The sequence below is a fragment of the Pithys albifrons genome, chromosome 20 (genome assembly GCF_047495875.1).
Source record: "Pithys albifrons albifrons isolate INPA30051 chromosome 20, PitAlb_v1, whole genome shotgun sequence".
NCBI lineage: Eukaryota > Metazoa > Chordata > Aves > Passeriformes > Thamnophilidae > Pithys > Pithys albifrons.
In genome coordinates this window covers 31,096-101,613 of record NC_092477.1, presented here as the reverse complement: position 1 = coordinate 101,613, position 70,518 = coordinate 31,096, and positions in this window count along the sequence as shown.

The following is a 70,518-nucleotide window of genomic DNA, read 5'->3' as shown; positions in this document are numbered from 1 at the left end:
AAACTACACTTTCCCTGGCACGAATGTGGCACGCTCCATCGAGGTTTGAGCCCAGGGAAAAGGTGGCAGTCTTGGGCTCTCAGGTGTCAATGATGGGTCCGCATTAACCCTAGAAATTGAACAATCGCTTTCTCCCCTGACGCTTTATCCAAGGGTAGAATCTTAAACCGCCTGGTATTCCGGGCTGATAAACGGCACTTTCCCTAAACCGCACGTGGCACACTCCGTCGTGCTTTGAGCCCAGAGAAAAGGTGGCACCCTTGGGCTCTCAGGTGTCAAAAGTGGGCTCACATTAACACTAGAAAAAGAACAATCTTATTCTGTCCAGGCACGTTTTCCCTGGCAGGAATCTTCATCCGTCTGGAATTCTGGGTTGAATAACCCGCAAGTGGCACGCGCCGTCGGACTTTGAGCCCAGGGAAAAGGTGGCAGCCTTGGGCTCTCAGGTGCCAGTGATGGGGCCCAATTACCCCTAGAAAAGGCACAATCACTTTCTGTCTTGGCACCTTTTCCCTGGGAGGAATCTTCGTCTGTCTGGAATTCTGGGCTGAAAAATGGCACTTTCCCGAACCCGCACTTGGTACGCTCCATCGAGCTTTGAGCCCAGGCAAAAGGTGGCAGCCTTGGACTCTCAGGTGCCAATGATGGGGCACCACTACTCTTAGAAAAGGAACAATCGCTGTCTGTCCCAGCACCTTATCCCTGGGAGGAATCTTGGGCCGTCTGGAATTCTGGGCTGAAAAATGGCATTTTCCCGGAGACGCACGTGCCACGTTCCGTCGAGGTTTGAGCCCAGGGGAAAGGTAGCCACCTTGGGCTCTCAGGTGCCAATGATGGGGCCCCATTAACCTAGAAAAGGAACAAACGCTTTTTGTCCTGGCACATTTTCCCTGGGAGGAATCTTGGGCCATCTGGAATTCTGGGCTGAAAATCGGCATTTTCCCAGACCCCCACCTCGCCTGCACTGTCGAGCTTTGAGGCCAGGGAAAAGGTGGCAGCTTTGGGCTCTCAGGTGTCAATGATGGAGCCCCATTAACCCTAGAATAGGAACAATCGCTTTCTGTCCTGACACCTTTTCCCTGGGAGGAATTTTCATCCATCTAGAATTCTGGGATGAAAAACCCGCATGTAACATGGACCTTTGGGGTGTGCGACCAGAGAAAGGGTGGCAGCCTTGGGCTCTCAGGTGTCAATGATGGGGCTGCATTAACCCTAGAAAGGGAACAATCGATTTCTGTCCTGGGAGCCTTTTCCCTGGGAGGAATCATCGTTAGTCTGGAATTCTGGGCTGAAAAAACCGCATGTGGCATGCACCGCCGGGCTTTGCGCCCAGGCAAAAGGTGGCAGCCTTGGGCTCTCATGTGCCAATGATGGGGCCCCCTTATCCCTAGAAAATTCAAAATGGCTTTCTGTCCTGGCACCTTTTCCCTGGGAGGAATCTTCATTGGTCTGGAATTCTGGAATGAGAAACAGCAATTTCTGGGACCCTCACGTAGCACGCATGGTCGAGCTTTGCACCAGGGTATAGGAGGCAACCTTGGGCTCTCAGGTGCCAATGATGGGGCCCGATTAACCCTAGAAATGGAACAATCGCTTTCTGTCCTGGGAGCCTCTTCCCTGTGAGGAGTCTTCATCCGTCTGGAATTCAGGGCTGAAAAACGGCACTTTCCCGGACAAGAAAGTGGTACGCGCCGTTGATGTTTGCGCCCACAGAAAAGGTGGCAGCCTTGGGTATTCAGGTGCCAATGATGGGGCACCATTGACCCTAGAAAAGGACAATTCGATTTCTGACCTGGCACCTTTTCCCTGAGAGGTATCTTCATCCGTCTGGAATTCTGGGCTGAAAAATGGCACTTCCCCGGACCCGCAAGTGGCACGCGCCGTCGACATTTGCTCCCAGGGAAAAGGTGGCAGCCTTGGGCTCGCACGTGCCAATGATGGGGCCCCGTTAACACTAGAAAAATAACACTTGCTTTCTGTCCTGGCACCTTTTTCCAGAGAGGAATTGACTTCCGTCTGGAATTCAGGGCTGAAAAATGGCACTTTCCCGGACCCGCACAGGGTACGCACTGTCGAGCTTTGCACCCAGGGAAAAGGTGACAGCCTTGGGTATTCAGGTGCCAATGATGGGGCGCCATTACCATGACAAAATACACAATGGCTTTGTCTCATGGCACCTTTTCCCTCTGAGGAATCTTCATCGGTCTGGAATTCTGGGCTGAAAAATGGAACTTTCCCGGATCTGCATGTGGAACGCTCCGTCGAGCTTTGCGCCCAGGCAAAAGGTGGCAGCCTTGGGCTCTCAGGTGTCAATTTTGGGGCCCCATTAACCCTAGAAAAGGCACAATCGCTTTCTGTCCTGGCACCTTTTCCCTGGGAGGAGTTTTCATCCGTCTGGAATTCTGGGCTGAAAAACGGCACTTATACGGACCCACAAGTGGAACGCACCGTCGAGCTTTGCGCCCAGGCAAAATGTGGCAGACTTGAGCTCTCAGGTTCCAAAGATGGGGCCCCATTATCCTTAGAAAAGGCACAATGGCTTTCTGTCCTGACACCATTTCCCAGGGAGGAATTGACTTCCGTCTGGAATTCTGGGCTGAAAATGGCACATTCCCTTACTCGCATGTGGCACGCACTGTCGAGCTTTGCGCCTAGGGAAAAGGTGGCAGCCCTGGGCTCTCAGCTGCCAATTTTGGGGCCCCATTAACTCTAGAAAAGGCACAATCGCTTTCTGTCCTGGCACCTTTTCCCAGGGAGAAATCGCTGGCCTGGAATTCTGGGATGAGAAACGGCACATTCCCGGACTTGCAAGTGGCACGCGCCGTCGACATTTGCGCCCAGGGAAAAGGTGGCAGCCTTGGGCTCTCAGGTGCCAAAGATGGGGCCCCATTGACCCTAGAAAAGGCACAATGGCTTTCTGTCCTGACACATTTTCCCAGAGAGGAATCGACTTCCGTCTGGAATTCTGGGCTGAAAAACGGCCCTTTCCCGGACCCGCACAGGGTATGCACCGTCGAGCTTTGCACCCAGGGAAAAGGTGGCAGCCTTGGACTCTCAGGTGCCAATGATGGGGCCCAATTAGCATTACAAAATACACAATGGACAGAAAGCAATTGTTCTTTTTCTAGGGGTAATGGGGCCCGTCATTGGCACCTGAGAGACCAAGGCTGCCATCTTTTCCCTGAGCGCAAAGCTAGATGATGCCTGCCACGTGCAGGTCAGAGAAAGTGCTTTGTTCAGCCCAGGATTCCAGACGGCTGACGACTCCTCCCAGGGAAAAGGCTCCCAGGACAGAAAGCGATTGTTCCATTTCTAGTGTTAATGGGGGCCCGTCATTGGCATCTGAGAGCCAGAGGTTGCCTCCTTTTCCCTGGGCGCAAAGCATGACAGTGCGTGCCACGTGCTGGTCCCAGAAATTGCCATTTTACAGCCCAGAATTCCAGACCAATGAAGACTCCTCCCAGGGAAAAGGTGTCAGGACAGAAAGCCATTGTGTTTTTTGTAAAGGTAATGGGGCCCCATCATTGGCACCTGAGAACCCAAGACTGCCACCTTTTCCCTGGACGCAAAGCTCGATGGTGCGTTCCACTTGCGGGTCCAGGAAAGTGCCGATTATCAGACCAGAATTCCAAACCGATGAAGATTCCTCCCTGGGAAAAGGTGCCAGGACAGAAAGCCATTGTGCCTTTTGTAGGGGTAATGGGGCACCATCATTGGCACCTGAGAGCCCAAGGCTGCCCCCTTTTCCCTGGGCGCAAAGCTCGACGGTGTGTACCTTGTGCGGGTTTGGGGCAGTGCCATTTTTGAACCCAGATTTCCAGACGGACGAAGACCCCTCCCAGGGAAAAGGTGCCAGGACAGAAAGCAAGTGTTATTTTTCTAGTGTTAATGGGGCCCCATCATTGGCACCTGAGAGCCCAAGGCTGCCACCTTTTCCGTGGGCGCAAAGCTAGATGGTGCCTGCCACGTGCAGGTCAAAGAAAGTGCTTTGTTCAGCCCAGAATTCCAGACGGCTGACGACTCCTCCCAGGGAAAGGGCTCCCAGGACAGAAAGCGATTGTTCCATTTCTAGTGTTAATGGGGGCCCGTCATTGGCAACTGAGAGCCAGAGGTTGCCTCCTTCTCCCTGGGCGCAAAGCACGACACTGCGTGCCACGTGCTGGTCCCAGAAAGTTCCATTTTACAGCCCAGAATTCCAGACCAATGAAGACTCCTCCCAGGGAAAAGGTGCCAGGACAGAAAGCCATTGTGCTTTTTGTAAAGGTAATGGGGCCCCATCATTGGCACCTGAGAGCCCAAGACTGGCACTTTTCCCTGGACGCAAAGCTCGATGGTTCGTTCCACTTGCGGGTCCAGGAAAGTGCCCATTCTCAGACCAGAATTCCAAACCGATGAAGATTCCTCCCTGGGAAAAAGTGCCAGGACAGAAAGCCATTGTGCCTTTTGTAGGGGTAATGGGGCACCATCATTGGCACCTGAGAGCCCAAGGCTGCCACCTTTTCCCTGGGTGCAAAGCTCGACGGTGTGTACCTTGTGCGGGTTTGGGCCAGTGCCATTTTTGAACCCAGATTTCCAGACGGACGAAGATTCCTCCCTGGGAAAAGGTGCCAGGACAGAAAGCAAGTGTTATTTTTCTAGTGTTAACGGGGCCCCATCATTGGCATCTGAGAGCCCAAGGCTGCCACCTTTTGCCTGGGCGCAAATGTCGACGGCGCGTGCCACTTGCAGGTCCAGGGAAGTGCCATTTTTCAGCCCAGAATTCCAGACGGACGAAGATACCTCCCAGGGAAAAGGTGCCAGGTCAGAAATCGAATTGTCCTTTTCTAGGGTCAATGGTGCCCCATCATTGGCACCTCAGAATTCAAGGCTGCCACCTTTTCCGTGGACGCAAACATCGACGGCGCGTACCACTTTCTTGTCTGGGAAAGTGCCATTTTTCAGCCCTCAATTCCAGACGGATGAAGACTCCTCACAGGGAAGAGGCTCCCAGGAAAGAAAGCGATTGTTCCATTTCTAGGGTTAATCGGGCTCCATCATTGGCACCTGAGAGCCCAAGGTTGCCTCCTATACCCTGGGCGCAAAGCTCGACCATGCGTGCTACGTGAGGGTCCGGGAAATTGCCCTTTCTCATTCCAGAATTCCAGACCGATGAAGATTTCTCCCTGGGAAAAGGTGCCAGGACAGGAATGGATTTCTCATTTTCTAGGAGTAATGGGGACCCATCATTGGCACCTGAGAGCACAAGGCTGCAACCTTTTCCCTGAGCGCAAAGCTCGACGGTGCGTGCCACTTGCGGGTCCAGGAATGTGCTGTTTCTCATCCCAGAATTCGAGGCCGATGAAGATTTCTCCCAGGGAAAAGGTGCCTGGACAGAAAGCAATTGTGCCTTTTCTAGGGTTAATGGGGCCCCAAAATGGACACCTGAGAGCCCAAGGCTGCCACCTTTTCCCTGGGCGCAAAGCTCGACGGAGCGTTCCACGTGCGGGTCCAGGAAAGTGCCATTTTTCAGCCCAGAATTCCAGACCTATGAAGGTTCCTCAGAGGGAAAAGGTACCAGGAGACAAAGCCATTGTGTATTTTGTAATGCTAATTGGGCCCCATCATTGGCACCTGAGAGCCCAAGGCTGCCACCTTTTCCCTGGGTGCAAAGCTCGACGGTGCATACCCTGTGCGGGTCCGGGAAAGGGCCGTTTTTCAGCCCAGAATTCCAGACGGATGAAGACACCTCCCAGGGAAAAGGTGCCAGGTCAGAAATCGAATTGTCCTTTTCTAGGGTCAATGGTGCCCCATCATTGGCACCTCAGAATTCAAGGCTGCCACCTTTTCCGTGGACGCAAAGATCAATGGCGCGTACCACTTTCTTGTCTGGGAAAGTGCCATTTTTCAGCCCTGAATTCCAGACGGATGAAGACTCCTCACAGGGAAGAGGCTCCCAGGAAAGAAAGCGATTGTTCCATTTCTAGGGTTAATCGGGCTCCATCATTGGCACCTGAGAGCCCAAGGTTGCCTCCTATACCCTGGGCGCAAAGCTCGACCATGCGTGCTACGTGAGGGTCCGGGAAATTGCCCTTTCTCATTCCAGAATTCCAGACCGATGAAGATTCCTCCCTGGGAAAAGGTGCCAGGACAGGAATGGATTTCTCATTTTCTAGGAGTAATGGGGACCCATCATTGACACCTGAGAGCCCAAGGCTGCAACCTTTTCCCTGAGCGCAAAGCTCGACGGTGCGTGCCACTTGCGGGTCCAGGAATGTGCTGTTTCTCATCCCGGAATTCGAGGCCGATGAAGATTTCTCCCAGGGAAAAGGTGCCTGGACAGAAAGCAATTGTGCCTTTTCTAGGGTTAATGGGGCCCCAAAATGGACACCTGAGAGCCCAAGGCTGCCACCTTTTCCCTGGGCGCAAAGCTCGACGGAGCGTTCCACGTGCGGGTCCAGGAAAGTGCCATTTTTCAGCCCAGAATTCCAGACCTATGAAGGTTCCTCAGAGGGAAAAGGTACCAGGAGACAAAGCCATTGTGTATTTTGTAATGCTAATTGGGCCCCATCATTGGCACCTGAGAGCCCAAGGCTGCCACCTTTTCCCTGGGTGCAAAGCTCGACGGTGCATACCCTGTGCGGGTCCGGGAAAGTGCCGTTTTTCAGCCCAGAATTCCAGACGGACGAAGACACCTCCCAGGGAAAAGGTGCCAGGTCAGAAATCGAATTGTCCTTTTCTAGGGTCAATGGTGCCCCATCATTGGCACCTCAGAATTCAAGGCTGCCACCTTTTCCGTGGACGCAAAGATCAATGGCGCGTACCACTTTCTTGTCTGGGAAAGTGCCATTTTTCAGCCCTGAATTCCAGACGGATGAAGACTCCTCACAGGGAAGAGGCTCCCAAGAAAGAAAGCGATTGTTCCATTTCTAGGGTTAATCGGGCTCCATCATTGGCACCTGAGAGCCCAAGGTTGCCTCCTATACCCTGGGTGCAAAGCTCGACCATGCGTGCTACGTGAGGGTCCGGGAAATTGCCGTTTCTCATTCCAGAATTCCAGACCGATGAAGATTCCTCCCTGGGAAAAGGTGCCAGGACAGAAAGCGATTGTTTCTTTTCTAGGGTTAATGGGGCTACATCATTGACACCTGAGAGCCCAAGGCTGCAACCTTTTCCCTGAGCGCAAAGCTCAACGGTGCGTGCCACTTGCGGGTCCAGGAATGTGCCGTTTCTCATCCCAGAATTCCAGGCCAGCGAAGATTTCTCCCTGGGAAAAGGTGCCAGGACAGAAAGGGATTGTGCCTTTTCTAGGGTTAATGGGGCCCCAAAATTGGCACCTGAGAGCCCAAGGCTGCCACTTTTTCCCTGGGCGCAAAGCTCGACGGTGCGTGCCACATGTGGGTATGGGAAAGAGCCATTTTCAGCCCAGAATTCCAGACCAATGAAGATTCCTCCCAGGGAAAAGGTGCCAGGACAGAAAGCCATTGTTCTTTTTCTAGGGGTAATGGGGCCCCATCATTGGCACCTGAGAGACCAAGGCTGCCACCTTTTGCCTGGGCACAAAGCTCGACGGTGCGTTCCACTTGCAGGTCGGGGGAAGTGCCGTTTTTCAGTCCAGAATTCCAGACGGACGAAAATTCCTCCCAGGGAAAAGGTGCCAGGACAGAAAGCGATTGTTATTTATCTAGTGTTAACGAGGACCCATCATTGGCACCTGAGAGCCCAAGGCTGTCACCTCTTCCCTGGGCGCAAAGCTAGATGGTGCCTGCCACGTGCAGGTCAGAGAAAGTGCTTTGTTCAGTCCAGGATTCCAGACGGCTGACGACTCCTCCCAGGGAAAGGGCTCCCAGGACAGAAAGCGATTGTTCCATTTCTAGTGTTAATGGGGGCCCGTCATTGGCATCTGAGAGCCAGAGGTTGCCTCCTTTTCCCTGGGCGCAAAGCACGACACTGCGTGCCATGTGCTGGTCCCAGAAATTGCCATTTTACAGCCCAGAATTCCAGACCAATGAAGACTCCTCCCAGGGAAAAGGTGCCAGGACAGAAAGCCATTGTGCTTTTTGTAAAGGTCATGGGGTCCCATCATTGGCACCTGAGAACCCAAGACTGCCACCTTTTCCCTGGACGCAAAGCTTGATGGTGCGTTCCACTTGCGGGCCCAGGAAAGTGCCGATTCTCAGACCAGAATTCCAAACCGATGAAGATTCCTCCCTGGGAAAAGATGTCAGGACAGAAAGCCATTGTGGCTTTTGTAGGCGTAATGGGGCACCATCATTGGCACCTGAGAGCCCAAGGCTGCCACCTTTTCCCTGGGCGCAAAGCTCGACGGTGTGTACCTTGTGCGGGTTTGGGGCAGTGCCATTTTTGAACCCAGATTTCCAGACGGACGAAGATTCCTCCCAGGGAAAAGGTGCCAGGACAGAAAGCAAGTGTTATTTTTCTAGTGTTAACGGGGCCCCATCATTGGCACCTGAGAGCCCAAGGCTGCCACCTTTTGCCTGGGCGCAAAGCTAGATGGTGCCTGCCACGTGCAGGTCAGAGAAAGTGCTTTGTTCAGCCCAGAATTCCAGACGGACGAAAACACCTCCCAGGGAAAAGGTGCCAGGTCAGAAATCGAATTGTCCTTTTCTAGGGTCAATGGTGCCCCATCATTGGCACCTCAGAGTTCAAGGCTGCCACCTTTTCCGTGGACGCAAACATCAACGGCACGTACCACTTTCTTGTCCGGGAAAGTGCCGTTTTTCAGCCCTCAATTCCAGACGGATGAAGACTCCTCACAGGGAAGAGGCTCCCAAGAAAGAAAGCGATTGTTCCATTTCTAGGGTTAATCGGGCTCCATCATTGGCACCTGAGAGCCCAAGGTTGCCTCCTATACCCTGGGCGCAAAGCTCGACCATGCGTGCTACGTGAGGGTCCGGGAAATTGCCGTTTCTCATTCCAGAATTCCAGACCGATGAAGATTCCTCCCTGGGAAAAGGTGTCAGGACAGAAAGCGATTGTTTCTTTTCTAGGGTTAATGGGGCTACATCACTGACACCTGAGAGCCCAAGGCTGCAACCTTTTCCCTGAGCGCAAAGCTCAACGGTGCGTGCCACTTGCGGGTCCAGGAATGTGCCGTTTCTCATCCCAGAATTCCAGGCCAGCGAAGATTTCTCCCTGGGAAAAGGTGCCAGGACAGAAAGCGATTGTGCCTTTTCTAGGGTTAATGGGGCCCCAAAATTGGCACCTGAGAGCCCAAGGCTGCCACTTTTTCCCTGGGCGCAAAGCTCGACGGTGCGTGCCACATGTGGGTATGGGAAAGAGCCATTTTCAGCCCAAAATTCCAGACCAATGAAGATTCCTACCAGGGAAAAGGTGCCAGGACAGAAAGCCATTGTTCTTTTTCTAGGGGTAATGGGGCCCCATCATTGGCACCTGAGAGACCAAGGCTGCCACCTTTTGCCTGGGCACAAAGCTCGACGGTGCGTTCCACTTGCAGGTCGGGGGAAGTGCCGTTTTTCAGCCCAGAATTCCAGACGGACGAAAATTCCTCCCAGGGAAAAGGTGCCAGGACAGAAAGCGATTGTTATTTATCTAGTGTTAACGGGGACCCATCATTGGCACCTGAGAGCCCAAGGCTGCCACCTTTTCCCTGGGCGCAATGCTAGATGGTGCCTGCCACGTGCAGGTCAGAGAAAGTGCTTTGTTCAGCCCAGGATTCCAGACGGCTGACGACTCCTCCCAGGGAAAAGGCTCCCAGGACAGAAAGCGATTGTTCCATTTCTAGTGTTAATGGGGGCCCGTCATTGGCATCTGAGAGCCAGAGGTTGCCTCCTTTTGCCTGGGCGCAAAGCACGACAGTGCGTGCCACGTGCTGGTCCCAGAAAGTGCCATTTTACAGCCCAGAATTCAAGACCAATGAAGACTCCTCCCAGGGAAAAGGTGCCAGGACAGAAAGCCATTGTGCTTTTTGTAAAGGTAATGGGGCCCCATCATTGGCACCTGAGAGCACAAGGCTGCAACCTTTTCCCTAAGCGCAAAGCTCGACGGTGCGTGCCACTTGCGGGTCCAGGAATGTGCTCTTTCTCATCCCAGAATTCGAGGCCGATGAAGATTTCTCCCAGGTAAAAGGTGCCTGGACAGAAAGCAATTGTGCCTTTTCTAGGGTTAATGGGGCCTCAAAATTGACACCTGAGAGCCCAAGGCTGCCACCTTTTCCCTGGGCGCAAAGCTCGACGGAGCGTTCCACGTGCGGGTCCGGGAAAGTGCCATTTTTCAGCCCAGAATTCCAGACCTATGAAGATTCCTCAGAGGGAAAAGGTACCAGGAGACAAAGCCATTGTGTATTTTGTAATGCTAATTGGGCCCCATCATTGGCACCTGAGAGCCCAAGGCTGCCACCTTTTCCCTGGGTGCAAAGCTCGACGGTGCAAACCCTGTGCAGGTCCGGGAAAGGGTCGTTTTTCAGCCCTCAATTCCAGACGGAAGTCAATTCCTCTCTGGGAAAAGGTGTCAGGACAGAAAGCCATTGTGCCTTTTCTAGGGGTAATGGGACCTCATCTTTGGCACCTGAGAGCACAAGGCTGCCACCTTTTCCCTGGGCGCAAATGTCGACGACGCGTGCCACTTGCAAGTCCGGGAATGTGCCGTTTCTCATCCCAGAATTCCAGACCAGCGAAGATTTCTCCCTGGGAAAAGGTGCCAGGACAGAAAGCGATTGTGCCTTTTCTAGGGTTAATGGGGCCCCAAAATTGGCAGCTGATAGCCCAGGGCTGCCACATTTTCCCTGGGCGCAAAGCTCGACGGTGCGTGCCACATGCGGCTAAGGGAACGAGCCGTTTTCAGCCCAGAATTCCAGACCAATGAAGATTCCTCCCTGGGAAAAGGTGCCAGGACAGAAAGCCATTGTTCTTTTTCTAGGGGTAATGGGGCCCCATCATTGGCACCTGAGAGCCCAAAGCTGCCACCTTTTGCCTGGGCACAAAGCTCGACGGTGCGTTCCACTTGCAGGTGCAGGGAAATGCCGTTTTTCAGTCCAGAATTCCAGACGGATGAAAATTCCTCCCAGGGAAAAGATGCCAGGACAGAAAGCGATTATTATTTATCTAGTGTTAACGGGGACCCATCATTGGCACCTGAGAGCCCAAGGCTGCCATCTTTTCCCTGAGCGCAAAGCTAGATGATGCCTGCCACGTGCAGGTCAGAGAAAGGGCTTTGTTCAGCCCAGGATTCCAGACGGCTGACGACTCCTCCCAGGGAAAAGGCTCCCAGGACAGAAAGCGATTGTTCCATTTCTAGTGTTAATGGGGGCCCGTCATTGGCATCTGAGAGCCAGAGGTTGCCTCCTTTTCCCTGGGCGCAAAGCATGACAGTGCGTGCCACGTGCTGGTCCCAGAAATTGCCATTTTACAGCCCAGAATTCCAGACCAATGAAGACTCCTCCCAGGGAAAAGGTGTCAGGACAGAAAGCCATTGTGTTTTTTGTAAAGGTAATGGGGCCCCATCATTGGCACCTGAGAACCCAAGACTGCCACCTTTTCCCTGGACGCAAAGCTCGATGGTGCGTTCCACTTGCGGGTCCAGGAAAGTGCCGATTCTCAGACCAGAATTCCAAACCGATGAAGATTCCTCCCTGAGAAAAGGTGCCAGGACAGAAAGCCATTGTGCCTTTTGTAGGGGTAATGGGGCACCATCATTGGCACCTGAGAGCCCAAGGCTGCCCCCTTTTCCCTGGGCGCAAAGCTCGACGGTGTGTACCTTGTGCGGGTTTGGGACAGTGCCATTTTTGAACCCAGATTTCCAGACGGACGAAGACCCCTTCCAGGGAAAAGGTGCCAGGACAGAAAGCAAGTGTTATTTTTCTAGTGTTAATGGGGCCCCATCATTGGAACCTGAGAGCCCAAGGCTGCCACCTTTTCCGTGGGCGCAAAGCTAGATGGTGCCTGCCACGTGCAGGTAAAAGAAAGTGCTTTGTTCAGCCCAGAATTCCAGACGGCTGACGACTCCTCCCAGGGAAAGGGCTCCCAGGACAGAAAGCGATTGTTCCATTTCTAGTGTTAATGGGGGCCCGTCATTGGCAACTGAGAGCCAGAGGTTGCCTCCTTCTCCCTGGGCGCAAAGCACGACACTGCGTGCCACGTGCTGGTCCCAGAAAGTTCCATTTTACAGCCCAGAATTCCAGACCAATGAAGACTCCTCCCAGGGAAAAGGTGCCAGGACAGAAAGCCATTGTGCTTTTTGTAAAGGTAATGGGGCCCCATCATTGGCACCTGAGAGCCCAAGACTGGCACTTTTCCCTGGACGCAAAGCTCGATGGTTCGTTCCACTTGCGGGTCCAGGAAAGTGCCCATTCTCAGACCAGAATTCCAAACCGATGAAGATTCCTCCCTGGGAAAAAGTGCCAGGACAGAAAGCCATTGTGCCTTTTGTAGGGGTAATGGGGCACCATCATTGGCACCTGAGAGCCCAAGGCTGCCCCCTTTTCCCTGGGCGCAAAGCTCGACGGTGTGTACCTTGTGCGGGTTTGGGGCAGTGCCATTTTTGAACCCAGATTTCCAGACGGACGAAGATTCCTCCCAGGGAAAAGGTGCCAGGACAGAAAGCAAGTGTTATTTTTCTAGTGTTAACGGGGCCCCATCATTGGCATCTGAGAGCCCAAGGCTGCCACCTTTTGCCTGGGCGCAAATGTCGACGGCGCGTGCCACTTGCAGGTCCAGGGAAGTGCCATTTTTCAGCCCAGAATTCCAGACGGACGAAGATACCTCCCAGGGAAAAGGTGCCAGGTCAGAAATCGAATTGTCCTTTTCTAGGGTCAATGGTGCCCCATCATTGGCACCTCAGAATTCAAGGCTGCCACCTTTTCCGTGGACGCAAACATCAACGGCGCGTACCACTTTCTTGTCTGGGAAAGTGCCATTTTTCAGCCCTCAATTCCAGACAGATGAAGACTCCTCACAGGGAAGAGGCTCCCAGGAAAGAAAGCGATTGTTCCATTTCTAGGGTTAATCGGGCTCCATCATTGGCACCTGAGAGCCCAAGGTTGCCTCCTATACCCTGGGCGCAAAGCTCGACCATGCGTGCTACGTGAGGGTCCGGGAAATTGCCCTTTCTCATTCCAGAATTCCAGACCGATGAAGATTCCTCCCTGGGAAAAGGTGCCAGGACAGGAATGGATTTCTCCTTTTCTAGGAGTAATGGGGACCCATCATTGGCACCTGAGAGCACAAGGCTGCAACCTTTTCCCTGAGCGCAAAGCTCGACGGTGCGTGCCACTTGCGGGTCCAGGAATGTGCTGTTTCTCATCCCGGAATTCGAGGCCGATGAAGATTTCTCCCAGGGAAAAGGTGCCTGGACAGAAAGCAATTGTGCCTTTTCTAGGGTTAATGGGGCCCCAAAATGGACACCTGAGAGCCCAAGGCTGCCACCTTTTCCCTGGGCGCAAAGCTCGACGGAGCGTTCCACGTGCGGGTCCAGGAAAGTGCCATTTTTCAGCCCAGAATTCCAGACCTATGAAGGTTCCTCAGAGGGAAAAGGTACCAGGAGACAAAGCCATTGTGTATTTTTTAATGCTAATTGGGCCCCATCATTGGCACCTGAGAGCCCAAGGCTGCCACCTTTTCCCTGGGTGCAAAGCTCGACGGTGCATACCCTGTGCGGGTCCGGGAAAGGGCCGTTTTTCAGCCCAGAATTCCAGACGGATGAAGACACCTCCCAGGGAAAAGGTGCCAGGTCAGAAATCGAATTGTCCTTTTCTAGGGTCAATGGTGCCCCATCATTGGCACCTCAGAATTCAAGGCTGCCACCTTTTCCGTGGACGCAAAGATCAATGGCGCGTACCACTTTCTTGTCTGGGAAAGTGCCATTTTTCAGCCCTGAATTCCAGACGGATGAAGACTCCTCACAGGGAAGAGGCTCCCAGGAAAGAAAGCGATTGTTCCATTTCTAGGGTTAATCGGGCTCCATCATTGGCACCTGAGAGCCCAAGGTTGCCTCCTATACCCTGGGCGCAAAGCTCGACCATGCGTGCTACGTGAGGGTCCGGGAAATTGCCCTTTCTCATTCCAGAATTCCAGACCGATGAAGATTCCTCCCTGGGAAAAGGTGCCAGGACAGGAATGGATTTCTCATTTTCTAGGAGTAATGGGGACCCATCATTGACACCTGAGAGCCCAAGGCTGCAACCTTTTCCCTGAGCGCAAAGCTCGACGGTGCGTGCCACTTGCGGGTCCAGGAATGTGCTGTTTCTCATCCCGGAATTCGAGGCCGATGAAGATTTCTCCCAGGGAAAAGGTGCCTGGACAGAAAGCAATTGTGCCTTTTCTAGGGTTAATGGGGCCCCAAAATGGACACCTGAGAGCCCAAGGCTGCCACCTTTTCCCTGGGCGCAAAGCTCGACGGAGCGTTCCACGTGCGGGTCCAGGAAAGTGCCATTTTTCAGCCCAGAATTCCAGACCTATGAAGGTTCCTCAGAGGGAAAAGGTACCAGGAGACAAAGCCATTGTGTATTTTGTAATGCTAATTGGGCCCCATCATTGGCACCTGAGAGCCCAAGGCTGCCACCTTTTCCCTGGGTGCAAAGCTCGACGGTGCATACCCTGTGCGGGTCCGGGAAAGTGCCGTTTTTCAGCCCAGAATTCCAGACGGATGAAGACACCTCCCAGGGAAAAGGTGCCAGGTCAGAAATCGAATTGTCCTTTTCTAGGGTCAATGGTGCCCCATCATTGGCACCTCAGAATTCAAGGCTGCCACCTTTTCCGTGGACGCAAAGATCAATGGCGCGTACCACTTTCTTGTCTGGGAAAGTGCCATTTTTCAGCCCTGAATTCCAGACGGATGAAGACTCCTCACAGGGAAGAGGCTCCCAAGAAAGAAAGCGATTGTTCCATTTCTAGGGTTAATCGGGCTCCATCATTGGCACCTGAGAGCCCAAGGTTGCCTCCTATACCCTGGGTGCAAAGCTCAACCATGCGTGCTACGTGAGGGTCCGGGAAATTGCCCTTTCTCATTCCAGAATTCCAGACCGATGAAGATTCCTCCCTGGGAAAAGGTGTCAGGACAGAAAGCGATTGTTTCTTTTCTAGGGTTAATGGGGCTACATCATTGACACCTGAGAGCCCAAGTCTGCAACCTTTTCCCTGAGCGCAAAGCTCAACGGTGCGTGCCACTTGCGGGTCCAGGAATGTGCCGTTTCTCATCCCAGAATTCCAGGCCAGCGAAGATTTCTCCCTGGGAAAAGGTGCCAGGACAGAAAGCGATTGTGCCTTTTCTAGGGTTAATGGGGCCCCAAAATTGGCACCTGAGAGCCCAAGGCTGCCACTTTTTCCCTGGGCGCAAAGCTCGACGGTGCGTGCCACATGTGGGTATGGGAAAGAGCCATTTTCAGCCCAGAATTCCAGACCAATGAAGATTCCTCCCAGGGAAAAGGTGCCAGGACAGAAAGCCATTGTTCTTTTTCTAGGGGTAATGGGGCCCCATCATTGGCACCTGAGAGACCAAGGCTGCCACCTTTTGCCTGGGCACAAAGCTCGACGGTGCGTTCCACTTGCAGGTCGGGGGAAGTGCCGTTTTTCAGTCCAGAATTCCAGACGGACGGAAATTCCTCCCAGGGAAAAGGTGCCAGGACAGAAAGCGATTGTTATTTATCTAGTGTTAACGAGGACCCATCATTGGCACCTGAGAGCCCAAGGCTGTCACCTCTTCCCTGGGCGCAAAGCTAGATGGTGCCTGCCACGTGCAGGTCAGAGAAAGTGCTTTGTTCAGTCCAGGATTCCAGACGGCTGACGACTCCTCCCAGGGAAAGGGCTCCCAGGACAGAAAGCGATTGTTCCATTTCTAGTGTTAATGGGGGCCCGTCATTGGCATCTGAGAGCCAGAGGTTGCCTCCTTTTCCCTGGGCGCAAAGCACGACACTGCGTGCCATGTGCTGGTCCCCGAAATTGCCATTTTACAGCCCAGAATTCCAGACCAATGAAGACTCCTCCCAGGGAAAAGGTGCCAGGACAGAAACCATTGTGCTTTTTGTAAAGGTCATGGGGTCCCATCATTGGCACCTGAGAACCCAAGACTGCCACCTTTTCCCTGGACGCAAAGCTTGATGGTGCGTTCCACTTGCGGGTCCAGGAAAGTGCCCATTCTCAGACCAGAATTCCAAACCGATGAAGATTCCTCCCTGGGAAAAGATGCCAGGACAGAAAGCCATTGTGCCTTTTGTAGGGGTAATGGGGCACCATCATTGGCACCTGAGAGCCCAAGGCTGCCACCTTTTCCCTGGGCGCAAAGCTCGACGGTGTGTACCTTGTGCGGGTTTGGGGCAGTGCCATTTTTGAACCCAGATTTCCAGACGGACGAAGATTCCTCCCAGGGAAAAGGTGCCAGGACAGAAAGCAAGTGTTATTTTTCTAGTGTTAACGGGGCCCCATCATTGGCACCTGAGAGCCCAAGGCTGCCACCTTTTGCCTGGGCGCAAAGCTAGATGGTGCCTGCCACATGCAGGTCAGAGAAAGTGCTTTGTTCAGCCCAGTATTCCAGACGGACGAAAACACCTCCCAGGGAAAAGGTGCCAGGTCAGAAATCGAATTGTCCTTTTCTAGGGTCAATGGTGCCCCATCATTGGCACCTCAGAGTTCAAGGCTGCCACCTTTTCCGTGGACGCAAACATCAACGGCACGTACTACTTTCTTGTCCGGGAAAGTGCCGTTTTTCAGCCCTCAATTCCAGACGGATGAAGACTCCTCACAGGGAAGAGGCTCCCAAGAAAGAAAGCGATTGTTCCATTTCTAGGGTTAATCGGGCTCCATCATTGGCACCTGAGAGCCCAAGGTTGCCTCCTATACCCTGGGCGCAAAGCTCGACCATGCGTGCTACGTGAGGGTCCGGGAAATTGCCGTTTCTCATTCCAGAATTCCAGACCGATGAAGATTCCTCCCTGGGAAAAGGTGTCAGGACAGAAAGCGATTGTTTCTTTTCTAGGGCCAATGGGACTACATCACTGACACCTGAGAGCCCAAGGCTGCAACCTTTTCCCTGAGCGCAAAGCTCAACGGTGCGTGCCACTTGCGGGTCCAGGAATGTGCCGTTTCTCATCCCAGAATTCCAGGCCAGCGAAGATTTCTCCCTGGGAAAAGGTGCCAGGACAGAAAGCGATTGTGCCTTTTCTAGGGTTAATGGGGCCCCAAAATTGGCACCTGAGAGCCCAAGGCTGCCACTTTTTCCCTGGGCGCAAAGCTCGACGGTGCGTGCCACATGTGGGTATGGGAAAGAGCCATTTTCAGCCCAAAATTCCAGACCAATGAAGATTCCTACCAGGGAAAAGGTGCCAGGACAGAAAGCCATTGTTCTTTTTCTAGGGGTAATGGGGCCCCATCATTGGCACCTGAGAGACCAAGGCTGCCACCTTTTGCCTGGGCACAAAGCTCGACGGTGCGTTCCACTTGCAGGTCGGGGGAAGTGCCGTTTTTCAGCCCAGAATTCCAGACGGACGAAGATTCCTCCCAGGGAAAAGGTGCCAGGACAGAAAGCGATTGTTATTTATCTAGTGTTAACGGGGACCCATCATTGGCACCTGAGAGCCCAAGGCTGCCACCTTTTCCCTGGGCGCAATGCTAGATGGTGCCTGCCACGTGCAGGTCAGAGAAAGTGCTTTGTTCAGCCCAGGATTCCAGACGGATGACGACTCCTCCCAGGGAAAAGGCTCCCAGGACAGAAAGCGATTGTTCCATTTCTAGTGTTAATGGGGGCCCGTCATTGGCATCTGAGAGCCAGAGGTTGCCTCCTTTTGCCTGGGCGCAAAGCACGACAGTGCGTGCCACGTGCTGGTCCCAGAAAGTGCCATTTTACAGCCCAGAATTCAAGACCAATGAAGACTCCTCCCAGGGAAAAGGTGCCAGGACAGAAAGCCATTGTGCTTTTTGTAAAGGTAATGGGGCCCCATCATTGGCACCTGAGAGCACAAGGCTGCAACCTTTTCCCTAAGCGCAAAGCTCGACGGTGCGTGCCACTTGCGGGTCCAGGAATGTGCTCTTTCTCATCCCAGAATTCGAGGCCGATGAAGATTTCTCCCAGGTAAAAGGTGCCTGGACAGAAAGCAATTGTGCCTTTTCTAGGGTTAATGGGGCCTCAAAATGGACACCTGAGAGCCCAAGGCTGCCACCTTTTCCCTGGGCGCAAAGCTCGACGGAGCGTTCCACGTGCGGGTCCGGGAAAGTGCCATTTTTCAGCCCAGAATTCCAGACCTATGAAGATTCCTCAGAGGGAAAAGGTACCAGGAGACAAAGCCATTGTGTATTTTGTAATGCTAATTGGGCCCCATCATTGGCACCTGAGAGCCCAAGGCTGCCACCTTTTCCCTGGGTGCAAAGCTCGACGGTGCAAACCCTGTGCAGGTCCGGGAAAGGGTCGTTTTTCAGCCCTCAATTCCAGACGGAAGTCAATTCCTCTCTGGGAAAAGGTGTCAGGACAGAAAGCCATTGTGCCTTTTCTAGGGGTAATGGGACCTCATCTTTGGCACCTGAGAGCACAAGGCTGCCACCTTTTCCCTGGGCGCAAATGTCGACGACGCGTGCCACTTGCAAGTCCGGGAATGTGCCGTTTCTCATCCCAGAATTCCAGACCAGCGAAGATTTCTCCCTGGGAAAAGGTGCCAGGACAGAAAGCGATTGTGCCTTTTCTAGGGTTAATGGGGCCCCAAAATTGGCAGCTGATAGCCCAGGGCTGCCACATTTTCCCTGGGCGCAAAGCTCGACGGTGCGTGCCACATGCGGCTAAGGGAACGAGCCGTTTTCAGCCCAGAATTCCAGACCAATGAAGATTCCTCCCTGGGAAAAGGTGCCAGGACAGAAAGCCATTGTTCTTTTTCTAGGGGTAATGGGGCCCCATCATTGGCACCTGAGAGCCCAAAGCTGCCACCTTTTGCCTGGGCACAAAGCTCGACGGTGCGTTCCACTTGCAGGTGCAGGGAAATGCCGTTTTTCAGTCCAGAATTCCAGACGGATGAAAATTCCTCCCAGGGAAAAGATGCCAGGACAGAAAGCGATTATTATTTATCTAGTGTTAACGGGGACCCATCATTGGCACCTGAGAGCCCAAGGCTGCCATCTTTTCCCTGAGCGCAAAGCTAGATGATGCCTGCCACGTGCAGGTCAGAGAAAGGGCTTTGTTCAGCCCAGGATTCCAGACGGCTGACGACTCCTCCCAGGGAAAAGGCTCCCAGGACAGAAAGCGATTGTTCCATTTCTAGTGTTAATGGGGGCCCGTCATTGGCATCTGAGAGCCAGAGGTTGCCTCCTTTTCCCTGGGCGCAAAGCACGACAGTGCGTGCCACGTGCTGGTCCCAGAAATTGCCATTTTACAGCCCAGAATTCCAGACCAATGAAGACTCCTCCCAGGGAAAAGGTGTCAGGACAGAAAGCCATTGTGTTTTTTGTAAAGGTAATGGGGCCCCATCATTGGCACCTGAGAACCCAAGACTGCCACCTTTTCCCTGGACGCAAAGCTCGATGGTGCGTTCCACTTGCGGGTCCAGGAAAGTGCCGATTCTCAGACCAGAATTCCAAACCGATGAAGATTCCTCCCTGAGAAAAGGTGCCAGGACAGAAAGCCATTGTGCCTTTTGTAGGGGTAATGGGGCACCATCATTGGCACCTGAGAGCCCAAGGCTGCCCCCTTTTCCCTGGGCGCAAAGCTCGACGGTGTGTACCTTGTGCGGGTTTGGGACAGTGCCATTTTTGAACCCAGATTTCCAGACGGACGAAGACCCCTCCCAGGGAAAAGGTGCCAGGACAGAAAGCAAGTGTTATTTTTCTAGTGTTAATGGGGCCCCATCATTGGAACCTGAGAGCCCAAGGCTGCCACCTTTTCCGTGGGCGCAAAGCTAGATGGTGCCTGCCACGTGCAGGTAAAAGAAAGTGCTTTGTTCAGCCCAGAATTCCAGACGGCTGACGACTCCTCCCAGGGAAAGGGCTCCCAGGACAGAAAGCGATTGTTCCATTTCTAGTGTTAATGGGGGCCCGTCATTGGCAACTGAGAGCCAGAGGTTGCCTCCTTCTCCCTGGGCGCAAAGCACGACAGTGCGTGCCACGTGCTGGTCCCAGAAAGTTCCATTTTACAGCCCAGAATTCCAGACCAATGAAGACTCCTCCCAGGGAAAAGGTGCCAGGACAGAAAGCCATTGTGCTTTTTGTAAAGGTAATGGGGCCCCATCATTGGCACCTGAGAGCCCAAGACTGGCACTTTTCCCTGGACGCAAAGCTCGATGGTTCGTTCCACTTGCGGGTCCAGGAAAGTGCCCATTCTCAGACCAGAATTCCAAACCGATGAAGATTCCTCCCTGGGAAAAAGTGCCAGGACAGAAAGCCATTGTGCCTTTTGTAGGGGTAATGGGGCACCATCATTGGCACCTGAGAGCCCAAGGCTGCCCCCTTTTCCCTGGGCGCAAAGCTCGACGGTGTGTACCTTGTGCGGGTTTGGGGCAGTGCCATTTTTGAACCCAGATTTCCAGACGGACGAAGATTCCTCCCAGGGAAAAGGTGCCAGGACAGAAAGCAAGTGTTATTTTTCTAGTGTTAACGGGGCCCCATCATTGGCATCTGAGAGCCCAAGGCTGCCACCTTTTGCCTGGGCGCAAATGTCGACGGCGCGTGCCACTTGCAGGTCCAGGGAAGTGCCATTTTTCAGCCCAGAATTCCAGACGGACGAAGATACCTCCCAGGGAAAAGGTGCCAGGTCAGAAATCGAATTGTCCTTTTCTAGGGTCAATGGTGCCCCATCATTGGCACCTCAGAATTCAAGGCTGCCACCTTTTCCGTGGACGCAAACATCAACGGCGCGTACCACTTTCTTGTCTGGGAAAGTGCCATTTTTCAGCCCTCAATTCCAGACAGATGAAGACTCCTCACAGGGAAGAGGCTCCCAGGAAAGAAAGCGATTGTTCCATTTCTAGGGTTAATCGGGCTCCATCATTGGCACCTGAGAGCCCAAGGTTGCCTCCTATACCCTGGGCGCAAAGCTCGACCATGCGTGCTACGTGAGGGTCCGGGAAATTGCCCTTTCTCATTCCAGAATTCCAGACCGATGAAGATTCCTCCCTGGGAAAAGGTGCCAGGACAGGAATGGATTTCTCCTTTTCTAGGAGTAATGGGGACCCATCATTGGCACCTGAGAGCACAAGGCTGCAACCTTTTCCCTGAGCGCAAAGCTCGACGGTGCGTGCCACTTGCGGGTCCAGGAATGTGCTGTTTCTCATCCCGGAATTCGAGGCCGATGAAGATTTCTCCCAGGGAAAAGGTGCCTGGACAGAAAGCAATTGTGCCTTTTCTAGGGTTAATGGGGCCCCAAAATGGACACCTGAGAGCCCAAGGCTGCCACCTTTTCCCTGGGCGCAAAGCTCGACGGAGCGTTCCACGTGCGGGTCCAGGAAAGTGCCATTTTTCAGCCCAGAATTCCAGACCTATGAAGGTTCCTCAGAGGGAAAAGGTACCAGGAGACAAAGCCATTGTGTATTTTGTAATGCTAATTGGGCCCCATCATTGGCACCTGAGAGCCCAAGGCTGCCACCTTTTCCCTGGGTGCAAAGCTCGACGGTGCATACCCTGTGCGGGTCCGGGAAAGGGCCGTTTTTCAGCCCAGAATTCCAGACGGATGAAGACACCTCCCAGGGAAAAGGTGCCAGGTCAGAAATCGAATTGTCCTTTTCTAGGGTCAATGGTGCCCCATCATTGGCACCTCAGAATTCAAGGCTGCCACCTTTTCCGTGGACGCAAAGATCAATGGCGCGTACCACTTTCTTGTCTGGGAAAGTGCCATTTTTCAGCCCTGAATTCCAGACGGATGAAGACTCCTCACAGGGAAGAGGCTCCCAGGAAAGAAAGCGATTGTTCCATTTCTAGGGTTAATCGGGCTCCATCATTGGCACCTGAGAGCCCAAGGTTGCCTCCTATACCCTGGGCGCAAAGCTCGACCATGCGTGCTACGTGAGGGTCCGGGAAATTGCCCTTTCTCATTCCAGAATTCCAGACCGATGAAGATTCCTCCCTGGGAAAAGGTGCCAGGACAGGAATGGATTTCTCATTTTCTAGGAGTAATGGGGACCCATCATTGACACCTGAGAGCCCAAGGCTGCAACCTTTTCCCTGAGCGCAAAGCTCGACGGTGCGTGCCACTTGCGGGTCCAGGAATGTGCTGTTTCTCATCCCGGAATTCGAGGCCGATGAAGATTTCTCCCAGGGAAAAGGTGCCTGGACAGAAAGCAATTGTGCCTTTTCTAGGGTTAATGGGGCCCCAAAATGGACACCTGAGAGCCCAAGGCTGCCACCTTTTCCCTGGGCGCAAAGCTCGACGGAGCGTTCCACGTGCGGGTCCAGGAAAGTGCCATTTTTCAGCCCAGAATTCCAGACCTATGAAGGTTCCTCAGAGGGAAAAGGTACCAGGAGACAAAGCCATTGTGTATTTTGTAATGCTAATTGGGCCCCATCATTGGCACCTGAGAGCCCAAGGCTGCCACCTTTTCCCTGGGTGCAAAGCTCGACGGTGCATACCCTGTGCGGGTCCGGGAAAGGGCCGTTTTTCAGCCCAGAATTCCAGACGGACGAAGACACCTCCCAGGGAAAAGGTGCCAGGTCAGAAATCGAATTGTCCTTTTCTAGGGTCAATGGTGCCCCATCATTGGCACCTCAGAATTCAAGGCTGCCACCTTTTCCGTGGACGCAAAGATCAATGGCGCGTACCACTTTCTTGTCTGGGAAAGTGCCATTTTTCAGCCCTGAATTCCAGACGGATGAAGACTCCTCACAGGGAAGAGGCTCCCAAGAAAGAAAGCGATTGTTCCATTTCTAGGGTTAATCGGGCTCCATCATTGGCACCTGAGAGCCCAAGGTTGCCTCCTATACCCTGGGTGCAAAGCTCAACCATGCGTGCTACGTGAGGGTCCGGGAAATTGCCCTTTCTCATTCCAGAATTCCAGACCGATGAAGATTCCTCCCTGGGAAAAGGTGTCAGGACAGAAAGCGATTGTTTCTTTTCTAGGGTTAATGGGGCTACATTATTGACACCTGAGAGCCCAAGGCTGCAACCTTTTCCCTGAGCGCAAAGCTCAACGGTGCGTGCCACTTGCGGGTCCAGGAATGTGCCGTTTCTCATCCCAGAATTCCAGGCCAGCGAAGATTTCTCCCTGGGAAAAGGTGCCAGGACAGAAAGCGATTGTGCCTTTTCTAGGGTTAATGGGGCCCCAAAATTGGCACCTGAGAGCCCAAGGCTGCCACTTTTTCCCTGGGCGCAAAGCTCGACGGTGCGTGCCACATGTGGGTATGGGAAAGAGCCATTTTCAGCCCAGAATTCCAGACCAATGAAGATTCCTCCCAGGGAAAAGGTGCCAGGACAGAAAGCCATTGTTCTTTTTCTAGGGGTAATGGGGCCCCATCATTGGCACCTGAGAGACCAAGGCTGCCACCTTTTGCCTGGGCACAAAGCTCGACGGTGCGTTCCACTTGCAGGTCGGGGGAAGTGCCGTTTTTCAGTCCAGAATTCCAGACGGACGGAAATTCCTCCCAGGGAAAAGGTGCCAGGACAGAAAGCGATTGTTATTTATCTAGTGTTAACGAGGACCCATCATTGGCACCTGAGAGCCCAAGGCTGTCACCTCTTCCCTGGGCGCAAAGCTAGATGGTGCCTGCCACGTGCAGGTCAGAGAAAGTGCTTTGTTCAGTCCAGGATTCCAGACGGCTGACGACTCCTCCCAGGGAAAGGGCTCCCAGGACAGAAAGCGATTGTTCCATTTCTAGTGTTAATGGGGGCCCGTCATTGGCATCTGAGAGCCAGAGGTTGCCTCCTTTTCCCTGGGCGCAAAGCACGACACTGCGTGCCATGTGCTGGTCCCCGAAATTGCCATTTTACAGCCCAGAATTCCAGACCAATGAAGACTCCTCCCAGGGAAAAGGTGCCAGGACAGAAAGCCATTGTGCTTTTTGTAAAGGTAATGGGGTCCCATCATTGGCACCTGAGAACCCAAGACTGCCACCTTTTCCCTGGACGCAAAGCTTGATGGTGCGTTCCACTTGCGGGTCCAGGAAAGTGCCCATTCTCAGACCAGAATTCCAAACCGATGAAGATTCCTCCCTGGGAAAAGATGCCAGGACAGAAAGCCATTGTGCCTTTTGTAGGGGTAATGGGGCACCATCATTGGCACCTGAGAGACCAAGGCTGCCACCTTTTCCCTGGGCGCAAAGCTCGACGGTGTGTACCTTGTGCGGGTTTGGGGCAGTGCCATTTTTGAACCCAGATTTCCAGACGGACGAAGATTCCTCCCAGGGAAAAGGTGCCAGGACAGAAAGCAAGTGTTATTTTTCTAGTGTTAACGGGGCCCCATCATTGGCACCTGAGAGCCCAAGGCTGCCACCTTTTGCCTGGGCGCAAAGCTAGATGGTGCCTGCCACATGCAGGTCAGAGAAAGTGCTTTGTTCAGCCCAGTATTCCAGACGGACGAAAACACCTCCCAGGGAAAAGGTGCCAGGTCAGAAATCGAATTGTCCTTTTCTAGGGTCAATGGTGCCCCATCATTGGCACCTCAGAGTTCAAGGCTGCCACCTTTTCCGTGGACGCAAACATCAACGGCACGTACTACTTTCTTGTCCGGGAAAGTGCCGTTTTTCAGCCCTCAATTCCAGACGGATGAAGACTCCTCACAGGGAAGAGGCTCCCAAGAAAGAAAGCGATTGTTCCATTTCTAGGGTTAATCGGGCTCCATCATTGGCACCTGAGAGCCCAAGGTTGCCTCCTATACCCTGGGCGCAAAGCTCGACCATGCGTGCTACGTGAGGGTCCGGGAAATTGCCGTTTCTCATTCCAGAATTCCAGACCGATGAAGATTCCTCCCTGGGAAAAGGTGTCAGGACAGAAAGCGATTGTTTCTTTTCTAGGGCCAATGGGGCTACATCACTGACACCTGAGAGCCCAAGGCTGCAACCTTTTCCCTGAGCGCAAAGCTCAACGGTGCGTGCCACTTGCGGGTCCAGGAATGTGCCGTTTCTCATCCCAGAATTCCAGGCCAGCGAAGATTTCTCCCTGGGAAAAGGTGCCAGGACAGAAAGCGATTGTGCCTTTTCTAGGGTTAATGGGGCCCCAAAATTGGCACCTGAGAGCCCAAGGCTGCCACTTTTTCCCTGGGCGCAAAGCTCGACGGTGCGTGCCACATGTGGGTATGGGAAAGAGCCATTTTCAGCCCAAAATTCCAGACCAATGAAGATTCCTACCAGGGAAAAGGTGCCAGGACAGAAAGCCATTGTTCTTTTTCTAGGGGTAATGGGGCCCCATCATTGGCACCTGAGAGACCAAGGCTGCCACCTTTTGCCTGGGCACAAAGCTCGACGGTGCGTTCCACTTGCAGGTCGGGGGAAGTGCCGTTTTTCAGCCCAGAATTCCAGACGGACGAAAATTCCTCCCAGGGAAAAGGTGCCAGGACAGAAAGCGATTGTTATTTATCTAGTGTTAACGGGGACCCATCATTGGCACCTGAGAGCCCAAGGCTGCCACCTTTTCCCTGGGCGCAATGCTAGATGGTGCCTGCCACGTGCAGGTCAGAGAAAGTGCTTTGTTCAGCCCAGGATTCCAGACGGATGACGACTCCTCCCAGGGAAAAGGCTCCCAGGACAGAAAGCGATTGTTCCATTTCTAGTGTTAATGGGGGCCCGTCATTGGCATCTGAGAGCCAGAGGTTGCCTCCTTTTGCCTGGGCGCAAAGCACGACAGTGCGTGCCACGTGCTGGTCCCAGAAAGTGCCATTTTTCAGCCCAGAATTCCAGACCTATGAAGATTCCTCAGAGGGAAAAGGTACCAGGAGACAAAGCCATTGTGTATTTTGTAATGCTAATTGGGCCCCATCATTGGCACCTGAGAGCCCAAGGCTGCCACCTTTTCCCTGGGTGCAAAGCTCGACGGTGCAAACCCTGTGCAGGTCCGGGAAAGGGCCCTTTTTCAGCCCAGAATTCCAGACGAAAGTAGATTCCTCTCTGGGAAAAGGTGTCAGGACAGAAAGCCATTGTGCCTTTTCTAGGGGTTATGGGACCTCATCTTTGGCACCTGAGAGCCCAAGGCTGCCACCTTTTCCCTGGGCGCAAATGTCGACGGCGCGTGCCACTTGCAAGTCCGGGAATGTGCCGTTTCTCATCCCAGAATTCCAGACCAGCGAAGATTTCTCCCTGGGAAAAGGTGCCAGGACAGAAAGCGATTGTGCCTTTTCTAGGGTTAATGGGGCCCCAAAATTGGCAGCTGATAGCCCAGGGCTGCCACATTTTCCCTGGGCGCAAAGCTCGATGGTGCGTGCCACATGCGGGTAAGGGAACGAGCCGTTTTCAGCCCAGAATTCCAGACCAATGAAGATTCCTCCAAGGGAAAAGGTGCCAGGACAGAAAGCCATTGTTCTTTTTCTAGGGGTAATGGGGCCCCTTCATTGGCACCTGAGAGCCCAAAGCTGCCACCTTTTGCCTGGGCACAAAGCTCGACGGTGCGTTCCACTTGCAGGTCGGGGGAAGTCCCGCTTTTCAGCCCAGAAGTCCAGACGGACGAAGATTCCTCCCAGGGAAAAGGTGCCAGGACAGAAAGCAAGTGTTATTTTTCTAGTGTTAACGGGGCCCCATCATTGGCACCTGAGAGCCCAAGGCTGCCACCTTTTCCCTGGGCGCAAAGCTAGATGGTGCCTGCCACGTGCAGGTCAGAGAAAGTGCTTTGTTAAGCCCAGGATTCCAGACGACTGACGACTCCTCCCAGGGAAAAGGTGCCAGGACAGAAAGCGATTGTTATTTATCTAGTGTTAATGGGGGCCCGTCATTGGCATCTGAGAGCCAGAGGTTGCCTCCTTTTGCCTGGGCGCAAAGCACGACAGTGCGTGCCACGTGCTGGTCCCAGAAAGTGCCATTTTACAGCCCAGAATTCAAGACCAATGAAGACTCCTCCCAGGGAAAAGGTGCCAGGACAGAAAGCCATTGTGCTTTTTGTAAAGGTAATGGGGCCCCATCATTGGCACCTGAGAGCACAAGGCTGCAACCTTTTCCCTGAGCGCAAAGCTCGACGGTGCGTGCCACTTGCGGGTCCAGGAATGTGCTGTTTCTCATCCCAGAATTCGAGGCCGATGAAGATTTCTCCCAGGGAAAAGGTGCCTGGACAGAAAGCAATTGTGCCTTTTGTAGGGTTAATGGGGCCTCAAAATTGACACCTGAGAGCCCAAGGCTGCCACCTTTTCCCTGGGCGCAAAGCTCGACGGAGCGTTCCACGTGCGGGTCCGGGAAAGTGCCATTTTTCAGCCCAGAATTCCAGACCTATGAAGATTCCTCAGAGGGAAAAGGTACCAGGAGACAAAGCCATTGTGTATTTTGTAATGCTAATTGGGCCCCATCATTGGCACCTGAGAGCCCAAGGCTGCCACCTTTTCCCTGGGTGCAAAGCTCGACGGTGCATACCCTGTGCGGGTCCGGGAAAGGGCCCTTTTTCAGCCCAGAATTCCAGACGAAAGTAGATTCCTCTCTGGGAAAATGTGTCAGGACAGAAAGCCATTGTGCCTTTTCTAGGGGTAATGGGGCCCCATCATTGGCACCTGAGAGCCCAAGGCTGCCACCTTTTCCCTGTGCGCAAAGCTCGACGGTGCGTGCCACTTGCGGGTAAGGGAAAGAGCCATTTTCAGCCCAGAATTCCAGACCAATGAAGATTCCTCCCAGGGAAAAGGTGCCAGGACAGAAAGCAATTGTTCTTTTTCTAGGGGTAATGGGGCCCGTCATTGGCAGCTGAGAGACCAAGGCTGTCACCTCTTCCCTGGGCGCAAGGCTAGATGGTGCCTGGCACGTGCAGGTCAGAGAAAGTGCTTTGTTCAGTCCGGGATTCCAGACGGCTGACGACTCCTCCCAGGGAAAAGGCTCCCAGGACAGAAAGCGATTGTTCCATTTCTAGTGTTAATGGGGGCCCGTCATTGGCATCTGAGAGCCAGAGGTTGCCTCCTTTTCCCTGGGCGCAAAGCACGACACTGCGTGCCATGTGCTGGTCCCAGAAATTGCCATTTTACAGCCCAGAATTCCAGACCAATGAAGACTCCTCCCAGGGAAAAGGTGTCAGGACAGAAAGCCATTGTGCTTTTTGTAAAGGTAATGGGGTCCCATCATTGGCACCTGAGAACCCAAGACTGCCACCTTTTCGCTGGACGCAAAGCTTGATGGTGCGTTCCACTTGCGGGCCCAGGAAAGTGCCGATTCTCAGACCAGAATTCCAAACCGATGAAGATTCCTCCCTGGGAAAAGATGCCAGGACAGAAAGCCATTGTGCCTTTTGTAGGGGTAATGGGGCACCATCATTGGCACCTGTGAGCCCAAGGCTGCCACCTTTTCCCTGGGCGCAAATCTCGACGGTGCATACCCTGTGCGGGTCCGGGAATGGGCCATTTTTCAGCCCAGAATTCCAGACAGAAGTCGGTTCCTCTCTGGGAAAAGGTGTCAGGACAGAAAGCGATTGTGCCTTTTCTAGGGTTAATGGGGCCCCAAAATTGGCAGCTGAGAGCCCAGGGCTGCCAACTTTTCCCTTGGCGCAAAGCTCGACGGTGCGTGCCACATGCGGGTAAGGGAACGAGCCGTTTTCAGCCCAGAATTCCAGACCAATGAAGATTCCTCCCAGGGAAAAGGTGCCAGGACAGAAAGCGATTGTTCTTTTTCTAGGGGTAATGGGGCCCCATCATTGGCACCTGAGAGCCCAAGGCTGCCACCTTTTGCCTGGGCACAAAGCTCGACAGTGCGTTCCACTTGCAGGTCCAGGGAAACGCCGTTTTTCAGTCCAGAATTCCAGACGGATGAAAATTCCTCCCAGGGGAAAGATGCCAGGACAGAAAGCGATTATTATTTATCTAGTGTTAACGGGGACCCATCATTGGCACCTGAGAGCCCAAGGCTGCCATCTTTTCCCTGAGCGCAAAGCTAGATGATGCCTGCCACGTGCAGGTCAGAGAAAGTGCTTTGTTCAGCCCAGGATTCCAGACGGCTGACGACTCCTCCCAGGGAAAAGGCTCCCAGGACAGAAAGCGATTGTTCCATTTCTAGTGTTAATGGGGGCCCGTCATTGGCATCTGAGAGCCAGAGGTTGCCTCCTTTTCCCTGGGCGCAAAGCATGACAGTGCGTGCCACGTGCTGGTCCCAGAAAGTGCCATTTTACAGCCCAGAATTCCAGACCAATGAAGACTCCTCCCAGGGAAAAGGTGTCAGGACAGAAAGCCATTGTGTTTTTTGTAAAGGTAATGGGGCCCCATCATTGGCACCTGAGAACCCAAGACTGCCACCTTTTCCCTGGACGCAAAGCTCGATGGTGCGTTCCACTTGCGGGTCCAGGAAAGTGCCGATTCTCAGACCAGAATTCCAAACCGATGAAGATTCCTCCCTGAGAAAAGGTGCCAGGACAGAAAGCCATTGTGCCTTTTGTAGGGGTAATGGGGCACCATCATTGGCAGCTGAGAGCCCAAGGCTGCCACCTTTTCCCTGGGCGCAAAGCTCGACGGTGTGTACCTTGTGCGGGTTTGGGGCAGTGCCATTTTTGAACCCAGATTTCCAGACGGACGAAGACCCCTCCCAGGGAAAAGGTGCCAGGACAGAAAGCAAGTGTTATTTTTCTAGTGTTAATGGGGCCCCATCATTGGCACCTGAGAGCCCAAGGCTGCCACCTTCTGCCTGGGCGCAAAGCTAGATGGTGCCTGCCACGTGCAGGTAAAAGAAAGTGCTTTGTTCAGCCCAGAATTCCAGACGGCTGACGACTCCTCCCAGGGAAAGGGCTCCCAGGACAGAAAGCGATTGTTCCATTTCTAGTGTTAATGGGGGCCCGTCATTGGCAACTGAGAGCCAGAGGTTGCCTGCTTCTCCCTGGGTGCAAAGCACGACACTGCGTGCCACGTGCTGGTCCCAAAAAGTTCCCTTTTACAGCCCAGAATTCCAGACCAATGAAGACTCCTCCCAGGGAAAAGGTGCCAGGACAGAAAGCCATTGTGCTTTTTGTAAAGGTAATGGGGCCCCATCATTGGCACCTGAGAGCCCAAGACTGGCACTTTTCCCTGGACGCAAAGCTCGATGGTTCGTTCCACTTGCGGGTCCAGGAACGTGCCCATTCTCAGACCAGAATTCCAAACCGATGAAGATTCCTCCCTGGGAAAAAGTGCCAGGACAGAAAGCCATTGTGCCTTTTGTAGGGGTAATGGGGCCCCATCATTGGCAGCTGAGAGCCCAAGGCTGCCACCTTTTCCCTGGGCGCAAAGCTCGACGGTGTGTACCTTGTGCGGGTTTGGGCCAGTGCCATTTTTGAACCCAGATTTCCAGACGGACGAAGATTCCTCCCTGGGAAAAGGTGCCAGGACAGAAAGCAAGTGTTATTTTTCTAGTGTTAACGGGGCCCCATCATTGGCATCTGAGAGCCCAAGGCTGCCACCTTTTGCCTGGGCGCAAATGTCGACGGCGCGTGCCACTTGCAGGTCCAGGGAAGTGCCATTTTTCAGCCCAGAATTCCAGACGGATGAAGACACCTCCCAGGGAAAAGGTGCCAGGTCAGAAATCGAATTGTCCTTTTCTAGGGTCAATGGTGCCCCATCATTGGCACCTCAGAATTCAAGGCTGCCACCTTTTCCGTGGACGCAAAGATCAATGGCGCGTACCACTTTCTTGTCTGGGAAAGTGCCATTTTTCAGCCCTGAATTCCAGACGGATGAAGACTCCTCACAGGGAAGAGGCTCCCAGGAAAGAAAGCGATTGTTCCATTTCTAGGGTTAATCGGGCCCCATCATTGGCACCTGAGAGCCCAAGGTTGCCTCCTATACCCTGGGCGCAAAGCTCGACCATGCGTGCTACGTGAGGGTCCGGGAAATTGCCCTTTCTCATTCCAGAATTCCAGACCGATGAAGATTCCTCCCTGGGAAAAGGTGCCAGGACAGGAATGGATTTCTCCTTTTCTAGGAGTAATGGGGACCCATCATTGGCACCTGAGAGCACAAGGCTGCAACCTTTTCCCTGAGCGCAAAGCTCGACGGTGCGTGCCACTTGCGGGTCCAGGAATGTGCTGTTTCTCGTCCCGGAATTCGAGGCCGATGAAGATTTCTCCCAGGGAAAAGGTGCCTGGACAGAAAGCAATTGTGCCTTTTCTAGGGTTAATGGGGCCCCAAAATGGACACCTGAGAGCCCAAGGCTGCCACCTTTTCCCTGGGCGCAAAGCTCGACGGAGCGTTCCACGTGCGGGTCCAGGAAAGTGCCATTTTTCAGCCCAGAATTCCAGACCTATGAAGGTTCCTCAGAGGGAAAAGGTACCAGGAGACAAAGCCATTGTGTATTTTGTAATGCTAATTGAGCCCCATCATTGGCACCTGAGAGCCCAAGGCTGCCACCTTTTCCCTGGGTGCAAAGCTCGACGGTGCATACCCTGTGCGGGTCCGGGAAAGGGCCGTTTTTCAGCCCAGAATTCCAGACGGATGAAGACACCTCCCAGGGAAAAGGTGCCAGGTCAGAAATCGAATTGTCCTTTTCTAGGGTCAATGGTGCCCCATCATTGGCACCTCAGAATTCAAGGCTGCCACCTTTTCCGTGGACGCAAAGATCAATGGCGCGTACCACTTTCTTGTCTGGGAAAGTGCCATTTTTCAGCCCTCAATTCCAGACAGATGAAGACTCCTCACAGGGAAGAGGCTCCCAGGAAAGAAAGCGATTGTTCCATTTCTAGGGTTAATCGGGCTCCATCATTGGCACCTGAGAGCCCAAGGTTGCCTCCTATACCCTGGGCGCAAAGCTCGACCATGCGTGCTACGTGAGGGTCCGGGAAATTGCCCTTTCTCATTCCAGAATTCCAGACCGATGAAGATTCCTCCCTGGGAAAAGGTGTCAGGACAGAAAGCGATTGTTTCTTTTCTAGGGTTAATGGGGCTACATCATTGACACCTGAGAGCCCAAGGCTGCAACCTTTTCCCTGAGCGCAAAACTCAACGGTGCGTGCCACTTGCGGGTCCAGGAATGTGCCGTTTCTCATCCCAGAATTCCAGGCCAGCGAAGATTTCTCCCTGGGAAAAGGTGCCAGGACAGAAAGGGATTGTGCCTTTTCTAGGGTTAATGGGGCCCCAAAATTGGCACCTGAGAGCCCAAGGCTGCCACTTTTTCCCTGGGCGCAAAGCTCGACGGTGCGTGCCACATGTGGGTATGGGAAAGAGCCATTTTCAGCCCAGAATTCCAGACCAATGAAGATTCCTCCCAGGGAAAAGGTGCCAGGACAGAAAGCCATTGTTCTTTTTCTAGGGGTAATGGGGCCCCATCATTGGCACCTGAGAGACCAAGGCTGCCACCTTTTGCCTGGGCACAAAGCTTGACGGTGCGTGCCACTTGCGGGTCCAGGAATGTGCTGTTTCTCATCCCGGAATTCGAGGCCGATGAAGATTTCTCCCAGGGAAAAGGTGCCTGGACAGAAAGCAATTGTGCCTTTTCTAGGGTTAATGGGGCCCCAAAATGGACACCTGAGAGCCCAAGGCTGCCACCTTTTCCCTGGGCGCAAAGCTCGACGGAGCGTTCCACGTGCGGGTCCAGGAAAGTGCCATTTTTCAGCCCAGAATTCCAGACCTATGAAGGTTCCTCAGAGGGAAAAGGTACCAGGAGACAAAGCCATTGTGTATTTTGTAATGCTAATTGGGCCCCATCATTGGCACCTGAGAGCCCAAGGCTGCCACCTTTTCCCTGGGTGCAAAGCTCGACGGTGCATACCCTGTGCGGGTCCGGGAAAGTGCCGTTTTTCAGCCCAGAATTCCAGACGGACGAAGACACCTCCCAGGGAAAAGGTGCCAGGTCAGAAATCGAATTGTCCTTTTCTAGGGTCAATGGTGCCCCATCATTGGCACCTCAGAATTCAAGGCTGCCACCTTTTCCGTGGACGCAAAGATCAATGGCGCGTACCACTTTCTTGTCTGGGAAAGTGCCATTTTTCAGCCCTGAATTCCAGACGGATGAAGACTCCTCACAGGGAAGAGGCTCCCAAGAAAGAAAGCGATTGTTCCATTTCTAGGGTTAATCGGGCTCCATCATTGGCACCTGAGAGCCCAAGGTTGCCTCCTATACCCTGGGTGCAAAGCTCAACCATGCGTGCTACGTGAGGGTCCGGGAAATTGCCCTTTCTCATTCCAGAATTCCAGACCGATGAAGATTCCTCCCTGGGAAAAGGTGTCAGGACAGAAAGCGATTGTTTCTTTTCTAGGGTTAATGGGGCTACATCATTGACACCTGAGAGCCCAAGTCTGCAACCTTTTCCCTGAGCGCAAAGCTCAACGGTGCGTGCCACTTGCGGGTCCAGGAATGTGCCGTTTCTCATCCCAGAATTCCAGGCCAGCGAAGATTTCTCCCTGGGAAAAGGTGCCAGGACAGAAAGCGATTGTGCCTTTTCTAGGGTTAATGGGGCCCCAAAATTGGCACCTGAGAGCCCAAGGCTGCCACTTTTTCCCTGGGCGCAAAGCTCGACGGTGCGTGCCACATGTGGGTATGGGAAAGAGCCATTTTCAGCCCAGAATTCCAGACCAATGAAGATTCCTCCCAGGGAAAAGGTGCCAGGACAGAAAGCCATTGTTCTTTTTCTAGGGGTAATGGGGCCCCATCATTGGCACCTGAGAGACCAAGGCTGCCACCTTTTGCCTGGGCACAAAGCTCGACGGTGCGTTCCACTTGCAGGTCGGGGGAAGTGCCGTTTTTCAGTCCAGAATTCCAGACGGATGGAAATTCCTCCCAGGGAAAAGGTGCCAGGACAGAAAGCGATTGTTATTTATCTAGTGTTAACGAGGACCCATCATTGGCACCTGAGAGCCCAAGGCTGTCACCTCTTCCCTGGGCGCAAAGCTAGATGGTGCCTGCCACGTGCAGGTCAGAGAAAGTGCTTTGTTCAGTCCAGGATTCCAGACGGCTGACGACTCCTCCCAGGGAAAGGGCTCCCAGGACAGAAAGCGATTGTTCCATTTCTAGTGTTAATGGGGGCCCGTCATTGGCATCTGAGAGCCAGAGGTTGCCTCCTTTTCCCTGGGCGCAAAGCACGACACTGCGTGCCATGTGCTGGTCCCCGAAATTGCCATTTTACAGCCCAGAATTCCAGACCAATGAAGACTCCTCCCAGGGAAAAGGTGCCAGGACAGAAACCATTGTGCTTTTTGTAAAGGTCATGGGGTCCCATCATTGGCACCTGAGAACCCAAGACTGCCACCTTTTCCCTGGACGCAAAGCTTGATGGTGCGTTCCACTTGCGGGTCCAGGAAAGTGCCCATTCTCAGACCAGAATTCCAAACCGATGAAGATTCCTCCCTGGGAAAAGATGCCAGGACAGAAAGCCATTGTGCCTTTTGTAGGGGTAATGGGGCACCATCATTGGCACCTGAGAGCCCAAGGCTGCCACCTTTTCCCTGGGCGCAAAGCTCGACGGTGTGTACCTTGTGCGGGTTTGGGGCAGTGCCATTTTTGAACCCAGATTTCCAGACGGACGAAGATTCCTCCCAGGGAAAAGGTGCCAGGACAGAAAGCAAGTGTTATTTTTCTAGTGTTAACGGGGCCCCATCATTGGCACCTGAGAGCCCAAGGCTGCCACCTTTTGCCTGGGCGCAAAGCTAGATGGTGCCTGCCACATGCAGGTCAGAGAAAGTGCTTTGTTCAGCCCAGTATTCCAGACGGACGAAAACACCTCCCAGGGAAAAGGTGCCAGGTCAGAAATCGAATTGTCCTTTTCTAGGGTCAATGGTGCCCCATCATTGGCACCTCAGAGTTCAAGGCTGCCACCTTTTCCGTGGACGCAAACATCAACGGCACGTACTACTTTCTTGTCCGGGAAAGTGCCGTTTTTCAGCCCTCAATTCCAGACGGATGAAGACTCCTCACAGGGAAGAGGCTCCCAAGAAAGAAAGCGATTGTTCCATTTCTAGGGTTAATCGGGCTCCATCATTGGCACCTGAGAGCCCAAGGTTGCCTCCTATACCCTGGGCGCAAAGCTCGACCATGCGTGCTACGTGAGGGTCCGGGAAATTGCCGTTTCTCATTCCAGAATTCCAGACCGATGAAGATTCCTCCCTGGGAAAAGGTGTCAGGACAGAAAGCGATTGTTTCTTTTCTAGGGCCAATGGGGCTACATCACTGACACCTGAGAGCCCAAGGCTGCAACCTTTTCCCTGAGCGCAAAGCTCAACGGTGCGTGCCACTTGCGGGTCCAGGAATGTGCCGTTTCTCATCCCAGAATTCCAGGCCAGCGAAGATTTCTCCCTGGGAAAAGGTGCCAGGACAGAAAGCGATTGTGCCTTTTCTAGGGTTAATGGGGCCCCAAAATTGGCACCTGAGAGCCCAAGGCTGCCACTTTTTCCCTGGGCGCAAAGCTCGACGGTGCGTGCCACATGTGGGTATGGGAAAGAGCCATTTTCAGCCCAAAATTCCAGACCAATGAAGATTCCTCCCAGGGAAAAGGTGCCAGGACAGAAAGCCATTGTTCTTTTTCTAGGGGTAATGGGGCCCCATCATTGGCACATGAGAGACCAAGGCTGCCACCTTTTGCCTGGGCACAAAGCTCGACGGTGCGTTCCACTTGCAGGTCGGGGGAAGTGCCGTTTTTCAGCCCAGAATTCCAGACGGACGAAAATTCCTCCCAGGGAAAAGGTGCCAGGACAGAAAGCGATTGTTATTTATCTAGTGTTAACGGGGACCCATCATTGGCACCTGAGAGCCCAAGGCTGCCACCTTTTCCCTGGGCGCAATGCTAGATGGTGCCTGCCACGTGCAGGTCAGAGAAAGTGCTTTGTTCAGCCCAGGATTCCAGACGGATGACGACTCCTCCCAGGGAAAAGGCTCCCAGGACAGAAAGCGATTGTTCCATTTCTAGTGTTAATGGGGGCCCGTCATTGGCATCTGAGAGCCAGAGGTTGCCTCCTTTTGCCTGGGCGCAAAGCTCGACGGAGCGTTCCACGTGCGGGTCCGGGAAAGTGCCATTTTTCAGCCCAGAATTCCAGACCTATGAAGATTCCTCAGAGGGAAAAGGTACCAGGAGACAAAGCCATTGTGTATTTTGTAATGCTAATTGGGCCCCATCATTGGCACCTGAGAGCCCAAGGCTGCCACCTTTTCCCTGGGTGCAAAGCTCGACGGTGCATACCCTGTGCGGGTCCGGGAAAGGGCCCTTTTTCAGCCCAGAATTCCAGACGAAAGTAGATTCCTCTCTGGGAAAATGTGTCAGGACAGAAAGCCATTGTGCCTTTTCTAGGGGTAATGGGGCCCCATCATTGGCACCTGAGAGCCCAAGGCTGCCACCTTTTCCCTGTGCGCAAAGCTCGACGGTGCGTGCCACTTGCGGGTAAGGGAAAGAGCCATTTTCAGCCCAGAATTCCAGACCAATGAAGATTCCTCCCAGGGAAAAGGTGCCAGGACAGAAAGCAATTGTTCTTTTTCTAGGGGTAATGGGGCCCGTCATTGGCAGCTGAGAGACCAAGGCTGTCACCTCTTCCCTGGGCGCAAGGCTAGATGGTGCCTGGCACGTGCAGGTCAGAGAAAGTGCTTTGTTCAGTCCAGGATTCCAGACGGCTGACGACTCCTCCCAGGGAAAAGGCTCCCAGGACAGAAAGCGATTGTTCCATTTCTAGTGTTAATGGGGGCCCGTCATTGGCATCTGAGAGCCAGAGGTTGCCTCCTTTTCCCTGGGCGCAAAGCACGACACTGCGTGCCATGTGCTGGTCCCAGAAATTGCCATTTTACAGCCCAGAATTCCAGACCAATGAAGACTCCTCCCAGGGAAAAGGTGTCAGGACAGAAAGCCATTGTGCTTTTTGTAAAGGTCATGGGGTCCCATCATTGGCACCTGAGAACCCAAGACTGCCACCTTTTCGCTGGACGCAAAGCTTGATGGTGCGTTCCACTTGCGGGCCCAGGAAAGTGCCGATTCTCAGACCAGAATTCCAAACCGATGAAGATTCCTCCCTGGGAAAAGATGCCAGGACAGAAAGCCATTGTGCCTTTTGTAGGGGTAATGGGGCACCATCATTGGCACCTGTGAGCCCAAGGCTGCCACCTTTTCCCTGGGCGCAAATCTCGACGGTGCATACCCTGTGCGGGTCCGGGAATGGGCCATTTTTCAGCCCAGAATTCCAGACAGAAGTCGGTTCCTCTCTGGGAAAAGGTGTCAGGACAGAAAGCGATTGTGCCTTTTCTAGGGTTAATGGGGCCCCAAAATTGGCAGCTGAGAGCCCAGGGCTGCCAACTTTTCCCTTGGCGCAAAGCTCGACGGTGCGTGCCACATGCGGGTAAGGGAACGAGCCGTTTTCAGCCCAGAATTCCAGACCAATGAAGATTCCTCCCAGGGAAAAGGTGCCAGGACAGAAAGCGATTGTTCTTTTTCTAGGGGTAATGGGGCCCCATCATTGGCACCTGAGAGCCCAAGGCTGCCACCTTTTGCCTGGGCACAAAGCTCGACAGTGCGTTCCACTTGCAGGTCCAGGGAAATGCCGTTTTTCAGTCCAGAATTCCAGACGGATGAAAATTCCTCCCAGGGAAAAGATGCCAGGACAGAAAGCGATTATTATTTATCTAGTGTTAACGGGGACCCATCATTGGCACCTGAGAGCCCAAGGCTGCCATCTTTTCCCTGAGCGCAAAGCTAGATGATGCCTGCCACGTGCAGGTCAGAGAAAGTGCTTTGTTCAGCCCAGGATTCCAGACGGCTGACGACTCCTCCCAGGGAAAAGGCTCCCAGGACAGAAAGCGATTGTTCCATTTCTAGTGTTAATGGGGGCCCGTCATTGGCATCTGAGAGCCAGAGGTTGCCTCCTTTTCCCTGGGCGCAAAGCATGACAGTGCGTGCCACGTGCTGGTCCCAGAAAGTGCCATTTTACAGCCCAGAATTCCAGACCAATGAAGACTCCTCCCAGGGAAAAGGTGTCAGGACAGAAAGCCATTGTGTTTTTTGTAAAGGTAATGGGGCCCCATCATTGGCACCTGAGAACCCAAGACTGCCACCTTTTCCCTGGACGCAAAGCTCGATGGTGCGTTCCACTTGCGGGTCCAGGAAAGTGCCGATTCTCAGACCAGAATTCCAAACCGATGAAGATTCCTCCCTGAGAAAAGGTGCCAGGACAGAAAGCCATTGTGCCTTTTGTAGGGGTAATGGGGCACCATCATTGGCAGCTGAGAGCCCAAGGCTGCCACCTTTTCCCTGGGCGCAAAGCTCGACGGTGTGTACCTTGTGCGGGTTTGGGGCAGTGCCATTTTTGAACCCAGATTTCCAGACGGACGAAGACCCCTCCCAGGGAAAAGGTGCCAGGACAGAAAGCAAGTGTTATTTTTCTAGTGTTAATGGGGCCCCATCATTGGCACCTGAGAGCCCAAGGCTGCCACCTTTTGCCTGGGCGCAAAGCTAGATGGTGCCTGCCACGTGCAGGTAAAAGAAAGTGCTTTGTTCAGCCCAGAATTCCAGACGGCTGACGACTCCTCCCAGGGAAAGGGCTCCCAGGACAGAAAGCGATTGTTCCATTTCTAGTGTTAATGGGGGCCCGTCATTGGCAACTGAGAGCCAGAGGTTGCCTGCTTCTCCCTGGGTGCAAAGCACGACACTGCGTGCCACGTGCTGGTCCCAAAAAGTTCCATTTTACAGCCCAGAATTCCAGACCAATGAAGACTCCTCCCAGGGAAAAGGTGCCAGGACAGAAAGCCATTGTGCTTTTTGTAAAGGTAATGGGGCCCCATCATTGGCACCTGAGAGCCCAAGGCTGGCACTTTTCCCTGGACGCAAAGCTCGATGGTTCGTTCCACTTGCGGGTCCAGGAACGTGCCCATTCTCAGACCAGAATTCCAAACCGATGAAGATTCCTCCCTGGGAAAAAGTGCCAGGACAGAAAGCCATTGTGCCTTTTGTAGGGGTAATGGGGCCCCATCATTGGCAGCTGAGAGCCCAAGGCTGCCACCTTTTCCCTGGGCGCAAAGCTCGACGGTGTGTACCTTGTGCGGGTTTGGGGCAGTGCCATTTTTGAACCCAGATTTCCAGACGGACGAAGATTCCTCCCTGGGAAAAGGTGCCAGGACAGAAAGCAAGTGTTATTTTTCTAGTGTTAACGGGGCCCCATCATTGGCATCTGAGAGCCCAAGGCTGCCACCTTTTGCCTGGGCGCAAATGTCGACGGCGCGTGCCACTTGCAGGTCCAGGGAAGTGCCATTTTTCAGCCCAGAATTCCAGACGGACGAAGATACCTCCCAGGGAAAAGGTGCCAGGTCAGAAATCGAATTGTCCTTTTCTAGGGTCAATGGTGCCCCATCATTGGCACCTCAGAATTCAAGGCTGCCACCTTTTCCGTGGACGCAAACATCAACGGCGCGTACCACTTTCTTGTCTGGGAAAGTGCCATTTTTCAGCCCTGAATTCCAGACAGATGAAGACTCCTCACAGGGAAGAGGCTCCCAGGAAAGAAAGTGATTGTTCCATTTCTAGGGTTAATCGGGCTCCATCATTGGCACCTGAGAGCCCAAGGTTGCCTCCTATACCCTGGGCGCAAAGCTCGACCATGCGTGCTACGTGAGGGTCCGGGAAATTGCCCTTTCTCATTCCAGAATTCCAGACCGATGAAGATTCCTCCCTGGGAAAAGGTGCCAGGACAGGAATGGATTTCTCCTTTTCTAGGAGTAATGGGGACCCATCATTGGCACCTGAGAGCACAAGGCTGCAACCTTTTCCCTGAGCGCAAAGCTCGACGGTGCGTGCCACTTGCGGGTCCAGGAATGTGCTGTTTCTCGTCCCGGAATTCGAGGCCGATGAAGATTTCTCCCAGGGAAAAGGTGCCTGGACAGAAAGCAATTGTGCCTTTTCTAGGGTTAATGGGGCCCCAAAATGGACACCTGAGAGCCCAAGGCTGCCACCTTTTCCCTGGGCGCAAAGCTCGACGGAGCGTTCCACGTGCGGGTCCAGGGAAATGCCGTTTTTCAGTCCAGAATTCCAGACGGATGAAAATTCCTCCCAGGGGAAAGATGCCAGGACAGAAAGCGATTATTATTTATCTAGTGTTAACGGGGACCCATCATTGGCACCTGAGAGCCCAAGGCTGCCATCTTTTCCCTGAGCGCAAAGCTAGATGACGCCTGCCACGTGCAGGTCAGAGAAAGTGCTTTGTTCAGCCCAGGATTCCAGACGGCTGACGACTCCTCCCAGGGAAAAGGCTCCCAGGACAGAAAGCGATTGTTCCATTTCTAGTGTTAATGGGGGCCCGTCATTGGCATCTGAGAGCCAGAGGTTGCCTCCTTTTCCCTGGGCGCAAAGCATGACAGTGCGTGCCACGTGCTGGTCCCAGAAAGTGCCATTTTACAGCCCAGAATTCCAGACCAATGAAGACTCCTCCCAGGGAAAAGGTGTCAGGACAGAAAGCCATTGTGTTTTTTGTAAAGGTAATGGGGCCCCATCATTGGCACCTGAGAACCCAAGACTGCCACCTTTTCCCTGGACGCAAAGCTCGATGGTGCGTTCCACTTGCGGGTCCAGGAAAGTGCCGATTCTCAGACCAGAATTCCAAACCGATGAAGATTCCTCCCTGAGAAAAGGTGCCAGGACAGAAAGCCATTGTGCCTTTTGTAGGGGTAATGGGGCACCATCATTGGCAGCTGAGAGCCCAAGGCTGCCACCTTTTCCCTGGGCGCAAAGCTCGACGGTGTGTACCTTGTGCGGGTTTGGGGCAGTGCCATTTTTGAACCCAGATTTCCAGACGGACGAAGACCCCTCCCAGGGAAAAGGTGCCAGGACAGAAAGCAAGTGTTATTTTTCTAGTGTTAATGGGGCCCCATCATTGGCACCTGAGAGCCCAAGGCTGCCACCTTCTGCCTGGGCGCAAAGCTAGATGGTGCCTGCCACGTGCAGGTAAAAGAAAGTGCTTTGTTCAGCCCAGAATTCCAGACGGCTGACGACTCCTCCCAGGGAAAGGGCTCCCAGGACAGAAAGCGATTGTTCCATTTCTAGTGTTAATGGGGGCCCGTCATTGGCAACTGAGAGCCAGAGGTTGCCTGCTTCTCCCTGGGTGCAAAGCACGACACTGCGTGCCACGTGCTGGTCCCAAAAAGTTCCATTTTACAGCCCAGAATTCCAGACCAATGAAGACTCCTCCCAGGGAAAAGGTGCCAGGACAGAAAGCCATTGTGCTTTTTGTAAAGGTAATGGGGCCCCATCATTGGCACCTGAGAGCCCAAGACTGGCACTTTTCCCTGGATGCAAAGCTCGATGGTTCGTTCCACTTGCGGGTCCAGGAACGTGCCCATTCTCAGACCAGAATTCCAAACCGATGAAGATTCCTCCCTGGGAAAAAGTGCCAGGACAGAAAGCCATTGTGCCTTTTGTAGGGGTAATGGGGCCCCATCATTGGCAGCTGAGAGCCCAAGGCTGCCACCTTTTCCCTGGGCGCAAAGCTCGACGGTGTGTACCTTGTGCGGGTTTGGGCCAGTGCCATTTTTGAACCCAGATTTCCAGACGGACGAAGATTCCTCCCTGGGAAAAGGTGCCAGGACAGAAAGCAAGTGTTATTTTTCTAGTGTTAACGGGGCCCCATCATTGGCATCTGAGAGCCCAAGGCTGCCACCTTTTGCCTGGGCGCAAATGTCGACGGCGCGTGCCACTTGCAGGTCCAGGGAAGTGCCATTTTTCAGCCCAGAATTCCAGACGGATGAAGACACCTCCCAGGGAAAAGGTGCCAGGTCAGAAATCGAATTGTCCTTTTCTAGGGTCAATGGTGCCCCATCATTGGCACCTCAGAATTCAAGGCTGCCACCTTTTCCGTGGACGCAAAGATCAATGGCGCGTACCACTTTCTTGTCTGGGAAAGTGCCATTTTTCAGCCCTGAATTCCAGACGGATGAAGACTCCTCACAGGGAAGAGGCTCCCAGGAAAGAAAGCGATTGTTCCATTTCTAGGGTTAATCGGGCCCCATCATTGGCACCTGAGAGCCCAAGGTTGCCTCCTATACCCTGGGCGCAAAGCTCGACCATGCGTGCTACGTGAGGGTCCGGGAAATTGCCCTTTCTCATTCCAGAATTCCAGACCGATGAAGATTCCTCCCTGGGAAAAGGTGCCAGGACAGGAATGGATTTCTCCTTTTCTAGGAGTAATGGGGACCCATCATTGGCACCTGAGAGCACAAGGCTGCAACCTTTTCCCTGAGCGCAAAGCTCGACGGTGCGTGCCACTTGCGGGTCCAGGAATGTGCTGTTTCTCGTCCCGGAATTCGAGGCCGATGAAGATTTCTCCCAGGGAAAAGGTGCCTGGACAGAAAGCAATTGTGCCTTTTCTAGGGTTAATGGGGCCCCAAAATGGACACCTGAGAGCCCAAGGCTGCCACCTTTTCCCTGGGCGCAAAGCTCGACGGAGCGTTCCACGTGCGGGTCCAGGAAAGTGCCATTTTTCAGCCCAGAATTCCAGACCTATGAAGGTTCCTCAGAGGGAAAAGGTACCAGGAGACAAAGCCATTGTGTATTTTGTAATGCTAATTGGGCCCCATCATTGGCACCTGAGAGCCCAAGGCTGCCACCTTTTCCCTGGGTGCAAAGCTCGACGGTGCATACCCTGTGCGGGTCCGGGAAAGGGCCGTTTTTCAGCCCAGAATTCCAGACGGATGAAGACACCTCCCAGGGAAAAGGTGCCAGGTCAGAAATCGAATTGTCCTTTTCTAGGGTCAATGGTGCCCCATCATTGGCACCTCAGAATTCAAGGCTGCCACCTTTTCCGTGGACGCAAAGATCAATGGCGCGTACCACTTTCTTGTCTGGGAAAGTGCCATTTTTCAGCCCTCAATTCCAGACAGATGAAGACTCCTCACAGGGAAGAGGCTCCCAGGAAAGAAAGCGATTGTTCCATTTCTAGGGTTAATCGGGCTCCATCATTGGCACCTGAGAGCCCAAGGTTGCCTCCTATACCCTGGGCGCAAAGCTCGACCATGCGTGCTACGTGAGGGTCCGGGAAATTGCCCTTTCTCATTCCAGAATTCCAGACCGATGAAGATTCCTCCCTGGGAAAAGGTGTCAGGACAGAAAGCGATTGTTTCTTTTCTAGGGTTAATGGGGCTACATCATTGACACCTGAGAGCCCAAGGCTGCAACCTTTTCCCTGAGCGCAAAACTCAACGGTGCGTGCCACTTGCGGGTCCAGGAATGTGCCGTTTCTCATCCCAGAATTCCAGGCCAGCGAAGATTTCTCCCTGGGAAAAGGTGCCAGGACAGAAAGGGATTGTGCCTTTTCTAGGGTTAATGGGGCCCCAAAATTGGCACCTGAGAGCCCAAGGCTGCCACTTTTTCCCTGGGCGCAAAGCTCGACGGTGCGTGCCACATGTGGGTATGGGAAAGAGCCATTTTCAGCCCAGAATTCCAGACCAATGAAGATTCCTCCCAGGGAAAAGGTGCCAGGACAGAAAGCCATTGTTCTTTTTCTAGGGGTAATGGGGCCCCATCATTGGCACCTGAGAGACCAAGGCTGCCACCTTTTGCCTGGGCACAAAGCTCGACGGTGCGTGCCACTTGCGGGTCCAGGAATGTGCTGTTTCTCATCCCGGAATTCGAGGCCGATGAAGATTTCTCCCAGGGAAAAGGTGCCTGGACAGAAAGCAATTGTGCCTTTTCTAGGGTTAATGGGGCCCCAAAATGGACACCTGAGAGCCCAAGGCTGCCACCTTTTCCCTGGGCGCAAAGCTCGACGGAGCGTTCCACGTGCGGGTCCAGGAAAGTGCCATTTTTCAGCCCAGAATTCCAGACCTATGAAGGTTCCTCAGAGGGAAAAGGTACCAGGAGACAAAGCCATTGTGTATTTTGTAATGCTAATTGGGCCCCATCATTGGCACCTGAGAGCCCAAGGCTGCCACCTTTTCCCTGGGTGCAAAGCTCGACGGTGCATACCCTGTGCGGGTCCGGGAAAGTGCCGTTTTTCAGCCCAGAATTCCAGACGGACGAAGACACCTCCCAGGGAAAAGGTGCCAGGTCAGAAATCGAATTGTCCTTTTCTAGGGTCAATGGTGCCCCATCATTGGCACCTCAGAATTCAAGGCTGCCACCTTTTCCGTGGACGCAAAGATCAATGGCGCGTACCACTTTCTTGTCTGGGAAAGTGCCATTTTTCAGCCCTGAATTCCAGACGGATGAAGACTCCTCACAGGGAAGAGGCTCCCAAGAAAGAAAGCGATTGTTCCATTTCTAGGGTTAATCGGGCTCCATCATTGGCACCTGAGAGCCCAAGGTTGCCTCCTATACCCTGGGTGCAAAGCTCAACCATGCGTGCTACGTGAGGGTCCGGGAAATTGCCCTTTCTCATTCCAGAATTCCAGACCGATGAAGATTCCTCCCTGGGAAAAGGTGTCAGGACAGAAAGCGATTGTTTCTTTTCTAGGGTTAATGGGGCTACATCATTGACACCTGAGAGCCCAAGTCTGCAACCTTTTCCCTGAGCGCAAAGCTCAACGGTGCGTGCCACTTGCGGGTCCAGGAATGTGCCGTTTCTCATCCCAGAATTCCAGGCCAGCGAAGATTTCTCCCTGGGAAAAGGTGCCAGGACAGAAAGCGATTGTGCCTTTTCTAGGGTTAATGGGGCCCCAAAATTGGCACCTGAGAGCCCAAGGCTGCCACTTTTTCCCTGGGCGCAAAGCTCGACGGTGCGTGCCACATGTGGGTATGGGAAAGTGCCATTTTCAGCCCAGAATTCCAGACCAATGAAGATTCCTCCCAGGGAAAAGGTGCCAGGACAGAAAGCCATTGTTCTTTTTCTAGGGGTAATGGGGCCCCATCATTGGCACCTGAGAGACCAAGGCTGCCACCTTTTGCCTGGGCACAAAGCTCGACGGTGCGTTCCACTTGCAGGTCGGGGGAAGTGCCGTTTTTCAGTCCAGAATTCCAGACGGACGGAAATTCCTCCCAGGGAAAAGGTGCCAGGACAGAAAGCGATTGTTATTTATCTAGTGTTAACGAGGACCCATCATTGGCACCTGAGAGCCCAAGGCTGTCACCTCTTCCCTGGGCGCAAAGCTAGATGGTGCCTGCCACGTGCAGGTCAGAGAAAGTGCTTTGTTCAGTCCAGGATTCCAGACGGCTGACGACTCCTCCCAGGGAAAGGGCTCCCAGGACAGAAAGCGATTGTTCCATTTCTAGTGTTAATGGGGGCCCGTCATTGGCATCTGAGAGCCAGAGGTTGCCTCCTTTTCCCTGGGCGCAAAGCACGACACTGCGTGCCATGTGCTGGTCCCCGAAATTGCCATTTTACAGCCCAGAATTCCAGACCAATGAAGACTCCTCCCAGGGAAAAGGTGCCAGGACAGAAACCATTGTGCTTTTTGTAAAGGTCATGGGGTCCCATCATTGGCACCTGAGAACCCAAGACTGCCACCTTTTCCCTGGACGCAAAGCTTGATGGTGCGTTCCACTTGCGGGTCCAGGAAAGTGCCCATTCTCAGACCAGAATTCCAAACCGATGAAGATTCCTCCCTGGGAAAAGATGCCAGGACAGAAAGCCATTGTGCCTTTTGTAGGGGTAATGGGGCACCATCATTGGCACCTGAGAGCCCAAGGCTGCCACCTTTTCCCTGGGCGCAAAGCTCGACGGTGTGTACCTTGTGCGGGTTTGGGGCAGTGCCATTTTTGAACCCAGATTTCCAGACGGACGAAGATTCCTCCCAGGGAAAAGGTGCCAGGACAGAAAGCAAGTGTTATTTTTCTAGTGTTAACGGGGCCCCATCATTGGCACCTGAGAGCCCAAGGCTGCCACCTTTTGCCTGGGCGCAAAGCTAGATGGTGCCTGCCACATGCAGGTCAGAGAAAGTGCTTTGTTCAGCCCAGTATTCCAGACGGACGAAAACACCTCCCAGGGAAAAGGTGCCAGGTCAGAAATCGAATTGTCCTTTTCTAGGGTCAATGGTGCCCCATCATTGGCACCTCAGAGTTCAAGGCTGCCACCTTTTCCGTGGACGCAAACATCAACGGCACGTACTACTTTCTTGTCCGGGAAAGTGCCGTTTTTCAGCCCTCAATTCCAGACGGATGAAGACTCCTCACAGGGAAGAGGCTCCCAAGAAAGAAAGCGATTGTTCCATTTCTAGGGTTAATCGGGCTCCATCATTGGCACCTGAGAGCCCAAGGTTGCCTCCTATACCCTGGGCGCAAAGCTCGACCATGCGTGCTACGTGAGGGTCCGGGAAATTGCCGTTTCTCATTCCAGAATTCCAGACCGATGAAGATTCCTCCCTGGGAAAAGGTGTCAGGACAGAAAGCGATTGTTTCTTTTCTAGGGCCAATGGGGCTACATCACTGACACCTGAGAGCCCAAGGCTGCAACCTTTTCCCTGAGCGCAAAGCTCAACGGTGCGTGCCACTTGCGGGTCCAGGAATGTGCCGTTTCTCATCCCAGAATTCCAGGCCAGCGAAGATTTCTCCCTGGGAAAAGGTGCCAGGACAGAAAGCGATTGTGCCTTTTCTAGGGTTAATGGGGCCCCAAAATTGGCACCTGAGAGCCCAAGGCTGCCACTTTTTCCCTGGGCGCAAAGCTCGACGGTGCGTGCCACATGTGGGTATGGGAAAGAGCCATTTTCAGCCCAAAATTCCAGACCAATGAAGATTCCTCCCAGGGAAAAGGTGCCAGGACAGAAAGCCATTGTTCTTTTTCTAGGGGTAATGGGGCCCCATCATTGGCACATGAGAGACCAAGGCTGCCACCTTTTGCCTGGGCACAAAGCTCGACGGTGCGTTCCACTTGCAGGTCGGGGGAAGTGCCGTTTTTCAGCCCAGAATTCCAGACGGACGAAAATTCCTCCCAGGGAAAAGGTGCCAGGACAGAAAGCGATTGTTATTTATCTAGTGTTAACGGGGACCCATCATTGGCACCTGAGAGCCCAAGGCTGCCACCTTTTCCCTGGGCGCAATGCTAGATGGTGCCTGCCACGTGCAGGTCAGAGAAAGTGCTTTGTTCAGCCCAGGATTCCAGACGGCTGACGACTCCTCCCAGGGAAAAGGCTCCCAGGACAGAAAGCGATTGTTCCATTTCTAGTGTTAATGGGGGCCCGTCATTGGCATCTGAGAGCCAGAGGTTGCCTCCTTTTGCCTGGGCGCAAAGCTCGACGGAGCGTTCCACGTGCGGGTCCGGGAAAGTGCCATTTTTCAGCCCAGAATTCCAGACCTATGAAGATTCCTCAGAGGGAAAAGGTACCAGGAGACAAAGCCATTGTGTATTTTGTAATGCTAATTGGGCCCCATCATTGGCACCTGAGAGCCCAAGGCTGCCACCTTTTCCCTGGGTGCAAAGCTCGACGGTGCATACCCTGTGCGGGTCCGGGAAAGGGCCCTTTTTCAGCCCAGAATTCCAGACGAAAGTAGATTCCTCTCTGGGAAAATGTGTCAGGACAGAAAGCCATTGTGCCTTTTCTAGGGGTAATGGGGCCCCATCATTGGCACCTGAGAGCCCAAGGCTGCCACCTTTTCCCTGTGCGCAAAGCTCGACGGTGCGTGCCACTTGCGGGTAAGGGAAAGAGCCATTTTCAGCCCAGAATTCCAGACCAATGAAGATTCCTCCCAGGGAAAAGGTGCCAGGACAGAAAGCAATTGTTCTTTTTCTAGGGGTAATGGGGCCCGTCATTGGCAGCTGAGAGACCAAGGCTGTCACCTCTTCCCTGGGCGCAAGGCTAGATGGTGCCTGGCACGTGCAGGTCAGAGAAAGTGCTTTGTTCAGTCCAGGATTCCAGACGGCTGACGACTCCTCCCAGGGAAAAGGCTCCCAGGACAGAAAGCGATTGTTCCATTTCTAGTGTTAATGGGGGCCCGTCATTGGCATCTGAGAGCCAGAGGTTGCCTCCTTTTCCCTGGGCGCAAAGCACGACACTGCGTGCCATGTGCTGGTCCCAGAAATTGCCATTTTACAGCCCAGAATTCCAGACCAATGAAGACTCCTCCCAGGGAAAAGGTGTCAGGACAGAAAGCCATTGTGCTTTTTGTAAAGGTCATGGGGTCCCATCATTGGCACCTGAGAACCCAAGACTGCCACCTTTTCGCTGGACGCAAAGCTTGATGGTGCGTTCCACTTGCGGGCCCAGGAAAGTGCCGATTCTCAGACCAGAATTCCAAACCGATGAAGATTCCTCCCTGGGAAAAGATGCCAGGACAGAAAGCCATTGTGCCTTTTGTAGGGGTAATGGGGCACCATCATTGGCACCTGTGAGCCCAAGGCTGCCACCTTTTCCCTGGGCGCAAATCTCGACGGTGCATACCCTGTGCGGGTCCGGGAATGGGCCATTTTTCAGCCCAGAATTCCAGACAGAAGTCGGTTCCTCTCTGGGAAAAGGTGTCAGGACAGAAAGCGATTGTGCCTTTTCTAGGGTTAATGGGGCCCCAAAATTGGCAGCTGAGAGCCCAGGGCTGCCAACTTTTCCCTTGGCGCAAAGCTCGACGGTGCGTGCCACATGCGGGTAAGGGAACGAGCCGTTTTCAGCCCAGAATTCCAGACCAATGAAGATTCCTCCCAGGGAAAAGGTGCCAGGACAGAAAGCGATTGTTCTTTTTCTAGGGGTAATGGGGCCCCATCATTGGCACCTGAGAGCCCAAGGCTGCCACCTTTTGCCTGGGCACAAAGCTCGACAGTGCGTTCCACTTGCAGGTCCAGGGAAATGCCGTTTTTCAGTCCAGAATTCCAGACGGATGAAAATTCCTCCCAGGGAAAAGATGCCAGGACAGAAAGCGATTATTATTTATCTAGTGTTAACGGGGACCCATCATTGGCACCTGAGAGCCCAAGGCTGCCATCTTTTCCCTGAGCGCAAAGCTAGATGATGCCTGCCACGTGCAGGTCAGAGAAAGTGCTTTGTTCAGCCCAGGATTCCAGACGGCTGACGACTCCTCCCAGGGAAAAGGCTCCCAGGACAGAAAGCGATTGTTCCATTTCTAGTGTTAATGGGGGCCCGTCATTGGCATCTGAGAGCCAGAGGTTGCCTCCTTTTCCCTGGGCGCAAAGCATGACAGTGCGTGCCACGTGCTGGTCCCAGAAAGTGCCATTTTACAGCCCAGAATTCCAGACCAATGAAGACTCCTCCCAGGGAAAAGGTGTCAGGACAGAAAGCCATTGTGTTTTTTGTAAAGGTAATGGGGCCCCATCATTGGCACCTGAGAACCCAAGACTGCCACCTTTTCCCTGGACGCAAAGCTCGATGGTGCGTTCCACTTGCGGGTCCAGGAAAGTGCCGATTCTCAGACCAGAATTCCAAACCGATGAAGATTCCTCCCTGAGAAAAGGTGCCAGGACAGAAAGCCATTGTGCCTTTTGTAGGGGTAATGGGGCACCATCATTGGCAGCTGAGAGCCCAAGGCTGCCACCTTTTCCCTGGGCGCAAAGCTCGACGGTGTGTACCTTGTGCGGGTTTGGGGCAGTGCCATTTTTGAACCCAGATTTCCAGACGGACGAAGACCCCTCCCAGGGAAAAGGTGCCAGGACAGAAAGCAAGTGTTATTTTTCTAGTGTTAATGGGGCCCCATCATTGGCACCTGAGAGCCCAAGGCTGCCACCTTTTGCCTGGGCGCAAAGCTAGATGGTGCCTGCCACGTGCAGGTAAAAGAAAGTGCTTTGTTCAGCCCAGAATTCCAGACGGCTGACGACTCCTCCCAGGGAAAGGGCTCCCAGGACAGAAAGCGATTGTTCCATTTCTAGTGTTAATGGGGGCCCGTCATTGGCAACTGAGAGCCAGAGGTTGCCTGCTTCTCCCTGGGTGCAAAGCACGACACTGCGTGCCACGTGCTGGTCCCAAAAAGTTCCATTTTACAGCCCAGAATTCCAGACCAATGAAGACTCCTCCCAGGGAAAAGGTGCCAGGACAGAAAGCCATTGTGCTTTTTGTAAAGGTAATGGGGCCCCATCATTGGCACCTGAGAGCCCAAGGCTGGCACTTTTCCCTGGACGCAAAGCTCGATGGTTCGTTCCACTTGCGGGTCCAGGAACGTGCCCATTCTCAGACCAGAATTCCAAACCGATGAAGATTCCTCCCTGGGAAAAAGTGCCAGGACAGAAAGCCATTGTGCCTTTTGTAGGGGTAATGGGGCCCCATCATTGGCAGCTGAGAGCCCAAGGCTGCCACCTTTTCCCTGGGCGCAAAGCTCGACGGTGTGTACCTTGTGCGGGTTTGGGGCAGTGCCATTTTTGAACCCAGATTTCCAGACGGACGAAGATTCCTCCCTGGGAAAAGGTGCCAGGACAGAAAGCAAGTGTTATTTTTCTAGTGTTAACGGGGCCCCATCATTGGCATCTGAGAGCCCAAGGCTGCCACCTTTTGCCTGGGCGCAAATGTCGACGGCGCGTGCCACTTGCAGGTCCAGGGAAGTGCCATTTTTCAGCCCAGAATTCCAGACGGACGAAGATACCTCCCAGGGAAAAGGTGCCAGGTCAGAAATCGAATTGTCCTTTTCTAGGGTCAATGGTGCCCCATCATTGGCACCTCAGAATTCAAGGCTGCCACCTTTTCCGTGGACGCAAACATCAACGGCGCGTACCACTTTCTTGTCTGGGAAAGTGCCATTTTTCAGCCCTGAATTCCAGACAGATGAAGACTCCTCACAGGGAAGAGGCTCCCAGGAAAGAAAGTGATTGTTCCATTTCTAGGGTTAATCGGGCTCCATCATTGGCACCTGAGAGCCCAAGGTTGCCTCCTATACCCTGGGCGCAAAGCTCGACCATGCGTGCTACGTGAGGGTCCGGGAAATTGCCCTTTCTCATTCCAGAATTCCAGACCGATGAAGATTCCTCCCTGGGAAAAGGTGCCAGGACAGGAATGGATTTCTCCTTTTCTAGGAGTAATGGGGACCCATCATTGGCACCTGAGAGCACAAGGCTGCAACCTTTTCCCTGAGCGCAAAGCTCGACGGTGCGTGCCACTTGCGGGTCCAGGAATGTGCTGTTTCTCGTCCCGGAATTCGAGGCCGATGAAGATTTCTCCCAGGGAAAAGGTGCCTGGACAGAAAGCAATTGTGCCTTTTCTAGGGTTAATGGGGCCCCAAAATGGACACCTGAGAGCCCAAGGCTGCCACCTTTTCCCTGGGCGCAAAGCTCGACGGAGCGTTCCACGTGCGGGTCCAGGAAAGTGCCATTTTTCAGCCCAGAATTCCAGACCTATGAAGGTTCCTCAGAGGGAAAAGGTACCAGGAGACAAAGCCATTGTGTATTTTGTAATGCTAATTGGGCCCCATCATTGGCACCTGAGAGCCCAAGGCTGCCACCTTTTCCCTGGGTGCAAAGCTCGACGGTGCATACCCTGTGCGGGTCCGGGAAAGGGCCGTTTTTCAGCCCAGAATTCCAGACGGATGAAGACACCTCCCAGGGAAAAGGTGCCAGGTCAGAAATCGAATTGTCCTTTTCTAGGGTCAATGGTGCCCCATCATTGGCACCTCAGAATTCAAGGCTGCCACCTTTTCCGTGGACGCAAACATCAATGGCGCGTACCACTTTCTTGTCTGGGAAAGTGCCATTTTTCAGCCCTCAATTCCAGACAGATGAAGACTCCTCACAGGGAAGAGGCTCCCAGGAAAGAAAGCGATTGTTCCATTTCTAGGGTTAATCGGGCTCCATCATTGGCACCTGAGAGCCCAAGGTTGCCTCCTATACCCTGGGCGCAAAGCTCGACCATGCGTGCTACGTGAGGGTCCGGGAAATTGCCCTTTCTCATTCCAGAATTCCAGACCGATGAAGATTCCTCCCTGGGAAAAGGTGTCAGGACAGAAAGCGATTGTTTCTTTTCTAGGGTTAATGGGGCTACATCATTGACACCTGAGAGCCCAAGGCTGCAACCTTTTCCCTGAGCGCAAAACTCAACGGTGCGTGCCACTTGCGGGTCCAGGAATGTGCCGTTTCTCATCCCAGAATTCCAGGCCAGCGAAGATTTCTCCCTGGGAAAAGGTGCCAGGACAGAAAGGGATTGTGCCTTTTCTAGGGTTAATGGGGCCCCAAAATTGGCACCTGAGAGCCCAAGGCTGCCACTTTTTCCCTGGGCGCAAAGCTCGACGGTGCGTGCCACATGTGGGTATGGGAAAGAGCCATTTTCAGCCCAGAATTCCAGACCAATGAAGATTCCTCCCAGGGAAAAGGTGCCAGGACAGAAAGCCATTGTTCTTTTTCTAGGGGTAATGGGGCCCCATCATTGGCACCTGAGAGACCAAGGCTGCCACCTTTTGCCTGGGCACAAAGCTCGACGGTGCGTTCCACTTGCAGGTCGGGGGAAGTGCCGTTTTTCAGCCCAGAATTCCAGACGGACGAAAATTCCTCCCAGGGAAAAGGTGCCAGGACAGAAAGCGATTGTTATTTATCTAGTGTTAACGGGGACCCATCATTGGCACCTGAGAGCCCAAGGTTGTCACCTCTTCCCTGGGCGCAAAGCTAGATGGTGCCTGCCACGTGCAGGTCAGAGAAAGTGCTTTGTTCAGCCCAGGATTCCAGACGGCTGACGACTCCTCCCAGGGAAAAGGCTCCCAGGACAGAAAGCGATTGTTCCATTTCTAGTGTTAATGGGGGCCCGTCATTGGCATCTGAGAGCCAGAGGTTGCCTCCTTTTGCCTGGGCGCAAAGCACGACAGTGCGTGCCACGTGCTGGTCCCAGAAAGTGCCATTTTACAGCCCAGAATTCAAGACCAATGAAGACTCCTCCCAGGGAAAAGGTGTCAGGACAGAAAGCCATTGTGCTTTTTGTAAAGGTAATGGGGCCCCATCATTGGCACCTGAGAGCACAAGGCTGCAACCTTTTCCCTGAGCGCAAAGCTCGATGGTTCGTTCCACTTGCGGGTCCAGGAGAGTGCCCATTCTCAGACCAGAATTCCAAACCGATGAAGATTCCTCCCTGGGAAAAGGTGCCAGGACAGAAAGCCATTGTGCCTTTTGTAGGGGTAATGGGGCACCATCATTGGCAGCTGAGAGCCCAAGGCTGCCACCTTTTCCCTGGAGACAAAGCTCGACGGTGTGTACCTTGTGCGGGTTTGGGCCAGTGCCATTTTTGAACCCAGATTTCCAGACGGACGAAGATTCCTCCCAGGGAAAAGGTGCCAGGACAGAAAGCAAGTGTTATTTTTCTAGTGTTAACGGGGCCCCATCATTGGCATCTGAGAGCCCAAGGCTGACACCTTTTGCCTGGGCGCAAATGTCGACGGCGCGTGCCACTTGCAGGTCCAGGGAAGTGCCATTTTTCAGCCCAGAATTCCAGACGGATGAAGATACCTCCCAGGGAAAAGGTGCCAGGTCAGAAATCGAATTGTCCTTTTCTAGGGTCAATGGTGCCCCATCATTGGCACCTCAGAATTCAAGGCTGCCACCTTTTCCGTGGACGCAAACATCAACGGCGCGTACCACTTTCTTGTCTGGGAAAGTGCCATTTTTCAGCCCTGAATTCCAGACAGATGAAGACTCCTCACAGGGAAGAGGCTCCCAGGAAAGAAAGCGATTGTTCCATTTCTAGGGTTAATCGGGCTCCATCATTGGCACCTGAGAGCCCAAGGTTGCCTCCTTACCCTGGGTGCAAAGCTCGACCATGCGTGCTACGTGAGGGTCCGGGATATTGCCGTTTCTCATTCCAGAATTCCAGACCGATGAAGATTCCTCCCTGGGAAAAGGTGCCAGGACAGGAATGGATTTCTCCTTTTCTAGGAGTAATGGGGACCCATCATTGGCACCTGAGAGCACAAGGCTGCAACCTTTTCCCTGAGCGCAAAGCTCGACGGTGCGTGCCACTTGCGGGTCCAGGAATGTGCTGTTTCTCATCCCGGAATTCGAGGCCGATGAAGATTTCTCCCAGGGAAAAGGTGCCTGGACAGAAAGCAATTGTGCCTTTTCTAGGGTTAATGGGGCCCCAAAATGGACACCTGAGAGCCCAAGGCTGCCACCTTTTCCCTGGGCGCAAAGCTCGACGGAGCGTTCCACGTGCGGGTCCAGGAAAGTGCCATTTTTCAGCCCAGAATTCCAGACCTATGAAGGTTCCTCAGAGGGAATAGGTACCAGGAGACAAAGCCATTGTGTATTTTGTAATGCTAATTGGGCCCCATCATTGGCACCTGAGAGCCCAAGGCTGCCACCTTTTCCCTGGGTGCAAAGCTCGACGGTGCATACCCTGTGCGGGTCCGGGAAAGGGCCGTTTTTCAGCCCAGAATTCCAGACGGATGAAGACACCTCCCAGGGAAAAGGTGCCAGGTCAGAAATCGAATTGTCCTTTTCTAGGGTCAATGGTGCCCCATCATTGGCACCTCAGAATTCAAGGCTGCCACCTTTTCCGTGGACGCAAACATCAATGGCGCGTACCACTTTCTTGTCTGGGAAAGTGCCATTTTTCAGCCCTCAATTCCAGACAGATGAAGACTCCTCACAGGGAAGAGGCTCCCAGGAAAGAAAGCGATTGTTCCATTTCTAGGGTTAATCGGGCTCCATCATTGGCACCTGAGAGCCCAAGGTTGCCTCCTATACCCTGGGCGCAAAGCTCGACCATGCGTGCTACGTGAGGGTCCGGGCAATTGCCCTTTCTCATTCCAGAATTCCAGACCAATGAAGATTCCTCCCTGGGAAAAGGTGCCAGGACAGGAATGGATTTCTCATTTTCTAGGAGTAATGGGGACCCATCATTGACACCTGAGAGCACAAGGCTGCAACCTTTTCCCTGAGCGCAAAGCTCGACGGTGCGTGCCACTTGCGGGTCCAGGAATGTGCTGTTTCTCATCCCGGAATTCGAGGCCGATGAAGATTTCTCCCAGGGAAAAGGTGCCTGGACAGAAAGCAATTGTGCCTTTTCTAGGGTTAATGGGGCCCCAAAATGGACACCTGAGAGCCCAAGGCTGCCACCTTTTCCCTGGGCGCAAAGCTCGACGGAGCGTTCCACGTGCGGGTCCAGGAAAGTGCCATTTTTCAGCCCAGAATTCCTAACCTATGAAGGTTCCTCAGAGGGAAAAGGTACCAGGAGACAAAGCCATTGTGTATTTTTTAATGCTAATTGGGCCCCATCATTGGCACCTGAGAGCCCAAGGCTGCCACCTTTTCCCTGGGTGCAAAGCTCGACGGTGCATACCCTGTGCGGGTCCGGGAAAGTGCCGTTTTTCAGCCCAGATTTCCAGACGGACGAAGACACCTCCCAGGGAAAAGGTGCCAGGTCAGAAATCGAATTGTCCTTTTCTAGGGTCAATGGTGCCCCATCATTGGCACCTCAGAATTCAAGGCTGCCACCTTTTCCGTGGACGCAAAGATCAATGGCGCGTACCACTTTCTTGTCTGGGAAAGTGCCATTTTTCAGCCCTGAATTCCAGACGGATGAAGACTCCTCACAGGGAAGAGGCTCCCAAGAAAGAAAGCGATTGTTCCATTTCTAGGGTTAATCGGGCTCCATCATTGGCACCTGAGAGCCCAAGGTTGCCTCCTATACCCTGGGTGCAAAGCTCGACCATGCGTGCTACGTGAGGGTCCGGGAAATTGCCCTTTCTCATTCCAGAATTCCAGACCGATGAAGATTCCTCCCTGGGAAAAGGTGTCAGGACAGAAAGCGATTGTTTCTTTTCTAGGGTTAATGGGGCTACATCATTGACACCTGAGAGCCCAAGGCTGCAACCTTTTCCCTGAGCGCAAAGCTCAACGGTGCGTGCCACTTGCGGGTCCAGGAATGTGCCGTTTCTCATCCCAGAATTCCAGGCCAGCGAAGATTTCTCCCTGGGAAAAGGTGCCAGGACAGAAAGCGATTGTGCCTTTTCTAGGGTTAATGGGGCCCCAAAATTGGCACCTGAGAGCCCAAGGCTGCCACTTTTTCCCTGGGCGCAAAGCTCGACGGTGCGTGCCACATGTGGGTATGGGAAAGAGCCATTTTCAGCCCAGAATTCCAGACCAATGAAGATTCCTCCCAGGGAAAAGGTGCCAGGACAGAAAGCCATTGTTCTTTTTCTAGGGGTAATGGGACCCCATCATTGGCACCTGAGAGACCAAGGCTGCCACCTTTTGCCTGGGCACAAAGCTCGACGGTGCGTTCCACTTGCAGGTCGGGGGAAGTGCCGTTTTTCAGCCCAGAATTCCAGACGGACGAAAATTCCTCCCAGGGAAAAGGTGCCAGGACAGAAAGCGATTTTTATTTATCTAGTGTTAACGGGGACCCATCATTGGCACCTGAGAGCCCAAGGTTGTCACCTCTTCCCTGGGCGCAAAGCTAGATGGTGCCTGCCACGTGCAGGTCAGAGAAAGTGCTTTGTTCAGCCCAGGATTCCAGACGGCTGACGACTCCTCCCAGGGAAAAGGCTCCCAGGACAGAAAGCGATTGTTCCATTTCTAGTGTTAATGGGGGCCCGTCATTGGCATCTGAGAGCCAGAGGTTGCCTCCTTTTGCCTGGGCGCAAAGCACGACAGTGCGTGCCACGTGCTGGTCCCAGAAAGTGCCATTTTACAGCCCAGAATTCAAGACCAATGAAGACTCCTCCCAGGGAAAAGGTGTCAGGACAGAAAGCCATTGTGCTTTTTGTAAAGGTAATGGGGCCCCATCATTGGCACCTGAGAGCACAAGGCTGCAACCTTTTCCCTGAGCGCAAAGCTCGACGGTGCGTGCCACTTGCGGGTCCAGGAATGTGCTGTTTCTCATCCCAGAATTCGAGGCCGATGAAGATTTCTCCCAGGGAAAAGGTGCCTGGACAGAAAGCAATTGTGCCTTTTCTAGGGTTAATGGGGCCCCAAAATTGACACCTGAGAGCCCAAGGCTGCCACCTTTTGCCTGGGCGCAAAGCTCGACGGAGCGTTCCACGTGCGGGTCCGGGAAAGTGCCATTTTTCAGCCCAGAATTCCTGACCTATGAAGATTCCTCAGAGGGAAAAGGTACCAGGAGACAAAGCCATTGTGTATTTTGTAATGCTAAATGGGCCCCATCATTGGCACCTGAGAGCCCAAGGCAGCCACCTTTTCCCTGGGTGCAAAGCTCGACGGTGCATACCCTGTGCGGGTCCGGGAAAGGGCCGTTTTTCAGTCCAGAATTCCAGACCGATGAAGATTCCTCCCTGGGAAAAGGTGTCAGGACAGAAAGCCATTGTGCCTTTTCTAGGGGTAATGGGACCTCATCTTTGGCACCTGAGAGCCCAAGGCTGCCACCTTTTCCCTGGGCGCAAATGTCGACGGCGCGTGCCACTTGCAAGTCCGGGAATGTGCCGTTTCTCATCCCAGAATTCCAGGCCAGCGAAGATTTCTCCCTGGGAAAAGGTGCCAGGACAGAAAGTGATTGTGCCTTTTCTAGGGTTAATGGGGCCCCAAAATTGGCAGCTGAGAGCCCAGGGCTGCCACCTTTTCCCTGGGCGCAAAGCTCGACGGTGCGTGCCACATGTGGGTAAGGGAAAGAGCCGTTTTCAGCCCAGAATTCCAGACCAATGAAGATTCCTCCCTGGGAAAAGGTGCCAGGACAGAAAGCGATTGTTTAATTTCTAGGGGTAATGGGGCCCGTCATTGGCACCTGAGAGACCAAGGCTGCCACCTTTTGCCTGGGCACAAAGCTCGACGGTGCGTTCCACTTGCAGGTCCGGGGAAGTGCCGTTTTTCAGCCCAGAATTCCAGACGGACGAAAATTCCTCCCAGGGAAAAGGTGCCAGGACAGAAAGCGATTGTTATTTATCTAGTGTTAACGGGGACCCGTCATTGGCACCTGAGAGCCCAAGGCTGTCACCTTTTCCCTGGGCGCAAAGCTAGATGGTGCCTGCCACGTGCAGGTCAGAGAAAGTGCTTTGTTCAGCCCAGGATTCCAGATGGCTGACGACTCCTCCCAGGGAAAGGGCTCCCAGGACAGAAAGCGATTGTTCCATTTCTAGTGTTAATGGGGGCCCGTCATTGGCATCTGAGAGCCAGAGGTTGCCTCCTTTTGCCTGGGCGCAAAGCACGACAGTGCGTGCCACGTGCTGGTCCCAGAAAGTGCCATTTTACAGCCCAGAATTCCAGACCAATGAAGACTCCTCCCAGGGAAAAGGTGCCAGGACAGAAAGCCATTGTGCTTTTTGTAAAGGTAATGGGGCCCCATCATTGGCACCTGAGAGCCCAATGCTGCCACCTTTTCCCTGGGTGCAAAGTTCGATGGTGCGTTCCACTTGCGGGTCCAGGAAAGTGCCGATTCTCAGACCAGAATTCCAAACCAATGAAGATTCCTCCCTGGGAAAAGGTGCCAGGACAGAAAGCCATTGTGCCTTTTGTAGGGGTAATGGGGCACCATCATTGGCACCTGAGAGCCCAAGGCTACCCCCTTTTCCCTGGGCGCAAAGCTCGACGGTGTGTACCTTGTGCGGGTTTGGGGCAGTGCCATTTTTGAACCCAGATTTCCAGACGGACGAAGATTCCTCCCTGGGAAAAGGTGCCAGGACAGAAAGCAAGTGTTATTTTTCTAGTGTTAACGGGGCCCCATCATTGGCACCTGAGAGCCCAAGGCTGCGGCCTTTTGCCTGGGCGCAAATGTCGACGGCGCGTGCCACTTGCGGGTCCGGGGAAGTGCCATTTTTCAGCCCAGAATTCCAGACGGACGAAGACACCTCCCAGGGAAAAGGTGCCAGGTCAGAAATCAAATTGTCCTTTTCTAGGGTCAATGGTGCCCCATCATTGGCACCTCAGAATTCAAGGCTGCCACCTTTTCCGTGGGTGCAAACATCAACGTCGCGTACCACTTTCTTGTCCGGGAAAGTGCCGTTTTTCAGCCCTCAATTCCAGACGGATGAAGACTCCTCACAGGGAAGAGGCTCCCAGGACAGAAAGCGATTGTTCCATTTCTAGGGTTAATCGGGCTCCATCATTGGCACCTGAGAGCCCAAGGTTGCCTCCTATACCCTGGGCGCAAAGCTCGACCATGCGTGCTACGTGAGGGTCCGGGAAATTGCCGTTTCTCATTCCAGAATTCCAGACCGATGAAGATTCCTCCCTGGGAAAAGGTGTCAGGACAGAAAGCGATTGTGCCTTTTCTAGGGTTAATGGGGCTCCATCATTGACACCTGAGAGCCGAAGGCTGCAACCTTTTCCCTGAGCGCAAAGCTCGACGGTGCGTGCCACTTGCGGGTCCAGGAATGTGCTGTTTCTCATCCCAGAATTCCAGGCCGATGAAGATTTCTCCCAGGAAAAAGGTGCCTGGACAGAAAGCAATTGTTCCTTTTCTAGGGTTAATGGGGCCCCAAAATTGGCACCTGAGAGCCCAAGGCTGCCACCTTTTCCCTGGGCGCAAAGCCCGACGGAGTGTTCCACGAGCCGGTCCGGGCAAGTGCCATTTTTCAGCCCAGAATTCCAGACCTATGAAGATTCCTCAGAGGGAAAAGGTACCAGGAGACAAAGCCATTGTGTATTTTGTAATGCTAATTGGGCCCCATCATTGGCACCTGAGAGCCCAAGGCTGCCACCTTTTCCCTGGGTGCAAAGCTCGACGGTGCAAACCCTGTGCAGGTCCGGGAAAGGGCCCTTTTTCAGCCCAGAATTCCAGACGGAAGTCAATTCCTCTCTGGGAAAAGGTGTCAGGACAGAAAGCCATTGCGCCTTTTCTAGGGGTAATGGGACCTCATCTTTGGCACCTGAGAGCCCAAGGCTGCCACCTTTTCCCTGGGCGCAAATGTCGACGGCGCGTGCCACTTGCAAGTCCGGGAATGTGCCGTTTCTCATCCCAGAATTCCAGACCAGCGAAGATTTCTCCCTGGGAAAAGGTGCCAGGACAGAAAGGGATTGTGCCTTTTCTAGGGTTAATGGGGCCCCAAAATTGGCAGCTGATAGCCCAGGGCTGCCACATTTTCCCTGGGCGCAAAGCTCGACGGTGCGTGCCACATGCGGGTAAGGGAAAGAGCCGTTTTCGGACCAGAATTCCAGACCAATGAAGATTCCTCCCTGGGAAAAGGTGCCAGGACAGAAAGCCATTGTTCTTTTTCTAGGGGTAATGGGGCCCCATCATTGGCACCTGAGAGCCCAAGGCTGCCACCTTTTGCCTGGGCACAAAGCTCGATGGTGCGTTCCATTTGCAGGTCGGGGGAAGTGCCGTTTTTCAGCCCAGACTTCCAGACGGACGAAAATTCCTCCCAGGGAAAATGTGCCAGTACAATAAGCAAGTGTTATCTATCTAGTGTTAACGAGGACCCGTCATTGGCACCTGAGAGCCCAAGGCTGTCACCTTTTCCCTGGGCGCAAAGCTAGATGGTGCCTGCCACGTGCAGGTCAGAGAAAGTGCTTTGTTCAGTCCAGGATTTCAGACGGCTGACGACTCCTCCCAGGGAAAGGGCTCCCAGGACAGAAAGCGATTGTTCCATTTCTAGTGTTAATGGGGGCCCGTCATTGGCATCTGAGAGCCAGAGGTTGCCTCCTTTTCCTTGAGCGCAAAGCACGACAGTGCGTGCCACGTGCTGGTCCCAGAAAGTGCCATTTTACAGCCCAGAATTCCAGACCAATGAAGACTCCTCCCAGGGAAAAGGTGCCAGGACAGAAAGCCATTGTGTTTTTTGTAAAGGTAATGGGGCCCCATCATTGGCAGCTGAGAGCCCAAGGCTGCCCCCTTTTCCCTGGGCGCAAAGCTCGACGGTGTGTACCTTGTGCGGGTTTGGGGCAGTGCCATTTCTGAACCCAGATTTCCAGACGGACGAAGATTCCTCCCTGGGAAAAGGTGCCAGGACAGAAAGCAGGTGTTATTTTTCTAGTGTTAACGGGGCCCCATCATTGGCACCTGAGAGCCCAAGGCTGCAGCCTTTTGCCTGGGCGCAAATGTCGACGGCGCGTGCCACTTGCGGGTCCGGGGAAGTGTCATTTTTCAGCCCAGAATTCCAGACGGACGAAGACACCTCCCAGGGAAAAGGTGCCAGGTCAGAAATCGAATTGTCCTTTTCTAGGGTCAATGGTGCCCCATCATTGGCACCTGAGAGTTCAAGGCTGCCACCTTTTCCGTGGGCGCAAACATCAACGTCGCGTACCACTTTCTTGTCCGGGAAAGTGCCGTTTTTCAGCCCTCAATTCCAGACGGATGAAGACTCCTCACAGGGAAGAGGCTCCCAGGACAGAAAGCGATTGTTCCATTTCTAGGGTTAATCGGGCCCCATCATTGGCACCTGAGAGCCCAAGGTTGCCTCCTATACCCTGGGCGCAAAGCTCGACCATGCGTGCTACGTGAGGGTCCGGGAAATTGCCGTTTCTCATTCCAGAATTCCAGACCGATGAAGATTCCTCCCTGGGAAAAGGTGTCAGGACAGAAAGCGATTGTGCCTTTTCTAGGGTTAATGGGGCTCCATCATTGGCACCTGAGAGCCGAAGGCTGCAACCTTTTCCCTGAGCGCAAAGCTCGACGGTGCGTGCCACTTGCGGGTCCAGGAATGTGCTGTTTCTAATCCCAGAATTCCAGGCCGATGAAGATTTCTCCCAGGAAAAAAGTGCCTGGACAGAAAGCAATTGTTCCTTTTCTAGGGTTAATGGGGCCCCAAAATTGGCACATGAGAGCCCAAGGCTGCCACCTTTTGCCTGGGCACAAAGCTCGATGGAGCGTTCCACGAGCCGGTCCGGGCAAGTGCCTTTTTTCAGCCCAGAATTCCAGACCTATGAAGATTCCTCAGAGGGAAAAGGTACCAGGAGACAAAGCCATTGTGTATTTTGTAATGCTAATTGGGCCCCATCATTGGCACCTGAGAGCCCAAGGCTGCCACCTTTTCCCTGGGTGCAAAGCTCGACGGTGCAAACCCTGTGCAGGTCCGGGAAAGGGCCCTTTTTCAGCCCAGAATTCCAGACGGAAGTCAATTCCTCTCTGGGAAAAGGTGTCAGGACAGAAAGCCATTGCGCCTTTTCTAGGGGTAATGGTACCTCATCTTTGGCACCTGAGAGCCCAAGGCTGCCACCTTTTCCCTGGGCGCAAATGTCGACGGCGCGTGCCACTTGAAAGTCCGGGAATGTGCCGTTTCTCATCCCAGAATTCCAGGCCAGCGAAGATTTCTCCCTGGGAAAAGGTGCCAGGACAGAAAGGGATTGTGCCTTTTCTAGGGTTAATGGGGCCCCAAAATTGGCAGCTGATAGCCCAGGGCTGCCACATTTTCCCTGGGCGCAAAGCTCGACGGTGCGTGCCACATGCGGGTAAGGGAAAGAGCCGTTTTCGGACCAGAATTCCAGACCAATGAAGATTCCTCCCTGGGAAAAGGTGCCAGGACAGAAAGCCATTGTTCTTTTTCTAGGGGTAATGGGGCCCCATCATTGGCACCTGAGAGCCCAAGGCTGCCACCTTTTGCCTGGGCACAAAGCTCGATGGTGCGTTCCATTTGCAGGTCGGGGGAAGTGCCGTTTTTCAGCCCAGAATTCCAGACGGACGAAAATTCCTCCCAGGGAAAATGTGCCAGGACAGAAAGCAAGTGTTATCTATCTAGTGTTAACGAGGACCCATCATTGGCACCTGAGAGCCCAAGGCTGTCACCTCTTCCCTGGGCGCAAAGCTAGATTGTGCCTGCCACGTGCAGGTCAGAGAAAGTTCTTTGTTCAGTCCAGGATTCCAGATGGCTGACGACTCCTCCCAGGAAAGGGCTCCCAGGACAGAAAGCGATTGTTCCATTTCTAGTGTTAATGGGGGCCGGTCATTGGCATCTGAGAGCCAGAGGTTGCCTCCTTTTCCCTGGGCGCAAAGCACGACACTGCGTGCCATGTGCTGGTCCCAGAAAGTGCCATTTTATAGCCCAGAATTCCAGACCAATGTAGACTCCTCCCAGGGAAAAGGCGCCAGGACAGAAAGCCATTGTGCTTTTTGTAAAGGTCATGGGGTCCCATCATTGGCACCTGAGAGCCCAAGACTGCCACCTTTTCCCTGGACGCAAAGCTTGATTGTGCGTTCCACTTGCGGGTCCAGGAAAGTGCCGATTCTCAGACCAGAATTCCAAACCGATGAAGATTCCTCCCTGGGAAAAGGTGCCAGGACAGAAAGCCATTGTGCCTTTTGTAGGGGTAATGGGGCACCATCATTGGCACCTGAGAGCCCAAGGCTGCCCCCTTTTCCCTGGGCGCAAACTCGACGGTGTGTACCTTGTGCGGGTTTGGGGCAGTGCCATTTTTGAACCCAGATTTCCAGACGGACGAAGATTCCTCCCTGGGAGAAGGTGCCAGGACAGAAAGCAAATGTTATTTTTCTAGTGTTAACGGGGCCCCATCATTGGCACCTGAGAGCCCAAGGCTGCAGCCTCTTGCCTGGGCGCAAATGTCGACGGCGCGTTCCACTTGCGGGTCCGGGGAAGTGTCATTTTTCAGCCCAGAATTCCAGTCGGACGAAGACACCTCCCAGGGAAAAGGTGCCAGGTCAGAAATCGAATTGTCCTTTTCTAGGGTCAATGGTGCCCCATCATTGGCACCTCAGAGTTCAAGGCTGCCACCTTTTCCGTGGGCGCAAACATCAACGGCACATACCACTTTCTTGTCTGGAAAAGTGCCATTTTTCAGCCCTCAATTCCAGACGGATGAAGACTCCTCACAGGGAAGAGGCTCCCAGGAAAGAAAGCGATTGTTCCATTTCTAGGGTTAATCGGGCCCCATCATTGGCACCTGAGAGCCCAAGGTTGCCTCCTGTACCCTGGGCGCAAAGCTCGACCATGCGTGCTACGTGAGGGTCCGGGAAATTGCCCTTTCTCATTCCAGAATTCCAGACCGATGAAGATTCCTCCCTGGGAAAAGGTGTCAGGACAGAAAGCGATTGTGCCTTTTCTAGGGTTAATGGGGCTCCATCATTGACACCTGAGAGCCAAAGGCTGCAACCTTTTCCCTGAGCGCAAAGCTCGACGGTGCGTGCCACTTGCGGGTCCAGGAATGTGCTGTTTCTCATCCCAGAATTCCAGGCCGATGAAGATTTCTCCCAGGGAAAAGGTGCCTGGACAGAAAGCAATTGTTCCTTTTCTAGGGTTAGTGGGGCCCCAAAATTGACACCTGAGAGCCCAAGGCTGCCACCTTTTCCCTGGGCGCAAAGCTCGACGGAGCGTTCCACGTGCGGGTCCGGGAAAGTGCCATTTTTCAGCCCAGAATTCCAGACCTATGAAGATTCCTCAGAGGGAAAAGGTACCAGGAGACAAAGCCATTGTGTATTTTGTAATGCTAATTGGGCCCCATCATTGGCACCTGAGAGCCCAAGGCTGCCACCTTTTCCCTGGGTGCAAAGCTCGACGGTGCATACCCTGTGCGGGTCCGGGAAAGGGCCCTTTTTCAGCCCAGAATTCCAGACAGAAGTCGATTCCTCTCTGGGAAAAGGTGTCAGGACAGAAAGCCATTGCGCCTTTTCTAGGGGTAATGGGGCCCCATCATTGGCACCTGAGAGCCCAAGGCTGCCACCTTTTCCCTGGGCGCAAATGTCGACGGCGCGTGCCACTTGCAAGTCCGGGAATGTTCCGTTTCTCATCCCAGAATTCCAGGCCAGCGAAGATTTCTCCCTGGGAAAAGGTGCCCGGACAGAAAGTGATTGTGCCTTTTCTAGGGTTAATGGGGCCCCAAAATTTGTAGCTGAGAGCCCAGGGCTGCCACCTTTTCCCTGGGCGCAAAGCTGGACGGTGCGTGCCACATGCGGGTAAGGGAAAGAGCCGTTTTCAGCCCAGAATTCCAGACCAATGAAGATTCCTCCCTGGGAAAAGGTGCCAGGACAGAAAGCCATTGTTCTTTTTCTAGGGGTAATGGGGCCCCATCATTGGCACCTGAGAGCCCAAGGCTGCCACCTTTTGCCTGGGCACAAAGCTCGATGGTGCGTTCCACTTGCAGGTCCGGCGAAGTGCCGTTTTTCAGCCCAGAATTCCAGACGGACGAAAATTCCTCCCAGGGAAAAGGTGCCAGGACAGAAAGCCATTGTGTTTTTTGTAAAGGTATTGGGGCCCCATCATTGGAACCTGAGAGCCCAAGACTGCCACCTTTTCCCTGGTCGCAAAGCTCGATGGTGCGTTCCACTTGCGGGTCCAGGAAAGTGCCGATTCTCAGACCAGAATTCCAAACCGATGAAGATTCCTCCCAGGGAAAAGGTGCCAGGACAGAAAGCCATTGTGCCTTTTGTAGGGGTAATGGGGCACCATCATTGGCACCTGAGAGCCCAAGGCTGCCCCCTTTTCCCTGGGCGCAAAGCTCGATGGTGTGTACCTTGTGCGGGTTTGGGGCAGTGCCATTTCTGAACCCAGATTTCCAGACGGACGAAGATTCCTCCCTGGGAAAAGGTGCCAGGACAGAAAGCAAGTGTTATTTTTCTAGTGTTAACGGGGCCCCATCATTGGCACCTGAGAGCCCAAGGCTGCCACCTTTTGCCTGAGCGCAAATGTCGACGGCGCGTGCCACTTGCGGGTCCGGGGAAGTGTCATTTTTCAGCCCAGAATTCCAGACGGACGAAGACACCTCCCAGGGAAAAGGTGCCAGGTCAGAAATCGAATTGTCCTTTTCTAGGGTCAATGGTGCCCCATCATTGGCACCTCAGAGTTCAAGGCTGCCACCTTTTCCGTGGGCACAAACATCAACGGCACATACCACTTTCTTGTCTGGGAAAGTGCCATTTTTCAGCCCTGAATTCCAGACAGATGAAGACTCCTCACAGGGAAGATGCTCCCAGGAAAGAAAGCGATTGTTCCATTTCTAGGGTTAATCGGGCTCCATCATTGGCACCTGAGAGCCCAAGGTTGCCTCCTATACCCTGGGCGCAAAGCTCGACCATGCGTGCTACGTGAGGGTCCGGGAAATTGCCGTTTCTCATTCCAGAATTCCAGACCGATGAAGATTCCTCCCTGGGAAAAGGTGCCAGGACAGAAAGCGATTGTGCCTTTTCTAGGGTTAATGGGGCTCCATCATTGACACCTGAGAGCCAAAGGCTGCAATCTTTTCCCTGAGTGCAAAGCTCGACGGTGCGTGCCACTTGCGGGTCCAGGAATGTGCTGTTTCTCATCCCAGAATTCGAGGCCGATGAAGATTTCTCCCAGGGAAAAGGTGCCTGGACAGAAAGCAATTGTGCCTTTTCTAGGGTTAGTGGGGCCCCAAAATTGACACCTGAGAGCCCAAGGCTGCCACCTTTTGCCTGGGCGCAAAGCGCGACGGAGCGTTCCACGTGCGGGTCCGGGAAAGTGCCATTTTTCAGCCCAGAATTCCAGACCTATGAAGATTCCTCAAAGGGAAAAGGTACCAGGAGACAAAGCCATTGTGTATTATGTAATGCTAATTGGGCCCCATCACTGGCACCTGAGAGCCCAAGGCTGCCACCTTTTCCCTGGGTGCAAAGCTCGACGGTGCATACCCTGTGCGGGTCCGGGAAAGGGCCGTTTTTCAGCCCAGAATTCCAGACAGAAGTCGATTCCTCTCTGGGAAAAGGTGTCAGGACAGAAAGCCATTGCGCCTTTTCTAGGGGTAATGGGGCCCCATCATTGGCACCTGAGAGCCCAAGGCTGCCACCTTTTCCCTGGGCGCAAATGTCGATGGCGCGTGCCACTTGCAAGTCCGGGAATGTGCCGTTTCTCATCCCAGAATTCCAGGCCAGCGAAGATTTCTCCCTGGGAAAAGGTGCCAGGACAGAAAGTGATTGTGCCTTTTCTAGGGTTAATGGGGCCTAAAAATTTGTAGCTGAGAGCCCAGGGCTGCCACCTTTTCCCTGGGCGCAAAGCTGGACGGTGCGTGCCACATGCGGGTAAGGGAAAGAGCCGTTTTCAGCCCAGAATTCCAGACCAATGAAGATTCCTCCCAGGGAAAAGGTGCCAGGACAGAAACGATTGTTCTTTTTCTAGGGGTAATGGGGCCCCATCATTGGCACCTGAGAGCCCAAGGCTGCCACTTTTTGCCTGGGCACAAAGCTCGATGGTGCGTTCCACTTGCAGGTCCGGGGAAGTGCCGTTTTTCAGTCCAGAATTCCAGACGGACGAAAATTCCTCCCAGGGAAAAGGTGCCAGGACAGAAAGCGATTGTTATTTATCTAGTGTTAACGAGGACCCATCATTGGCACCTGAGAGCCCAAGGCTGTCACCTCTTCCCTGGGCGCAAAGCTAGATGGTGCCTGCCACATGCAGGTCAGAGAAAGTGCTTTGTTCAGTCCAGGATTCCAGACGGCTGACGACTCCTCCCAGGGAAAGGGCTCCCAGGACAGAAAGCGATTGTTCCATTTCTAGTGTTAATGGGGGCCGGTCATTGGCATCTGAGAGCCAGAGGTTGCCTCCTTTTCCCTGGGCGCAAAGCACGACACTGCGTGCCATGTGCTGGTCCCAGAAAGTGCCATTTTATAGCCCAGAATTCCAGACCAATGAAGACTCCTCCCAGGGAAAAGGTGCCAGGACAGAAAGCCATTGTGCTTTTTGTAAAGGTCATGGGGTCCCATCATTGGCACCTGAGAACCCAAGACTGCCACCTTTTCCCTGGACGCAAATCTTGATTGTGCGTTCCACTTGCGGGTCCAGGAAAGTGCCGATTCTCAGACCAGAATTCCAAACCGATGAAGATTCCTCCCTGGGAAAAGGTGCCAGGACAGAAAGCCATTGTGCCTTTTGTAGGGGTAATGGGGCACCATCATTGGCACCTGAGAGCCCAAGGCTGCCCCCTTTTCCCTGGGCGCAAACTCGACGGTGTGTACCTTGTGCGGGTTTGGGGCAGTGCCATTTTTGAACCCAGATTTCCAGACGGACGAAGATTCCTCCCTGGGAAAAAATGCCAGGACAGAAAGCAAGTGTTATTTTTCTAGTGTTAACGGGGCCCCATCATTGGCACCTGAGAGCCCAAGGCTGCCATCTTTTGCCTGGGCGCAAATGTCGACGGCGCGTGCCACTTGCGGGTCCGGGGAAGTGTCATTTTTAAGCCCAGAATTCCAGTCGGACGAAGACACCTCCCAGGGAAAAGGTGCCAGGTCAGAAATCGAATTGTCCTTTTCTAGGGTCAATGGTGCCCCATCATTGGCTCCTCAGAGTTCAAGGCTGCCACCTTTTCCGTGGGCGCAAACATCAACGGCACATACCACTTTCTTGTCTGGGAAAGTGCCATTTTTCAGCCCTCAATTCCAGACGGATGAAGACTCCTCACAGGGAAGAGGCTCCCAGGAAAGAAAGCGATTGTTCCATTTCTAGGGTTAATCGGGCCCCATCATTGGCACCTGAGAGCCCAAGGTTGCCTCCTGTACCCTGGGCGCAAAGCTCGACCATGCGTGCTACGTGAGGGTCCGGGAAATTGCCGTTTCTCATTCCAGAATTCCAGACCGATGAAGATTCCTCCCTGGGAAAAGGTGTCAGGACAGAAAGCGATTGTGCCTTTTCTAGGGTTAATGGGGCTCCATCATTGACACCTGAGAGCCAAAGGCTGCAACCTTTTCCCTGAGCGCAAAGCTCGACGGTGCGTGCCACTTGCGGGTCCAGGAATGTGCTGTTTCTCATCCCAGAATTCCAGGCCGATGAAGATTTCTCCCAGGGAAAAGGTGCCTGGACAGAAAGCAATTGTGCCTTTTCTAGGGTTAGTGGGGCCCCAAAATTGACACCTGAGAGCCCAAGGCTGCCACCTTTTGCCTGGGCGCAAAGCTCGACGGAGCGTTCCACGTGCGGGTCCGGGAAAGTGCCATTTTTCAGCCCAGAATTCCAGACCTATGAAGATTCCTCAGAGGGAAAAGGTACCAGGAGACAAAGCCATTGTGTATTTTGTAATGCTAATTGGGCCCCATCATTGGCACCTGAGAGCCCAAGGCTGCCACCTTTTCCCTGGGTGCAAAGCTCGACGGTGCATACCCTGTGCGGGTCCGGGAAAGGGCCGTTTTTCAGCCCAGAATTCCAGACGGAAGTCGATTCCTCTCTGGGAAAAGGTGTCAGGACAGAAAGCCATTGCGCCTTTTCTAGGGGTAATGGGGCCCCATCATTGGCACCTGAGAGCCCAAGGCTGCCACCTTTTCCCTGGGCGCAAATGTCGACGGCGCGTGCCACTTGCAAGTCCGGGAATGTTCCGTTTCTCATCCCAGAATTCCAGGCCAGCGAAGATTTCTCCCTGGGAAAAGGTGCCAGGACAGAAAGTGATTGTGCCTTTTCTAGGGTTAATGGGGCCCCAAAATTTGTAGCTGAGAGCCCAGGGCTGCCACCTTTTCCCTGGGCGCAAAGCTGGACGGTGCGTGCCACATGCGGGTAAGGGAAAGAGCCGTTTTCAGCCCAGAATTCCAAACCAATGAAGATTCCTCCCAGGGAAAAGGTGCCAGGACAGAAAGCCATTGTTCTTTTTCTAGGGGTAATGGGGCCCCATCATTGGCACCTGAGAGCCCAAGGCTGCCACCTTTTGCCTGGGCACAAAGCTCGACGGTGCATTCCACTTGCAGGTCCGGCGAAGTGCCGTTTTTCAGCCCAGAATTGCAGACGGACGAAAATTCCTCCCAGGGAAAATGTGCCAGGACAGAAAGCAAGTGTTATCTATCTAGTGTTAACGAGGACCCATCATTGGCACCTGAGAGCCCAAGGCTGTCACCTCTTCCCTGGGCGCAAAGCTAGATTGTGCCTGCCACGTGCAGGTCAGAGAAAGTGCTTTGTTCAGTCCAGGATTCCAGACGGCTGACGACTCCTCCCAGGGAAAGGGCTCCCAGGACAGAAAGCGATTGTTCCATTTCTAGTGTTAATGGGGGCCCGTCATTGGCATCTGAGAGCCAGAGGTTGCCTCCTTTTCCTTGAGCGCAAAGCACGACAGTGCGTGCCACGTGCTGGTCCCAGAAAGTGCCATTTTACAGCCCAGAATTCCAGACCAATGAAGACTCCTCCCAGGGAAAAGGTGCCAGGACAGAAAGCCATTGTGTTTTTTGTAAAGGTAATGGGGCCCCATCATTGGAACCTGAGAGCCCAAGACTGCCACCTTTTCCCTGGACGCAAAGCTCGATGGTGCGTTCCACTTGCGGGTCCAGGAAAGTGCCGATTCTCAGACCAGAATTCCAAACCGATGAAGATTCCTCCCTGGGAAAAGGTGCCAGGACAGAAAGCCATTGTGCCTTTTGTAGGGGTAATGGGGCACCATCATTGGCAGCTGAGAGCCCAAGGCTGCCCCTTTTTCCCTGGGCGCAAAGCTCGATGGTGTGTACCTTGTGCGGGTTTGGGGCAGTGCCATTTCTGAACCCAGATTTCCAGACGGACGAAGATTCCTCCCTGGGAAAAGGTGCCAGGACAGAAAGCAAGTGTTATTTTTCTAGTGTTAACGGGGCCCCATCATTGGCACCTGAGAGCCCAAGGCTGCCACCTTTTGCCTGAGCGCAAATGTCGACGGCGCGTGCCACTTGCGGGTCCGGGGAAGTGTCATTTTTCAGCCCAGAATTCCAGTCGGACGAAGACACCTCCCAGGGAAAAGGTGCCAGGTCAGAAATCGAATTGTCCTTTTCTAGGGTCAATGGTGCCCCATCATTGGCACCTCAGAGTTCAAGGCTGCCACCTTTTCCGTGGACGCAAACATCAACGGCACATACCACTTTCTTGTCTGGGAAAGTGCCATTTTTCAGCCCTGAATTCCAGACAGATGAAGACTCCTCACAGGGAAGATGCTCCCAGGAAAGAAAGCGATTGTTCCATTTCTAGGGTTAATCGGGCTCCATCATTGGCACCTGAGAGCCCAAGGTTGCCTCCTATACCCTGGGCGCAAAGCTCGACCATGCGTGCTACGTGAGGGTCCGGGAAATTGCCGTTTCTCATTCCAGAATTCCAGAC